General features: G+C 36.8%; 4 protein-coding genes across 11 annotated transcripts in view; 3 read left to right on the forward strand and 1 right to left on the reverse strand.

Annotated features, from left to right (window-relative positions):
* The first annotated feature begins 9651 nt into the window (after nt 1–9651).
* LOC113673873 (forkhead box protein N3) lies at nt 9652–24725 on the forward strand. 2 transcript variants are annotated; one of them, XM_027190328.2, is made up of 8 exons: nt 9652–9816; nt 9980–10061; nt 18225–18798; nt 19751–19905; nt 20610–20629; nt 21103–21192; nt 22501–22660; nt 22914–24725. In XM_027190328.2, exons 3-8 carry the CDS (start codon nt 18232–18234, stop codon nt 23350–23352), a joined length of 1431 nt encoding a protein of 476 aa, XP_027046129.1. In that variant the 5' UTR covers nt 9652–9816; nt 9980–10061; nt 18225–18231; the 3' UTR covers nt 23353–24725. The 2 variants fall into 2 exon arrangements, with proteins under 2 accessions (XP_027046129.1, XP_027046130.1); XM_027190329.2 differs by having other exon boundaries at nt 9671–9816; nt 19763–19905.
* Nucleotides 24726–30112: 5387 nt separating this feature from the next.
* LOC113673892 (spermatogenesis-associated protein 17) lies at nt 30113–40884 on the reverse strand. 2 transcript variants are annotated; one of them, XM_089194702.1, is made up of 14 exons: nt 40694–40884; nt 39492–39675; nt 38898–38987; nt 37972–38053; nt 37520–37570; nt 37384–37402; nt 37166–37250; nt 36338–36407; nt 35508–35780; nt 34650–34750; nt 34100–34147; nt 31698–31766; nt 31340–31400; nt 30113–30556 (listed from the first exon to the last, which is right to left on the reverse strand). In XM_089194702.1, exons 2-14 carry the CDS (start codon nt 39557–39559, stop codon nt 30497–30499), a joined length of 1077 nt encoding a protein of 358 aa, XP_089050828.1. In that variant the 5' UTR covers nt 39560–39675; nt 40694–40884; the 3' UTR covers nt 30113–30496. The 2 variants fall into 2 exon arrangements, with proteins under 2 accessions (XP_089050828.1, XP_027046157.2); XM_027190356.2 differs by lacking the exon at nt 40694–40884 and adding an exon at nt 39907–40124.
* A 508-nt stretch (nt 40885–41392) lies between these two features.
* LOC113673877 (dual specificity protein phosphatase 10) lies at nt 41393–51330 on the forward strand. Its single transcript, XM_027190335.2, has 3 exons — nt 41393–42104; nt 48024–48377; nt 49099–51330. The coding sequence occupies exons 1-3, from the start codon at nt 41654–41656 to the stop codon at nt 49332–49334; spliced, it is 1041 nt and encodes a 346-aa protein (XP_027046136.2). The 5' UTR covers nt 41393–41653; the 3' UTR covers nt 49335–51330.
* A 10218-nt stretch (nt 51331–61548) lies between these two features.
* Nucleotides 61549–71483, forward strand: part of LOC113673875 (outer dynein arm-docking complex subunit 2) — a 19882-nt gene continuing 9947 nt past the window's right edge. The window contains exons 1-7 of one of the 6 annotated variants that reach the window (XM_027190331.2): nt 61549–61816; nt 65034–65215; nt 68794–69160; nt 69470–69639; nt 70238–70471; nt 71005–71061; nt 71181–71298. In XM_027190331.2, coding sequence (XP_027046132.2) covers nt 65049–65215; nt 68794–69160; nt 69470–69639; nt 70238–70471; nt 71005–71061; nt 71181–71298 — 1113 coding nt within the window. In that variant the 5' untranslated portion in view covers nt 61549–61816; nt 65034–65048. Of the gene's footprint in view, nt 61817–62499; nt 62608–64252; nt 64271–64403; nt 64530–64603; nt 64800–65033; nt 65216–66879; nt 67115–68793; nt 69161–69469; nt 69640–70237; nt 70472–71004; nt 71062–71180; nt 71299–71483 lie in introns of those variants that run through there. The other 5 variants (XM_089194697.1, XM_089194698.1, XM_027190330.2 and 2 more) reach the window with 5 other exon arrangements.

Consider the following 71483-nt stretch of genomic DNA (forward strand, 5'->3'; position numbering starts at 1 on the left):
AGAGCCTTAATATCAAGTCTCGTTAAGAATTCTTGCCCGCTGGAGGCGATTCTGGGCGGTGAAACTTGTCCAACCAGTTTGTCTTGCGTGGTGTTGACAGAGTGATTTCTCTCCAGGCATGAACACGTAAGAAAGGGCAGAAATCTCAGGAAGTCCTCGCTGATACTAGAATATATAAATGGATTAGTGACTTGACTGAGTAGTGTAAAACATCTTGCAATAACGCAAACATCGATGCTTATTGCTTCATGAAATATTGGCAAGATGGCAGGAGGTACCGCTGTGACTGCTAACACAACTGCAACCTGCAACATGGCTCTACAGATTCTCCTTTCATTTTCTCGTCGCGCATTGGTCTGATAAATTGTTTTGTACGTCTCCATATTGTCGGCTTGTGTCCTCAAAAAACTTTTGATATCGAAATAGGATTTAATGACGTATATTAATGTCAAACTGATTAATATCAGCATTAAAGGCGTACTGAGAGTTATTTGGTTAGCAATGATTCTTGTGGTCGTCCGTGGAAGTCCAAATGTGTAAGGTACTTTGATGTGAACGTAGAAAGCGCTGCAGATAATGCAAAAATATACAAACCATGTCACACATAGGCACTTTTGAAGCCGCTGAATAGTAATCACTTGGGAAAGGAACGCTCGAATTGTTGCATCGCGACGTATTAAAGCAAGAAGAATCAAACAAGTACAGTTCTTCCACACAGTGGCATTTGTAAAACAAACTGTTGTGATTTGTAAAATATGGACTGCTTCGTCGTTAGATATCCCTCCAGTTGCTATTGCAAGGAGCATCGGGAAATTCATCAAACAAGACATCAGATCAAAAATAGCCAAATGAGCAAGAGTCCACTTTGTCACTTGGTTTAAAATGTGTTCACTGCGTCGTAGAACTTGAAGGACGTGAAAATTTCCTGGTACACCCACCAAAAAGAAGAACGGAATAAAAATGCCACTGGCAACTTTACACCCGGTGGTCGGCCCTCCTTCTGTGAAAGTTTTGTAGTTTTCTTGGAAATTAGTTCCCAGGCTGACGCTGTTGTTCAGCTCCATTCTAAAGATGATACAAATTCTCTGAATTAATAAATGTTATCTGCTGAGATATCAACCTTTATTATATGGACGGGAGTGTTTTATAGGGAACCAAAGCATTCATGGAATCAATATGCTACTACATTCGAGAACCAAGAGGCGTATTGAGCAATGGCGTCACTATTTCCACCTCTTCAACTTTTGCTGAATGAACTCAATTTGTTTGTTGTTTGAAATAATAGCCGTTGTAAGATTTGTGGTGGTAAGCGACCGAGACGTAAATGCATCTTCCAAACAACAAGAAAACGAGAACACCAAAATGTAATGGGGTGTAATATTAAGATTTTCGAAGAATTTCTAGAAAGTTGCGACGGGACAAGAGAAATAGAGAGTATTTAGCATCGTGGAAGTAAAAAAACCTGTCCTTCATTCATAACGTATAGAAATTTCAGGACCTAAGAGATCCATTAAGATCACTGATCACTTCACGTGTACATTCGCCAATGTCATCTATTGCATAACTTGCTCTTAAAAACCTGTCTTTCATTCATAACGTAGAGAAAAATGTCGGGACCTAAAAGATCCATTAAGATCACCGATCACTTCACGTGTACCTTCGCCAATGTCATTTATTGCACAACTTATTCTTAAAAACCTGTCTTTCATTAAGAACGTAGGGGAAATGTCGGCACCTAAGAGATTCATTATGATCACTGATCACTTCACGTGTACCTTCGCCAATGTCATTTATTACACAACTTGCAGTTATTGAAAAAGTTATAGGTTACTGATTTTGAGAACACCTTTGCGACGTAAAAATAAATGTCAAGGACGCATCCAAAGCAGTCGCGAGATACTATGATCTCTATGATCGTATGGAAGTTTGCGGCCTTTCTCCGTATCTAGGAAGTTCAGAAAACCGCAAAACTCTAAAAAAGTAATTTATCTTCCAAATCGGCCCTTTTAATCCCCACGGTATCAACGAACGTTTTCATTCAACTAATTTATTCTTGATTTTTCATGCTCCCATCAATAGCGTAGCTCCATTTTCTGCCCATAAACACACACACAACCCACAATTCTTCCGTTCGCTCTGACTAATGGCTAACGCTCGAAACGTCAGCTTTGAAACTCTTTACGATAGCAAATTTCCGTTATCAACTCAGCTGATAATACCAAATTACCTTGTTCTTTTTTTTTTCGTTTGTTTAGTTAGTTTTCCTTTCTTTTGCGGTAATCGCGAAAGTGTGGCAGTGTCAGTGAATGAAACTCTTTCCATCGAGTCAGAAAATCCATTTCCTCTTTGCAGAGATTACAGAAAAATCGAAGGTAACTGATAAGCATGTATGAGGGTCTCAGTGGCGTTAACTGTTAACCGTAAAAAGGCCCAAAAAATAGCTGTTTGGCGTAAAAATTGACCCATCTTGGCCGTAAGTCGAACAAAAAGTTAACCGGAAAAATTGTTTCTTACTCATTCTGCTTCATTTTTTGGTTATTGTTAGCCGTAAAATGGTCAAAACCCCAACCGTTAGCTATAAAAGCCATCGCCCTATTGAGAATCTCATGTATGAAAACGTGAAAACGAAAATTTCGGTTCTGGTGCTTTGTACCGTTGTTTCCAACAACATGGGAATCGTTTTTATGAGACCTAAATGAATGTTCTGAGTAGAGAGAAAAAAATTGATACACAGGTACATCCTTCACAATGACAATCATTTTTGAACAGGCTGCCGAAACATTAGGCACTCATTTAATACTATACGACTAACATGACTTGTTCCAATTGGCAGTACTGTTATTCTGTTATTATTACTCCTATACAACTGTTATTCCTATGTTATACCAGTGGTGCGGTGATTTAGCGAAGTACTAACTCTCTAATGTAAAATGATGAGAAAACAACGAACATGTCCTGGAAACGAAGATAATTGATTTGGAAAGGTGACGAAGGATTTAGTGTGCGCCCAGGGAGAATCGATGACGATGGCTTGGGATTTTAGTCTATGTTGAGATATTTCAGATTTTTGAGACCAGCTCCACTCACCTCTACGGGCAAATTCTACACGATCTTACTCAATAACACCAGAGCTTCGAACTATTCTCGTCCACAATCGTACTTGCAAAAAAAAAGAAAGAAAAGATTTTGACAGCGAACTTTAGTCCTTCGTGCTAACATACTGCGTCACAACTTTAATTTCAGGATGTTTTTAGGCCTGATCTCAAGCTTTGAAGTAAGCCGCTCCAATTACATGACATTTCTATAGAAGGCTCAGTTTTATGTTCACGTGTAACTAAACGTTTTGTAACCTAACTGTAGATCAAAGACAACAGCCCCTTTTCAAAAATTATTCACCAGGTGAATAATGGTGGATATTTCCCATTTTCCCCGAAAACGAGGTGAGTAATTGCTTTAGTATAAACCATAAGGAAACTAACAAATTAGTTTATACTTGTCAATATACCAAAAAATGATCGGAAGTTAAAATCTCGAAGCGCAATTTTGTCTTGGGCTGCGCGAGATGATTAGTACCTCCTCTTCATTTCCAAACTAACCAATCAGCGCGCGCAAGTAGCATTATTTGCCTGTGTGGTATATGCGAATGGAATAACGTCGTAGATAGTACTTGCACGATTACTTCCGGGTGACTGTAGAATTCACATTATAAAATGGCAGGCCATATAGTGGAGACATCACAAAACCTCGATGCATGGCTAGCGTCAAAAATCAACAACACCGATGTATGAAATCGAAGAACAGTGTCTGAAATCAGATACTAGGCTCTAAAATCGGACACTAGTGTCCAAAATCAGGCGCAAGTGTCTAAAATCGGACACTGGTGTGAAATCGGATACCAGTGTCTAAAATCAGACGCTAGTGTCCAAAATCAGTGTCAAGTGTCTTAAATCGAACACTAGTGTCTAAATTCGAACACAAGTGTTTAAAATCGGACGCTAGTCTCTAAAATCGGACGCACGTGCCTATTATCAGATACTAGTCTCCGAAATCGGACCCAGATGTTAGTTTTCCATCTCTTGGGCTTTTGCCCCTTTTTATTTCCTCTTTTGCCTTCAGTTAGTAAGTCCTCTTTATGCATCTATGCAAGTAAGGTCTCAGTCAGAGAATACTACTGTTTTTTTTTTTCAGTTGTCAGTTGCGCTGCCCCCAATTCCAATCTCTGTTCCTCGTTTTCCTCTTTTCCGTTCTCCTTTAAGTTACCTTAGGAGGGCCTCTCTTTCTTCGGCCGTCGGGAGTCCATCGGCAGGCGAAACTTGGCAGGCTGATGGTGGCGTTCGGAGCATATGGCCGATCCACCTCCCTCTTCTTCTCTGGACCAGCTGGGTCAGTGGTGGGTTCTGTACCCGTCCTTCTGTGCAGCTCATCTTTGGAGATTGTGTTAGGCCAGAAAAGGTAAAGTTCTTCGCAGGCATCTGTTCTAGATGACTTATAGCTTCAGGCTAATGGTCTTCGCCATCTTCCCGAATTCTGCTCCATACAAGAGTGTGCTTTGCACATTCCTCAGTCATAGTCTCAATTGTTGTATGGTCAGTGCTACATTTGCCTAAAATTGTGGAACTTCATTCTGTAAATACTGCATGTCCGTATAATTTATATTAAAGAACTGATTTAGAAACGTGAGCTGTGTCAAAAACAAAAAAACCTGCCCGTCTTGGCCACTCTTCATCTACGATACTTTTCCCTCCTTTAAGCAAGAAATTTTTTTGGGGCGTGACCTTTAAACAGTTCCTCTATTGCCTTCTACGGTGCCAGATGCAAACAAAAATGTTTCATGAAAATTTCAAGAAACCATTTAAACAGCTACCCAGAAGGAAACAGCGGACAATTTCAGAAGGCTGCAACGACAATCATTTAAGACCTCGATGTATTCAAATCACTTGGATGCACTTGGATGATAGATCACAATGGAAATTATGCGAATTTAGACGGCGGTGAAAATGGCGAACTAAGTGTGGAATGTTTTGTGGTAAGATCCTAGCGTTATCTTCATTTCTTGGCACCTCGAAGCACGTATTCCGTCTACTATTGAAATAAGATATTCTTTTGATGATTCAGGCGGGGGAATTGCAACTGTTATTTACCGCGTTGTTTAGCTTTCACGTCTAACGGCTTTAAATAGCTTATTACCCACTGCATCACGACTTCCTGTGTTAAGTTTCCAAAATACCGGAAAAAAACCCTTGTGACTGACAATACTTTCAGATTTGAAACTCCGACTCTTCAGTGACCATTTCCTGTGCGCGATCATTGAAGCTTTCCATATTTGGTTGAGATGCTGAATGCATAAATCCCTGCAGATATTTCATTTGATAAGGAAATGCTTGGACGCCAGAGAAATTGAAATTAGAGAAACATCCACTGAAATTATGCAAGCATTGAGTCATTTAGCTTTGGTTTGTGCCAAAAGTATCATTTACTAATAGAAATATCCGTTATTATTTTTTTGGAATTTTTTTCAGTTTCTCCGCAAGCTGAGAAATTCAGACTGCGCCTGTTGAGAGCTCTCTATTTAGGTCGCCGTTTAGGTGGTGATGTTTATCACCTCGAAGTGCAACGGAAATATTTTTCCTCGTAAATCGTTTATCTGCTCTTAAGTAACATGTACACTAAAAAGCTTATTGCCCCACGTAACACAAGCATCACCTGTCATTCATTTATCAGCCAGTCAAAGGACTAGACAAGATGGACGCACGTGTAACTTGACACCACGAGGCATACTTCGATTTCTCCGCCTTCCTAGACTATGGCTCGTTTTCCATTGGTTAAGAGGAAAAGGCAAACCGAAAAACAAAACAAACGCTAAGCTTCCCATAATTGATTTTTTTATTTTTTTATTTTTTATCTGTTTTCACTAAACAAGAATATAGAAACAATATCAATAAAGTTGTGCTTTGCGATACAAGTAAATTCATGAAAGATATATACAATGATTTTGTATTTCGCTAAGATTGCCTTGGGAATAAAAAATAAAAAATAAAAAATAATAAAAAAAAAAAAAACGCGTTTTCAAATTTGTAACCCGAGGTTAAAAGCGACTTGTAATGGGTAGACCAATTATCCTATTTACACAGAAGGAATTTTCCTGGTTTTGAATAAAGTAGGAACTAGATCCCGCGACAGCCTTTCAAACCGACCACTTATATTGGCATCAGTGTAAAAATAACTGAAACGACAGGCTTACCTTTGCATGAATTAACAACCTCTCTTTGAGAAAAAGTAGTTAAATATCGTTCTCACTGCGATAAATTTACTGCTCAAAACTTTGCACTAAGTCACGACTAAGCATTGACTGGCAATTGGGCCTGTTTGAAGTTTCCCGAGTCGAATTTGGTTTTTACGGAAATGTTTTTGTAAATTAACATAAACTTTGCGGTCAGGCCATAAGGGCGATATTAATCAGAACTTTATGTAATAAAGCCTTGACATAAAGAAATGTACCGTGAGTCTTAAAATATAGACTAAATGGGCGGAATAAGAAAACTTAGACGTAAAACCGCACCAAACCGCTTCATTGTTGAAAGCTATACCAACATCACAACTTTCAGTTCTCAGATTAATATTAGGCAATATTTATGGTTGTTAGAATCGAATTTGTAAACTCATGAGTTTTTCAGAGCTATTTCAATCTTTTGAATGCAATTCAATTCAAATGAAAGATGGAACACATGTACATTAGGAAAACAGTAGTTAATAATATCCACTTTAATTTTTGTTGTCGTTTGATTCAGTTTTTACTCTGTTAATTTGCCGCAAGATGCTTGCTTTCGTTGCTAAGGAAACACAAAATATTGAAAGGATACACTAGAAAATTTATGCTTTTCTAATATTGCCCAAATTTTTCGAAAAAGGCTTTTGCATGTTTAAGATACACTCACGAAATTTGTACGAAACGCTTAATTTGAGCGCTAAAGGTGCACGGTACGTTGTTCGTTCCACTCCAGTAAATTTCCAAAGGAATCCATTGAAATTTTACCGCTACATGTAGCCACATTTTTATATTTAGTGTTTCAAATTCTGTTAGTCCAACCAAAAATATATGAGAGAAACGAATTGCTATGCGACAAACATAAACCATTTGCAATATTTTTTTGGTAACGCATGATTTTCGGCAGCTGTGAGATCAGATTAAAACCAAACTTCCCGTGAACACACAATTGAAGAATTTAGTCCATGTTATGTTGCTTGCATTTCCAGCTGAGAAGAAAACAGAAGACCCGAATGTGCTTTTAATGAATGAAAGACCTTTGACAATTTGGTGTCACCCGTTCCCCTTAAAGCAGGTGTTGCTGCATTGTTTACTTCTTCAAATAACGTGGTTGCATTTTTGTTCTATAGTTTCAGTTATCATCAATGCTTCCGGCATGACGGAAAGCTCAGACCACGGTTTAAAAGCTCATGTAATACGTCCATTGTGAAGGAAAAGTATTCATTTTGTTTAATATTTTGCGTCTACATTTTTTAGGTGCGATTCAATTACACATGATTGAATTGTTTACCCTTAGCAACTCCGCGCGTCGCCTGCACTAGATTACATACTAATGATAGCAAAATCCATGATTTGATTAAGCTTAAGCACAGTGCATCAATTAGCAAGAAATGTTTCTGAAACTCTGGAACGGTTTTTGCTCGAGTCAGGAATAAGATGACACGAGCGAACCCAAGTGAAGACTCGCAGATTTGTGGCAAAACTCTTCTCTATGTCAGTTTGATTCACAATTCAAGGGACATCTCAAATACGTGGCTTCATCAGTAAAATTATTATTAAGCTTTGTAGCAATTTCATTTCGTAATTCTAGCACTTTCTGTGGCGTCGTTTGATGGCGTCACTACCAAACGGTAATAATATCGCAGCACTTAAATATAGCGTGGCCATCTTCTGAAGCGAATATTCCTAATGTATTTTTCGTCTCTCCAATCGCGCGCAAAAGAATATTAATTCTCCTAAATGTGTGAGAAGTTTTTAATTTATAGAAAGCATAATTTCTGGTTTCCTTCAGATACCCTTAGGGCTATTTCCAACTGTGTTATTTGGTTGATTGAAAAAGATTCAGTCAGCTCTTGTAGTGGCGGGTCGAGTGCTGACGTGAATTCCTAATGGAACACGAAAAGAAAACCCTTTCAAGAAAAAAAAACCTCACGAGATATAAAAAGCCAGTGAAATAAATCACGCAAACTTAAACGGAAAATATATGTTAGTTTTAAATCTTTTATACAAATGATTTTATCTCTGCGGCTTCCCCCTTAGTCTGAATATCATAAATTTTTATACAAAAGCTATTAAGCCGCGTTTGATTCGTTTTTTGAGTTTACCGTCCCTAGTTGCGCTAAACTAACCATGTCGGTCAAATACTGTTTTATTTACGGAATGAATTTTCGCTCTATTCCTATCGCGATATACGTACTGGAAATAAAATATCTTCTTTCTCTTCCGTTCAAAACAGTGCCTATTATGGTGTGTTAAAATCTTGTGGAAATTGGAGCAAGGATCAAATTTTGTTTTATTTTAGCACGCTCTTAAAAATTAAAATCACATTTTCTGCTGAAAAGATTAGTAGTTGACAGCTTTCAACAAATCCCCAACTTCACGTCTCTTAAATTATTAATCCAGTTTGTCAAGACTGGAATACAAAGTTGGATCCTTCGGCAAACAGCTTCAAAAAGCGAAAACTGAGAACAAACATTGATTCTAACAGCGAAAAAGCATTGCCTGGAAACAGAAGTTAAATTTTGTTTCCAATTTACCGCCGTCATGGAAACTTCGATGACGATAGCTATCTACTTCTAGGTTTTCAAAACAACTTTAAGTTATACCTTGATCCAACCAAAATCACTTTACGAGTGTAAAATAATTCAAATAATATTTTATAACTCCGTTTTGTTTTACAAGGGAAGAAAATGGCGTCTCTGTCATGTGGAAAAAATATTTAACCGCGTAAAGAAGTTGACTAATGTTCAATGGATGTATAGCTCGTTAGCATAATTTGGGTAGATCTCATGAAAAATGCAAAACTTCTTCGGGTGCGTGCAGAATAATTGACAATACTCAACCTATATTGGCTCATTGGCGCTCAGTATTTATAAAATCACACCAGAGGCACAAACTTCTGAGAAATTTCAGCGGCGTGGCTCGAGTTTAGCTCCCACAGTCTACTGTCGCCGATGAGCGCAATAAAATTACTCGTAACACCTTATGCATAAGAACTAAAATCTTAAACGATATTGTAAAACAGCCTTTGCGGTGCGTGTTATTGTCTTTAGCTGTCAAAAGCCAGAGGTGGTACTTTCAACTTTGAATGATTTGTTTTGTTTTTCGGCTCAAACGGCGCGCAAGCTATTATCATTTCAAAAATCTTTCAAGAAATCAAGGACGGCTCAAAAAACATAACCGTCTGCTTTTGCTTTACAAGCACAGGAAGAGCACTCAGGGCATTTATTATACGTATTTTCATTATTGGGAATGAAAATAGAATATTAGCTCTCGACAAAACATTGGCCGGTATAAATTAGTGGTTTTCAAGAGGAGTATATCGGCTAAACTGAAACTTTGCATTTGGCGGTAAGGAGATTCAGACGCTTGTTACTATAGAAACTAGTCTTATGGCTTGACGTTACCTGGGTTACCAGCCCTCCTGTTCGAGGTCCCTTCTGTGGCTCTACATCATTTCATTTCCTTTTACTACCAATGTGAGAGTCTTACTGAGATCGACTCCTGCCCAAGGGTACTTCTACCAAAGCTGCCTTGTCTCTGCGTCAAAGGTTGGGTTTTAATCGCTTTGTTGTTTTATGATTTTCAGAGTAGGCGTTCGAAATTTTCTCTCGCGTTCGCGATGTCGTCATTCTTCGAACGAACGAATTGTTGGTTATTGCTCATGTGTTGAGCCATTTGTTAACAAATTGTACTTTCCCTGATTTGTTTCAGCGTCTTTCTGCAGCACCATTGTGGTCAAGAATTAGAAGAAATCTATGACGATGAACTGAAGAGCTTAACTAGCAAATTTAAGGTGAGTATTTCCATATTATTGTCATATGATCTTTTTAGTTTCGCACTATCTCAAAAGCCACGTTGCGTAGAGCGCCTGGGTAGTTCTTTCTCACAAACCCCGGCCTTATGAATTCCGATTCACATCCTTTGCCTGCTCGTTACCTTTTTCACTAGAAGCATCTTTCATGTTGTCGATCAATTCAGTGAGAGACTTTCGCGAAAGTACCGGTACGATAGCCTTGAATGAAGAAGTTTTTGTTTAGGCCCTTCATGTTTCGATGTCATAGTATGAAGCAGTGAAAAGTTATCAGTGCAGTGAATCAGGACTTTGCGAAAGTCAAACACCATACTCTGATATATTCCGATTAACTACAAAGTCATGTCAACATTCGAATTTTATTTGTAATAAATATCCTTTACGACACGTGTTTTTTCCGAGCACATTGCTCGATCGTTGAAAGCAAATTACAATATGAAATATTTCTCTGACTCGAATAATAACTCTTTCGGTTTCGTTGCTGAAATACCCTCACATGTTTCGAGCCTTTAAACAGCAGAGATTCTGATTATAGGCTGCTCGTCTCGTGGTGTCTTTTCCAGAATTAGCCACGATGTCCTTTGGGACTTAAGTTTTATTCTTCTCGGAAATAGTAAATTGTGTGCATTCTATTAGAGGTGAGTGTAATATATGAAATCATAAAAGGAGTCACTCGACCGGATTTATTCGCAAGTTAAGTTAGACCACAATTCTGCTATTGATGTTGGCGAGTAAGTCTAGTTATCTGCAGTGGTTTCAGAAGGCCTACGCAAGTGCTTTTCAAGCATCGTTTCTTTGTTAGGCCTTTGTGTTTCGCATCGTAAAATTTCAATATATTATTAAATCGGCCGCATGGCACTGCGCTGTTTTGTTGATGGGTAGTTACAGGTACTCTTTCTCGATGTTTCATCGACTTACGAGACTTTGATTTGAGGTTTATATGGTCTCTTCTGTTGCGGAACGATTTCATACTAGGCGACTGTTGTCAATGTAATGTGTAATTTCTGGAGTTTTGCCCTGAGCGTTACCTTCTCCTTAGAAAATGAAAGTACGGATAAATAAATTATGAACCATGTTTTTCCTGTGTGAAGGAAGTTGACTAGCTTCCAAAGTGTTACTGTCTGAAATGTTGTGAAAAATTCCTTGAAAGAAATCCATGATGGCATTCTGTTCCACATCTGTGGCGGAAAAGCTGCCTAAACACCACAGTGAATGATGTTTTTGTAATTCAATCTCGCATGGTGTGTTTTTTAATTTCTCGATACATGTAGCTTGTGGATCTGGCCATTGTTTTGAATAGATTTTAAAAAGCACTAGAACAATATCGACCAATTAATTTCCCTCAAAAGCATGCAGTGGCACAACAGTTTTGTGTAATTGTCAAACGATGAACGTTGCCGTTTTTCAGTGAGCAGTACGTTCGTGCACAAGGAGGTTTGCACTCGGCTATTAAACCCAGCCGTGAGGAAATCCTTTTTGCCCCCCTTGCCAGCCATCTATTTTTTCAATTCATAATAATTTTCCTGCAACTTAAAAAAACAGAGATTAAGTGTCTTGGTAACGGAGGACGCACAAAGTTTGTTTTTGGAAAAAAACATCTTTACCACAAGAGACAACTTTTTGCTAAATTTTATGCGTGTTGGAATTTTATTTTATTTTTTAATCACTTAAATTATGGTAATTTTTTTGCGTCAACATGTTACTTTCTTTCCATATGGTCAGAGATAAAAATTAATGGACACCATAATGCCGAAACGCGTTTTGCATTTACAAATAAAGTTCAGTATTTTCGTGCGACCTTAAAAATAAAATCTGTTGAAACATTGTGCAAACTTGGCTTTCGAAGTTGTTGACAGAGCAAACACAGGTTTTTGAAGTAAAGAATCTGCTGTGGCACATAAATGAAACATACTGCCTTGAAACATGAAATAAATCAAGCCAATTTATCATTGTGAAATGATCTGGCCAATCCAATCAGAGCTGCAAAATTAGCCTGAAGTGTACCTGGTTCTAATTTTTTTTTGTTGATAAATGGTAGTTGTGAGATTTAATTATGTTTTGACCACATTGCTTCGTTTTCATTTGTTTACATTCACGAATGAAAAATAGCTTAGTAATTACTTTGCCTGCCGAAATGTTTGAATATGACAGAGTGACTTTCTGTATGAAGTAAAAATCTCTGAGATCATTTTCATTCTAAGAGCACACTTTACATGAACACCATTTGAAACAAAAATAATGCGAATAGTGGTCCTGATTTTTTTCAATTATTTTTCATTTCCAACATGCTGAACTCCAGCTAAAGTAGAAAATGCTTTCAATTAATAGTCAACAGCCTGTGTTTCATGCTAATTTGTACCATTTTATCACATGAAAACCTCAGGTGACATTGTAGTGTAGTTTTCACCACAATGTTGCCATAGTGATAAACCACTGTCCATAAACAGAAACATGGGTGCGAGGTAACAGTATTTTTTAATCTTGCACACTAGTTGTGTGATGGGAAAAAGCAGGACTCTTTTAAGCATAGATTTCGATCTACCTCTCAGATGATGATAGCTTTTATCAGTGAATCACATGGGCCATGAATCAGATGAAAAAATCAAGGATATCTCCACTGTCATCATTTTATCTCCTGCTGATGTGGAATACACTGTGGGTTTCTCCAGATTAAATTTTCCAGACTTGTTTTTTACTATGGAAATTATCACATGCTTTGTGTGAGAACAGAATTGACAGAAATCATGGTAAATCAAGTTTTACTTAATAAATCAGTTGGAAATGGCTGAACGTCAGAACAAACTTAGGTAAACACCTTGTGTTACCTACTCAAGACTCATGGGAATGATTTCATGGGATAAAATCAATTTCAGTCTGCTTGCACTAAAAGTTCTAAGGACAGAGCTTATTCTAGTCTCAGAAACATGAGCCAACTAGGGGTCAGAATTCTCTCTTTGCAAAGACTTCTAATCCTTTGCAAGTTTCTAATGATAAATTGGCATTGTCAGTGGAGTGACGCATTGCTTGCCCCTTTAAATCCTAAGAGCGACTAGCATCTGATTTCTCCTTACAGTAATGCAGCTGAATCATTTTTTAAGATCATTAGAATAAAGGAAATGATTGGCACACTAATGAGCTCTGATTGTGAAACGAATTCTCCTTGTCAGTACCCTAGGAAATGTATAGAGAACAGTATGGAGAATATGCACACTGACGTTAAGTTAGGGTTTAACTACCTCGCTAGATAGTCTCCATATTCCTCAACCTATTCCTGACATGTCTTAACTTTCATTTAGACTCAGTCCATTCTGGTTTGCACAAACATATTTAAGAAAGGGGTTCTGTTTTTTTTTCTAGATTTCCTTTCTTCTTACACACCTGAAGCATCAAAATCTCTCTTAAACTCCCCCCCCCCCTTACAATGAATCCTCTCTGACTCCTTGCCTTTCTGCACTGAACACAACTTTATCCTACTAACTTTTATCCCTAACCCTCCCCACTCTCTTTGACACCTCAGCCAGTACCTCTGCAGACTGATATGCAATATTCTGTTTCTGTTAATCAATTTATAAGGTACATGAAAAAATTACTCAGTTCTGATTGTTTAAGATAAATGCAGTTTTCAGGCAATTCAATGCAGAAGGTGGTTAGTTCATTGCAAAGAAATAAACCAGACTGAACAATTCCGTGAACTGTTTAGCCAGACTTTGAACCTTTTTGCTACTTTAATGTGTGAAAATATTATTGTATATTATTGTTTTGACTGTACACGGTTGTTTTGACCAAACGCACAATGTTACTTGCAGGTTTGAATAAATTATCACACTAAATGCGCGCGCTTTGCTTCTGCATAATTATGATAATTAAGCCATCTATCTATTTTTCTCATCCAATTTAGAGTAAACAAGCACTTGTAAATTTTTTCAAAGACCACAAATTGCACACGCCTTACGGGCTCATGCAATTTCGTCAGTCTTTGAAAAAATGTACTTGTGCTTAGTTATTCCAAATTGCATTCAAAATTATGTTATTACTTATACTAATAACATCTAAAGCAGAAACTGAATAAAAACAAGGACAGTCATGCATTGTATGTATTGAGGGAGTGTAGCCATATTGCTGCTCACTAAGAATGGCAAATAACTTGATTTAAAAATGGATGTGACAATTTGAGTTGCTCCAGTATAAAGAATCTGAATTTGCGATAAGAAGTGTTATGTCGGAACCCCACAAAAATGTTATAAGATTGAAAAATTGGTTAGACCTTGGGCAATCAAAGGTCAGTTTGTGCAATAAAGTTGCCACTAATGTTTTAAAATGGAACAACATAAACATTAGCCTCAGGAATCCTCATGCTCTTCTATATTAATGAGAAGTCTTTTATTTGTAAAGCTAAATTACATATTCTTGTTAATGAAAAATCCATTGTAGAAATGTTTTTGAAATCTGTTATTGAAAGTGTTAGAATTAGTACTGTAGTCATAGTGTTTTCAAAGAAGACTCTACAAAACTGTCAATCATCATGAGTTCATTTCTTAATTACCAAACATGGCAATGGTCATGTGAATTTACTTTAAAAATAACCTTGCCAAGGTGGGCAAAAAAAGTGGGAGTGATATTTGAATTTATGTATCACAGCAAAATAAATATCACAAAATTGAGCAAGGAAAAATTGCTTCTGACAGGGAATCTATGTTGTGATCAGATGCAGGTTTTGCCCTGACAGAACCTTCTGATGGTTCTAAAATGATTGCCTGTTTCTATTTCAAGGCATTTGATATCTTGTGATAGAAGGCTTTCATCACGTGTTAAGCACTTGTGACACTCAGAGCTATGCTGAACTGTATCTAAGGGCTGCATGACAGTCCTTTACAGAATTTCACTCCTAACATTGCACAGTGATGCATAAGGATTCTTGTAAAATAATTTCACATAGAAATCCTCATTTAAGTCACACTTTGTAACGTGAAAGTGCATTTTTTTTTTAACAAGCATTTACACAGTAACAAAGGTTTGTTTTCTGAGCTCATGGAGTGAGAGACTCCAAACACTTGGCTGACAATAACTCTTCACATGACTCTGATGATGACTTCTACTAATGTTATCAAAATGTCAGACGCTGCTAATGACAATAGTTCTTCTCAGGGCTATTCTCACCTGGAAGATCATAATATTCTGTGATCACATGGATCAAATGTTGCTTCTTGGTCTTCTTGGTTTGAACCATTTACGGAGTTGGGGATTATAAAAACATCAGAGATGCTATGAAAAAATGTTTATTTTTTTGGAACTTTTGGCTTCCATTGTGTAAGACATAAGAAGAAATTATTTGTTAAAACAAACCAAAAGATCTAACCATTTGATCTACTTGGGCTGCTTCCACAAATTAATTTGCTTGGATTAAATTCTCAACAGAAGTTGCCAAAAGGATTTAGAGATTAACTGGAGTGGTCTGTTTTGTCTAAATCTGGTATGCATCAGTCGTATCTCTGTTTAGTCAAATTAAAAGAAAAATTTGTCAAGATTCTTCTAGAAGAATTCCAATGAGTTCAAAACAAGAACATGGAAATTTTTGTGAAATATTCTTTTATGAAATAGATGGTATGATAATGAAAATAGTTGTTTAATGATAAACAAAATGCTTGAATGCACAGTCAACGCCCAGATAAAGAAGCTTATTACATAGAGAGAGAGAGAGAGAGATAGCGTTTCAGAGTAGAGGCATCAGTAAGCAAACAAACATTTTAAGCAGCAGAGTCATCTGCTTATGGCACTAGAGGTGAATTGGAAGACTTGACAAATTGTTGAGAAATGTTTGTTTAGCTAACTATCAAATTTTCTTTGGAATCTAGCCATGCTGAATTATTTGACCTTCACTAACAGCAGTTCTAGAACATGCTATGCCATTTGAAAATTAATTGACGCAGAAAGGACTAATATTGCAGACATGCAAGTGCATTTTCCTCATAACATTGAATTTTGTATTACTAAATGTGTTGCATTTTTTGATGTGAATTTAATTTAATTTGTTAAGCTGCGTCTGTTTGGAAATTGCATGATATTTTGGATGTGAAATTCTATCTTATCTTATTAGCAAGACCAAATCAGCTAAGAATTGGCTTTTGAAGCCCATATCAATTTCAATACTGTCTTACGAGCTAAATTGTGTTTGCAGATGTCTGTCAGTTGTCTGTTCTTTTTACACAAGAAGTCAAGTTGTTATCAGTCATGGCCAATTTTTAGTATATTTCCTTTATTAAACTTCTTACCTTTGCTTTAATTCAGACTTTATATACAAGCAAACACATTTCCTGGACACTATGATTGTCAAGGGAGGCTGTTTTTTAGATTACAGCACTTAACTGAATTATTCAAATGTATGCAACAATAGGCTATGATATATCATGCAATGAGCAAAAGACCTACAATGTGTCACCTATGAGATAAAACTGAGAAAAAGAACAGTTTCATTTTGATGATAACAGTACTCTTTTGTTGATCCCTTTCAATCCCAGAAGATGAATTTTAAAACCAGTTTGTGTACAAGGAACATGATACACAGACCACCTATAATCCATCATAGGTTGGCAGAATCTCCATCTTTTCCTGGAGATTTATTCATTACACTGTGCAATGAATACAACAAGACCACACACACAGTTTTCTGAAAAAGCTATTTTTTGACCTTCTGGTTCACCCTTTTTTTACCAGCTAGGATTGGTCAAAATAAGGTTTTAATAACTCCTCAAAGTGTGGTCTCCTACTGAGTTATTTTTCACATTCATCAGAACATAAATTTAATATCTAGATACACAATTGTTGTTGTTTTTTTTCTGTTTTATAATTTTTTTGTGCGAAAAATGTTGCTAGACAAGGTTCTTCAAATGTTTTTTTTTCAATTAATTCTTCCTTTAATTTCTCTGGCCTATTTTCTCGGAAAAATATTTTATGATCTAGTTGTAGGTATCATGAACAGTTTTTGATTAGCTTTTTGACAATTAAAATGCAAATTCTAGCCTGTTCATTTTCAGAATTTGCCAGATGTTTCTTTCCTCAAATTTGCAATTCAAACCTCATCTTTATTTGCATCATAGTAAATTGCTTTTAGTTTTGCTATCAGAGAGAACTTTGGGGCTAAATTCCCTTCAAAATGCCCTCAAGATCAATCAGGGAAATAAAATATTGTTTGTTTTTAAACTGAACAGTTTTGCATCAGCTGTAGCTGATAACTTTTTTTGCCCTCTATTCATAAAGTAGGAAGTTATTTTGTGGTTGCCAAGTGACAGTAAGGTTTGTTTGCATTGCACTTACTAAATCCTGTCTGTTTCTCCAACTCCCTTTGTCTCAAATTACTCTAACTGGATGAATTTACATGTTTTGAACAAGTAGATGAATAAATATCAGATAATTTCTATCATAAAATGAGAGCTGCTGCTGTTTTTTGACGCAAACTACCCTCATCTTGTTTAGTGGTTAGTTGTTTGAATTTATAAAGATAATTGAAAAACGTAGTAGATTCTGCTTTATCTACAAAACACTTTCTCGCAAACAGAAGAGGTCTTGTTATTTGTTCACAATGATGTTTTGCTTAATTTGTCTTTAACAGGTTTGTTTTAAGAATCAGTTGGCTGCCTTATTGTGAATTTTCAGAAGTGAAGCATATTCTAGGCCAATCCTATGCAGTAATATTGATACATCAATGTCACGAAACATTGAAATTATAACAATTTTCTAATAAGAGGTAGAGAGTGCAAATTAGTTATTAATAAATTGTGCCTACAGTATAATTTAGGAAGAGAATCAGACAGTACCTAACCGTAAACAGTGTTCTATTTTTTTAGACGGTAACTTATAATTTACTGCTTCTAGTATCTAAAATTTCATGGAATTTTTGGAAATTCATCAGGTACAAGGTCACTTGTGCTACTGGTTAGAAAATATCTCACTGGTGGAAGGAAAAACTGCAAAAAAAATACAGAACAATTCAGAAGCATTTCTGTGAGAAGAAATTCGATGGTGGTTACTCGTAGAGTTTGAAGGGTTAATTCTCGTAATGCCTGGCTCATAGAAAAAGTTAACAATAATTTTGGTTTAACTTGCTTCTAATTATTCTATCTTTTTCCTTGGGATGGTTGCTGTTTACAGATTTAAAATGCCACCAATACGTAAATCAGAACTGGATAAGCACGAGAGTCAATCGCGTCCATATCTGAGTAAATCTGCGGGAGGATCAAGCTTCAGAACATCATTCGATGAGAGTACCAGAATCAACTTGAGTAGCAGTTGTTTTAGTGCAATCAGAACAGAAAAGGGAGACCCTGATGATGACTTAACAAGCCTTAACTGGCTGCAAAACAATGACATTTTGAAAGGCTTTGAAGTCTCAGCGACCGTGCCGCCTATGTCCCCACCCAGGGACAGTAATGGTGACATTCTTGAAACCCCTCCCAGAGGGGGTCAGGCAAAAGGACCTCTCTCTCCAGACACTTTGGCCAATAAACGGAAGAGTCCGTCAAAGCCTCCATATTCATTTTCTTCACTTATTTTCATGGCCATCGAGGAAGCACCTTCAAAAAAGTTGCCTGTAAAGGATATTTATAACTGGATTATGGATCATTTTCCATACTTTCGGGATGCCAGACTTGGTTGGAAAAACTCAGTGCGGCACAACCTTTCACTAAACAAGTGTTTTAAGAAGGTTGATAAGGATAAAGGACAAGTGAGTTTAAAACAGATATTTCAATGATTTCAATCTGTGACATTACTAGTTGACAACCGGTGTGGGCAGAACCAATTAAGGGCAGAATTTTAGCAGGGGAGGGGGGGGAGGAGTCATAGAAGATGGAATCTTACTAATATTTGATTGGAATCATTACAAAATTTCATTTAATCCTGAACAAGATCAGGTCACCATTGGGTGTGACATTCTTCTCCTTACAATGTGATACCATTTTTAACCCTTTAACTCCCATAAGTGACCAAGACAGAATTTCTCCTTACAATATCAATACAATATTAAGCAGGGAGGTAATGAGAATAGAGAAGAATATCAATTTGGGGATAATTAGTTGATCCAATACTAAATTCTCAGGACTAACATTATAAGGATTGTATGGTTGACAGTGAGGAGAATGACAAATTTGATCTGGGAGTTAAAGGATTAATTTGATCCAAATTTTCTATCTGATGTAACAGTTATCAAATTCTTACAAGTTGCTCTAACCCCTTGAGGGATTATCAATTGATCCAATGCCAAAATTCTCCACAGTAACATCATAAGAACTGTAAGGTAGACAGTGAGGAGAATTACTAATGAGATCTTGGGAGTGGAAGGGTTAAAGAATATCAGTAATGATCCCCACTGTGAAGTCATGTCATAAAGTCATCTCAGACTGTCGAAACAGTCTGGGCTGTAGTTTCATCCCACTTAAATTCATGCTTTATATTTTAACATATTTCAATATGAACCTGTTAGAGTTTTTTAATATTATCGTAAAAATCAGTTTTCGTTTTATTTTCCAGGATTCATATGTAATTTTCAAGTATTGTAAAGTTTTTTTTAAATAATTGCATAATTCAGCCTTTGGCTGCAGTGCAGTTTTAATAAACTATCTATCTATCTAATCTATCTATCTATCTAGGCTTCAGGCTGTTCTGACTGACTAGAGTAGTTTTATCCACAGAATGTTGGCAAAGGTTCACTGTGGACTGTTGATCCTGAGTATCGGCCAAACCTTCTTCAAGCTTTGAGGAAAACACCTGCTTTTCACCCGTATCATCATCTTCTCACCACGCCTCCACCTTCACCGCAGAATGGGTCAGGAAGGTAAAATTGTTGGTTGATTTGTTAGGCATTTAAGGCAAGCTGTTTACATACTGACTGAGTGGGAGTGCTGGATGGGTAATACTTAGTTTGAGGTCATATCTAGAGTCCAATATTTTCCAGTCCAACCCAACTTAACTATAAGCATTCATCATGTGATCACAGCTCTCTCTTTTTTCTTCCCCTCTATTTTTAGCTTGCAACTAGGTTTGGGCATAGTGCTTTTTCAGGCCCAGTTCTCACCATCCCATTTGGCCCTTGTACAGAGAGTTTTTTTCTTATTTTCTCAGCTGGGCTGCTCAGGTCATATGATAATTGACTTGTATTTGAGGATGGTTACTACTGAAGGGAACAAATCACCCTTGAGTAGGAATTTGAACCAGCATGAAAAAACTCAACCCAAATTTGATGTGGGTTCCAGCATTCAAACCAGTAGTATGTTGTGGGTGCAGCACTCTTTATCCACTTCCCAATTCGTGCTCCCATTAATTTTAAACAACCACAAATGTGTGATATTATAAGATGTCAATGATAGGTGTTGTGATATCAGGTCCTTTGTCTCTCTTACATGCAATTAAAACTTTTCCTCAAGTTCCTGTAGTTAAGACTTGAATGTAGCTTTATTTGTCTTGACGTAAATTGCTATTCAAAGAATTGTTTGTTCTAAATCTTTTTTTTTGTTTGTTTGATTTTTTCCTTTACAACAGTTCACTTGGAAAAAATAGTGGTAAGTAAGCAACTTCTACATTTCTTTTTAGTTTAAAACCTAAAAAATAAACAGAAAAAGGCCAGCTGGAATGGTTATCTGCCCAATGCGAATGGTTATCTGCCCAATGCGAATGGTTATCTGGCCAATGCGAATGGTTATCTGGCCAATGCGAATGGTTATCTGCCCAATGCGAATGGTTATCTGCCCAATGCGAATGGTTATCTGGCCAATGCGAATGGTTATCTGCCCAATGCGAATGGTTATCTGCCCAATGCGAATGGTTATCTGCCCAATGCGAATGGTTATCTGCCCAATGCGAATGGTTATCTGCCCAATGCGAATGGTTATCTGCCCAATGCGAATGGTTATCTGCCCAATGCCAACAAACAAAAGGAGAGGTGATGTTACTACATATCTCCGAAGAAGTTGTAAGAGTCACCCTAACATTTACTGTAATCAAAGCCTTAGAAACGATGATTTTACGCTTGCAGGTAAAATTGAAGTTGACCCAGATGCTGAAGCTGAAGCAGTGGCAACAATTTGCATGATAAGCACACCTCCTGAAATACGTGTCGCAGAGAGTAAGTACATCTTCTCCTTATCAGTGTCATAGGAAATGCAGAGAAAACAGTATAGAGAATGTAGATATTGATGTTAGGGTGTAAGGGGTTGAAAATTATGAAATAGTGAAATGATAGTGTATGGGTAAGTCCCAGAGGCTAAGTAACCCGTGTCTGCAGGAGCCTATCTGCAGCTTTTCAGCATAAAATGACTGGGATGAGATGCTCGTTTGTTACAGGGAATCAAACAACATTTGGTCAGGGTTTCTCGGCAGTTCACTGGTACCCATTTGTAAGAATAAAACACAAACAACTTGATCTGGAGTCCTGGGACAGGTTTGAAAAGGGATCAGCATTAATCCAGGATTAAAATTTATCTTAAGCTTTAATTCCTTATGTAGAAAAGCAGGTTTAAGAGCTAAGGCTTTGTTAGGCCTTATCTCATTAAGACTCAAAACTAACAGGAAAAAAATGACAAAAGAAAAATCCCTTTGCAGAGCCAAAAACAAACTTAAAAATGTACACTAATCCCAGGTTAGATTAACCATGTTTTGTAAAAACTGGCCCTGGGGTTAAACTGCATTTCTTCTTCCACAGTATGTTGGGTGTTCAGAAAAAGATTAGGGTGAGGTTTAGTGCTCCTTCCAAAATACTGAAAAGTATGCCCTGAGTTACCTCCTGAAACCATTGTCAGTTTTACTTGTGAATATGAGAAGCATAACAACATGTAATGTGAGGATTCCATTTGCAAATTATTTGGCATCCTTAGGAGTCTGGGGGAGGGCAGGCATCTTGATTAAGATGATAAATCCATTATTATGTTTAGGGGAAGGAAAAAGACTTTTGTGGGGATGATGGCTCAATTCTTTTTCTTGGAATCACAGGATCATTTGAGTTATTAGTTATCAATCAGTTACTTTCTTTCGTAATCATGTGTGGCACAGGATATCCATAAATTCACTAAAATGTCTCTTTGATTCCATTTTGCCAATTTTTTTTTTCTTTTTTTGTTGACCATGTAGTCATTAGTTAGTTAGGAAAGGAACAAGGAAAAAACAAAAAATGCCACACCTGATGACTATGTGTTAATCCTTTACACCCTAACATCAGCATGCCTATTCTCCATACTGTTCTCTAAACATTTCCTAAGGTGCTGACAAGGAGAATTTGTTTATCAATCAAGAGAATATTAAGTTGGTGTCATTTCCTTTGTTCTTATGACCGTACTGTGTGATGCAGAGGTTATACTTTTGGGAGAAAATAGATGCTAGTGACTCTCAGGTGTAAAAGGGCTAAGGTATTTACAAAGTGTGTTTCCTTATTTCCCAGTGGTACGATGCCAATCATGTCCCCCTTCAGAGACGGACAGAGAGGAGTTGCTTGTTAAACAAGCCAAAGAATTCCTCTTCAGACACAGAGGTTCATTTTCTGGGTCGGTTTCTATGGCAAAGGATAGGACCTCATCCTTGCTCATAGATACCCACAGAAGGTGAGGATGTCAGGTTTTTAAAAATCCATATGTACAGAATTTCTGCAAGTGAACAGTATTCCATGTATAAGCCACTGATATTGTGTATTTCGTTGTGAAACACGGAGAATTTGTAGTTTCATCATAAGTCACATACAGCTCAGTATCTTGTGCACTCTTCTGACTGTTCAGCTGCATACTTTTGTTACTTATGAAAATGTATCATTCTTTTAACAAAACTTTTAAGAAGTTAATGTATTTTTTTCTTTTAAAGAAATAGTGTCAAAGCTGGTCTGTCTGCATCTCTCAGTAAGATTGATTCTGTGAAGCTGAGGAACGACATTTCACCGGATTCATCCCTGGATGGTGAGTTTGAATTTGATCACCATGATGATTCGGATGATGATGATGACAGCGAAATTGAGGAGACCATGGAGAAGGTTGTCAAGGATGAATTGAATGACAGGCTGAGTGACAGTGGTTACGGCCAAGGACTGGAAGATGAGATAGAAGGCAAGAGGGCAGCTAGCAAGGATAGGCCTGCATCACGGAATAAACGGGGCCGCAGAGACAGCACTATGGAAAAACTGAATGATATTGCTGGTGCAGATGCACTGCTGGAACTGGCCAACTCGGCTTTTGTGCCATCACCTCGTGTCACGTCAGCCACACCCAGTCCTGTTCCAGAAGGTTCCCCTACAGCTGTCAGCTAGTACTTGTACAGTGAGAGAATATTACAATCAATTTACTGGTCAAATTACTGGCATTTTGGTTTTCTGCTTTGATGAACTCTATCAGAGATATAACGGTGTACACTTCAGCTGTACATTCGCCATAGACTGTATGTTGCGGAACAACTCTGGACTGGTGAGATAAAACCGATTTCTCGTCAGTGCCACGAGTCAGTTGATCACAAATCAGAGAGTTGTTATGAATTTTTATTTGCCTGAGTAGCAAATGGGGCAGCATGGTTAATATACCAGAAATAATGCAAATGAAGGGTTTGCTTGATTTGCTAGCGGTGCAGTACTTGGCCAAAACTTAACAACTCATTAATGTGAAAGTTGTTCCTTCCAAAAGGTCTCTAAATCGAATTTTATAATTGCTTGGTAGTTTTCCGTTGAATGGTTACAGGCAAGGGTTTCTTTGAGAGAACTTAAAGGTTAAAAATATCTTTTGCAGCATGTTGAATAGTGCAAAGGTAACTTTAATATTCAAAAAGGTCAATCTAGATTGTAACACATTAGTGGATGGAAGAAGTTTTGTGGACACTGAGTCTTTCAGGATTTGAAGGATGGAAACATTGATTTGGGGCTGAGTAAAAAAATTTTCATCACAATGAAAACTTGGATACAAAATTTGTCAAGGGTTTATCATTTGATTTTTTTATATTTTATCTAAAAATAACATGCTTATGGCAATGATATTTGAAATTAGGGGCTGTTGCAGCTGTAAGTTTACATGGAAAAAATTTGATATGTCCATAAAAAATGTTATGTTGAAGTTAATGGTTATGGGAGTAGTTTTAAACCCTTTAACTCTTAGATCAAATTTGTAATTCTCCTTACTGTCAACCATGCGATTCTTACAATGCTAGTTCAGAGAATTTAGTATTTGATCAACTAATTATCCCCAAATTGATATTTTTCTTTATTCTCATCTCTTATCTGGTTGATATTGTATTGATATTGTAAGGAGAAATTCTGTCTTGGTCACTCATGGGAGTTAGAGGGTTAAGGGAGATTTTGCAACAGTCATACTTTTTATTGTAAGTTTTTGTTACGTATTCTTGATTAGATTGAGGTGAACGACAAAACATATCCCAGCTGGGAGAAAAACTGAAAAAAAAAGAAAAATATGTAGCAAGGGTTAATTTTATAAACAAAGTATATAAAGCGGTTTTGGAAATATCAAAGTCAATACTTTTTTTTTTAGAATTTAAATTACCAATTTTGTAATTTTCGACTATCAGGAAAACGATGGGTCATATCCCTAATAGAGAATTACTTCGGTCATGTAAATATTTCAGGGTGCCCTGTGGACATATTTAATGATGGATAAAATTAAGTGATTCGTTATGGAACAATCTTTTAGATTATTATTATCTCCCACTTTCTGTGCTAATTTAAAGATAGGGAATGTCTGAAATGATATTCAAGCAAAGATGGCAAGGTGAGCTTGTCATGAATTCAAACAATTTTTGAATTATGCTTTTACGAGAAGTACTAAAGACAGTTGTATTCATTGAATGTTATGCCATCTCAGCCGGGTCAAAGTTCAGAGGGGAAGAATCTTAGCATCTTTTGTTGACTAAGGTCATGTGTCCCTTTAAAGGAGGGGTTCGCAGAATGTTACAATTATGGTGCATGTACTTTGGCTTGGACCAATCATTTCTATGTTTCAAGTCTGTCTTCTGCGTGGCTGGAAACACGACTAATGAAACTTTGGTGAATTTCTCTCTTTCCAGATATTTTAGGCCGAAGTTAGATTGCATTTCCTTTGAATGACAATCATAGCAAGAGGTCATTTCTCTGAATACAACTGTTTTAAAATTTCAACGAATACTTTTTTCGTTTTAAGCGCACAGATGTAAAGTTATTTCAAAAAATGTACCCGATGTCAGACAACTTCGGAAAATCTAGTTGCAGATTCGATCCATTCGTCTTGCAGCCCAATTCGCAATCACATCATGATCTTTCGGAGCAACTTCAGAATACCCCGCAACTCATTTACATGTCATTGAATAAGAATAGCGTCTATTGTGTTATGCCTCGATCTTCAAAGCCTCCCGACACATGTAAATGAGTTGCGGGGTATTCTGAAGTTTAGCCGATCTTTCGAAGACTCCTCGGTATCTTTCGCCAATTTTTGGAAATTTCCGATCCGTAAATTTCATTAGTTACAATTTATACCGTCGTAGGACGATTTAGTTCCTGACCGGTGGCCTTTTCGGTGCGTCGTGTCATCCCAAGATGCAGTGCGTTATCCCAAGATGCACTGCGTCATCTCAAGAAGCAGTTAATAATTTTCTCTTTTTGTTAGTAAACCTTCGACCGCTCATATTCGTAGTTCTTAGTTGAAGAATTATTTTTGGAGCTCTATTTTGGTAATTACGTCAAAAAAAAATATCTTTAGAATCATTAGATGTCGTTTTCGCATACGTATCGGTGAGTTTCGAGAACCACATGTAGGAATCAACAATCATTCGTATTTTATATAAGAACAAAGTTTATTACCAGGAAGGAAGAATTTAAACCAAAGAGGTATTCAAATGGACGTAAATTGGTAGAGTGGGTGATCCTTTAGTCAATAGGCATCAAGAGAAAAAAAATCATTACCAAGTTGTAGTTACTGTTGATTAGATTAATGTAAATAAAGTTAAAATTGCAGATCTGTCAGTTGTGTTTGTCTTTTACACCCGAACATCAGTATGCATATTCTCCATACTGTTTCATATACATTTCCTGACGTGCTGACAAGGAGAATTTGTTTAACAATCAAGAGCTTATTCAGGTGGTGATCATTTTCTTTATTCTCCTGACCTTCAAGTGTGATTCAAAGGTGATATTTTGTTAAGATAAATCAGATCCCAATCACTCTTAGAGCTCAAATGGTTAGACAACAAGATTGGAGAAGGATGGGTCAAGGAATATGTTACCGTTGCCGGATCGGATCAATATCAGTATCTGGGCAACTGCTCACCTACCCCTCCCCTAACCCAACATTAACCCTGACTTGTTGTCAATTGACTGTTGTTGAGTTAGGGGAGGGGTAGGTGGGCAGTTGCCCAGATACTGATATTGATCCACTGGATCAATATCAGTGTACCCCAACTTGTTATCAATGATTGTTGTTGGACCAATATCAGTATCTGGGCAACTGCTCACCTACCCCTCCCCTAACCCAACATTAACCCTGACTTGTTGTCAATTGACTGTTGTTGAGTTAGGGGAGGGGTAGGTGGGTAGTTGCCCAGATACTGATGTTGATCCCCTTTTTTTCTTCGGAATTGACTCCTAAGATATTTCCCCTTACACTTCCAGCAATTCGTCATGCGTAAAGGAGACCAGAAGAATGAAAAATATAAACAAAGGAATTTTTTTTCGATTTAACACAAGTTCTCAGAGGTTCAATTATTGGAAAAGCATGGCAGACTCAAAGGCGAGTAGAGATCTAGATCGTGTAGGAGAGATAGAGTTTGCAAGTTTTGTTAGGGAATGATCTGCCTCAATTTTGACCCATTTTAGCCAGAAAAAAGTACTTCTTTTATTTCTCCAGAATATAATTCTACCCTTAAACATAAAACGAAGAAAAAAACAGGACAAACGGATGCCTTTTCTACGCTAGAGTGTTTTCTCTTGGAGATTTTATAGAATGTGTAAAATGAAAAGATATACTAAATAGTTAGTTCATTCAGTTGTCCTCATCTTTTTAGATCTCAACTTGTGAAATCACCCCCCCCCCCTCCCTTGTTGAAGTCGTTTCCCAACGCCCCCTCTCTTCCCTCTCACATAGCTCATACCACCTTCTACCTGAAAGCCACTCCGCTGAAGAACCAATATCGTATTTATTCGATTAAACGCCGCGGCGTTTATTAAATTTTTCGTGATTGGAGTGCGGCGTTTATTCGAGTGCGGCATTTATACGAGGGCGGCGTTTATTTAAAATCCAAAAAAGTGGTATGGTAATTGACCATTTTAATTGTTAAAAAACAAACATGTTGTAGTGATTGTCTAAACAGTTATTTTTTAAATTTTTCTCAATTTTACAATTTGCATGTTAATACTACTGCAATACATAAAGTAAATAAAGTTAGTATGTCGGATATGCTTTCTCGAAATCAGAACTGGTACATTTTAAAGGATTTGTGTCTGGTTCACTCAAAATTTCCAACTGCGATCGAAGTAATGATCGCTGTGTGTATTTTGAGTCTATTAATCAAATAAACGTCGCATGATGATGCGGCGTTTATTAATATTTCTTCTCTAAAGTACGGCGCTTAATCAAGGGCGGCGTTTAATTGAATAAATACGCTATTACACTGGCGCGCGGGATTAAAAGACGCATTCGCTTCGATCTTTTACCGCGTTCCCCGCGCTTTGTATCCGACAGCAGTTGATTGACATGTTTCACTGATTAAGCTTTTCTTGTAATTAACAAGACGCAAAACGAAAATAAAAAGGAAAATATGAGAAGACTTCAAAGAAGAATATGTATTTAACAGCAGAGAGGAGAAAAGACAGTTATTTTTTATATTACATCTTCCCTTGGCTGGAAAAGCGCTGCGATTGGATAACTTGGCCGCTCTAATTGAAAAGCAATCGAATCCTTCAAAGGAAGAATCTCAGACTGCATAATTACTAACAATTCAGTAAATGACAAGCAACTAAGATTTTTAAAGCGAATTTTATCAAAGGGCATCAGGTGTTTTTTATAAACGTTTGCTAATCTCTCGACAATTTTTTTTTCAAGATGGCAACTTCTTTTTCTCTTTGAAAAATGTAACTTCTATTATTTTCCATAGCTGCTTTTTTTAATTTAACGAGAGAACAGAACTCATGATCAGTACAAAACACACACACGAAACGTAAAATGTACATATTTCTGATTAAATCTGCTCTATTTCGACGTTTCTATTTACATAAAATTATTTTGTTTATTTCTGAGAAATTTCCAAAAAATATAAACGCAGACACCACACAATGATTTCGAAGGCATCGACACGCTATTCAGAATGGTCTGTAAAAGTTACGGTGTAGTCTAATTAAATGGTCTCTCTAAAACCGAAATGATGACATGACAACTGCTTATTTTCTTGTCAGCTAACCATAACAGAAAAAAAAAAACATTTAAGTGAGCAAAGAAGTATCTTGAAGAGGTAATATGAAAATAGTTTTCCTTTGCGTTTACAATTTGTTTCAACAAAAGCCAGTCAGTTGAAAGAGTACCCTTGGCGAGTTCAATAAATAATTCCTCTGTGATTACGAAAGTTACAAAGGGGGACGAAGATTGTCAAAACAGTATTCTGATGCGAAAATAAGAGAAGGTTACTTTCCTCTTACAGAAGCCTTAGCTCAGAAGTTTCCTGTTTCTTGTTGTGGAAAACAATTGGATAAAACCTGTTTCCTTTCGATTGCTCGCTGCTTTCAGGTTTGGTAAGGTCATGGAATCGTTCTTCGTTCGTTTTTCTTTCCGCTGCGGTAGCTTTCTTTTGCTCCTTGAGGCGATATCTCTTTCGGCAACACATCCACACATAGAAATACGCCAGAAAACAGAAAAACAACACTGCAGCGACCAAGAAAAAGATGATGAATGCCAAAGGCGCGCGGTGGAAGAACATTTTGACCACTTGGAAATTTTCAACTAGGACAACAACGGTGTAACCTTTTCGCTCGGCAGGGAGAAAACCATAACATCAAGTAATTTAACTGATGATGAATGCAGGTGTTTTGCGTCGAAATTTGTTGCAAATACAAAGTATTGACCGTAAGTAATAGCGATCTTAAGTGAGGATCGAACTGAATTTGCATCTATCAACTGAAGCAAAATCCTTTATACAAATCTTTTGAGTTCGGCGGAAGCCCTTTCTTCTGCAGTAACAATTATCTCTGACGTATATACGTTATTGAGATGGTGTGCTTGTTGTGATATTGCTGTATATCACAAAAAGACAGATTTGAAAGGAGATTTAAGTACATATTTTGTGTTTGTTCCGTCTATGCGTCACTGAAAACTTAAAAATCATTTGTGAAATCTTCTCGCCCAATGAAAATTCCAGCAAAATCGACTAAATACAAATGCAAACGGCAAAACGATTCATTGAACATACACCACAGTTGCTACCATAAAGTAGCTTAGTAAATCTAACAACCTTTGATATTGAAAAAAAGAGTCCTTCGATTTTCGCGTTGTCTTTTGGGAAAATCAAATTATATATCAGATTCATATAGATTTGAAATTTCTTTACGTTCAAAATCAAAATTTGGTAACAGTAGCTATAAAATAAAATTATCAAAACCATGACCCGGCAAATCTGCGATTACAAAAAGAATTTATTAAAGAGTTATATTGGATAGGGAAGATCCATGGACGCCCAAACAGATTTCGTAATAAGTAAACCAACATAATATCAATTTTAAATCTAAACTATTGATTACATCAGAGAACATCCTCTCACGAATGTTAAACTCATGAAACGTTCAATCCAATATCATCTTTCCGATGAACTACGGTTTTTCAGAGTCAAATTTTGTGTTCAATGAGCAATCTGCATAAAAATGAGAATTTGGACAGAGGACAACGTTTTGAAGGGCAATAAATTCAACTAAAATTTAACAAACGCCGAGGTTTAATAGAAAACCCTTCGTTTCTTACAAAAGGTTTCACGAACTGACCAGATGGTGCTCTCTTGAACACAAGAAGTGCCGAAAATATACTCACAGAGCACGGAAAAATCCAGAAGAAAATTCCATATTCAAATAATTAATCATGATTTTATTTTCGTTATCAGTTTCGCATCGCGTATTTTACAATTTAACTGTAAAAACGCGACCCATCACAGTGAATATTTACAAAGGAGAATTCGCCACGACAAGTTTTAAGTTCAATTTTCGCTTTGACTAATAACAGATTAAAAAAAGATGCAGAAGCACAACTATTTAACACAAATATGGAAGAAAACGTAGACTAGAATGATATCACATCAAAACAAAAAAATTAATGGAGAGATTTCTTGAAAAATAGAACCTACTTCGATTTCTATATTTTACACGAACCACTTTGAAGCCGAAATAGTAACCATCATCTGCATTTTAAGTGGTAACCTGCTATTTAAATATTGTAGTATTATGTTCAACATCAGTACGTTTTCCCAAACTGCTCGAAGATTGGAATCGGCGATGCCACTGTTTGAAATCTCTGCCAAGAAAAAAATATGGACATATACTAATCAATATTTTTCCCAAGGCCGGTAACTTCTGCTAATTTAGCCCAATCATCTAAATAGTACCTTTAAAGGTTAGCATTAAAGTCGAGACACTCTCACCTCAAGATATTTCTAATTAGACTTCCGGAAGTTACGACCATCATTTCCGTCAATATCATGTAAATCGCTACCCCCTTCCCTAAAAAGCCAACTAAACCCAACACAGCGGTCAAACGCCTGCGCATGTGCGAACTTTGTAAACGCTTAGAGACATGTTTTCAGTCCGTAAACAAATTTGTTTAACAGGAGTTACAAACAACCATATAAGTCAGTTATTCACGGTGTTTTAAAACCGTGAAACTTTTCTGGTAAAGCTCAAAACAAAATGATAAAGCACCGAGATATCCGTCCTAAATTAAGCGTTGTGTTTGAAGTCTCGAGTTTTCCTTTTCCTCTCTTTTCTATTTGTTTTTTAATTATTCATTTACATTTTTTGCACATATTTTGCGTGACAGCATTGTTTCTTATGCTTTACTCTAAAGCTTTGCGCGGGTAATTGACGCGCGGCTGGTCAAAATTGAACCACCTGCGCATGCTTGACGTTTGATCACTACGTTACTAAGCCCTCCCGTGTCTTTATCCAGTTCCGTATGAGAGAAAGTTATATCATACACCAATCTAGAAGGCACGAATAATGCGTCGCAATAACCGAGAGGCCACAAATGAAAATCACAAGACATGGTAACAAATTACAGAAGAAACTGTGTAGTTCTTACCGAAGGCGTAATATGTTTGTCTACGTTTTCTTCTCTGAAATGCTTTGTTCCATAAGGAAGACTAAAGAAAAAGAACGTTAAAATTTTCATATGAAAAAAATAAGAAAAACCATGTAATGAATATTTTCTATGTATTTAAAGTAATCCGGGATAATGCTTGCTTTCCTTTCCTTCGCGCTGTGATTGGTCTCAAAAACTCGCGCCACTTTTGCACCAATGAGAGGTAAACTGGAGCCAGTCGCATGTTGGTGGCACACGTTTTCCCGCGCTTTTATCACACGCAGTTATTTACAAGCTCTCATTGGCTCCTTATGATATTTTCCTTTGCTCTGATTGGCTGATTTGAAACTGAACTCACCTTCCATATTGTGACGTTGTGTGTAGTAGAGGTTCATAAGGGCGCTCTCGATGAGTACATGGAACAAACCTGAAACAATCAGAGGTAACAGCATGTAACTTCTTCTAAATCAAAACACCGTTTAGGTGACCGATAGTAAAAATTGGATAACAGTCCTGGACAACGTGATACAAAATCTTATGATACAACATAAAATTCTCTAAACTGAAAACTAGGAAATGTATGAAATCCAGTAGGGAGAATTACACGCAGATCTCAAAGGTCACCTCGTGATGGATTCACCAAACCTTGAGTAGATGATGAACAGTACACCCAACATGATCAGTAGAATAAGATGAGTCCAACGAAGAGTAAGAAGAGAGAAAGTTCCTGGGCTTCCTGTGGCATTAGTCCAGGTAAAAAATAGGTTAAAGAGAAGGTGATGGATTGAATCTCCTTCATTGTATGATTGCAGAGGAAACTGTTAGCTGTGGAAAGATTGTTCAGAGGAAAGAAATTGCCGATGATGTTCACATTTCAAGGAAATGGGAAGCTTCTTTGCCAGACAAGATTCTACTCGCAAGTGTTATTACGGTCTTGTCGTGTGATATATAGAGGTTAAAGGCTGCCCTAGAGTCCGAAAAGGTTTTTGAGCAACTTTAACGTAACGGTTGTGCAAAAACCTTTTCAGACATTAGGGCATATTTTTGCCAAAGCTAAGGATCCTGTCACGAAAGAACAACGAACAACGACGCTATTTATTCTATTCCGTGCAATGACTGTGATCACGAGTATATCGAACAAACCACACGTCAGTTTGGTACACGTTTGAAAGAGCATCAAAAAACGGTTTTCTTTTGCAAATAAGAAAATTCAGCTTTTTCGGAGCATACATGCCCAACTAACAATACAACTGGATGGGATAATTCTAAAATTATCACCGCTAAACGGCGTTACCACCACTGCCTTCGTTTAGAAGCCTGGCATATCAACTCCGCCCACGATCCTTTAAATCGTGACGATGGCGGCGTACTACCTAACGCCTAATTACACCTTGTCAGAAAAAAAGGGCAGCTAATTTGTGAGCATATAAAAGGACCTCTTGTTAGAGCAATTTGATCACTCCTGTAACCCATAACTGCAAAGAAAAATACTTCGGTTTTGCTTTACTCAACAATTGGTCCCAAAAAAAAATGAGGTCACCCCTTCGACCAATCAAATGCAAGTGACTAAACCAATCGTGACTTGGTCACCCGCGTTTTCCTGCGCTTTGGACAGTTTGCTTGTTTTTTTTCATTGGCTGAATGTGTTATTTTCTACTCTCTAATTGGTTGTTGGGATTGTTGTGGTTTCGGTTTTCTGACAATCGATCGAAAAGCGCTGCACTACCTCAATATAAGCGAAAGAGTGCCACAAGCAAAAGTACAAGCACTTTTATAGCATCTGACAACAGAGGAAAGGATGAAAGATAACAGAACATCTCAAGGTAAAAATTGCCAAAAAAGTAATGTATCCATCAACTGGTGAAATACGATACACTGGTGATTCCAAGATACACGAGTGAGATACAGGAGTGAGTCCAAGTGTTCGTCAAAGATAACAAAAGAACTCAGTGGAAAAAGCATGAAAGACTGAGACTTTATCAACACGGAGCACGTTGAGGAGTATACATCATATTGCAAAGCAGTTTTTCTTGCACGGTTCGGTCATCCACTAGATTCATATGCGAAACCACCGCTGTCACGCAAAATATGCAAAGAAAGTTGAGACGTTCATAGAAATTTGTAAGAGGGAGAAATAGCATATGAAAGGAAAACTCAAAACTTTTCGAACACAAAGCTTATTTAATTTCGGGTTTCTCGTTGATTTAGCGCTTTGTTTTAACGTTATCAAGTTTACGGTTTTCAAAGACCGTAACGTACTCGCTCGTGTGGCTTTTCTAACTCCGGTGAGAGAACTTGGATGTAAGAGCCTGAAAGCACGCCACCTAACCACGATCCCTGGCTACAGCAACGTTAACACATGCGCAGACATTTAACCACTGTGTTACACTTTGTAGCTACGGTGAGACAAAAGAAACAGGAAACAGGCATGGTAAAGTATGTGAAAGAATGCAGGAAAGATCCAAGCAATGATTGATGAAAGTACCATCAACCTCATCCCAGTGGTCCTGTTCGTCATGCACGTAGTAATCGGGACACCTGGCTGGCCAAACTCTGAGAACAAGATTACGAACCCATATATCGTTCTAACTGGATATATGGCTGATGAAGAGAAATGACAAGGAGGTGATTATCAAACGCGCTTGGTCCACTTTCATAGTCGCGTAAGACATTCTCAGATATGGCTCAGTGTCTCAGTTGAAAGACGCTTGCACTTTCATCAACATCTAATCGTTAGGACAAGATAAGTTGACAACTCACTTATCATCTATCAGTCTTGTTACCCATTCATCAGCTTTCATGTCAGCTCTAGGAGAGAGAAATGAAAATATAACACAGTAAATGGTTTGAACCGAATAGTATCATTTGACCCTTTCCCTCCCAACATCTCAGTAGTAATTCTCCTTGCTGTCTGCAATACAATTCTTATGATGATAGTTTGGAGAATTTGGTATTGGATCGAGTAAAATAATCCCCTTATTGCCTGTCCACTTGATACTGTATTGATATTATAGGGGGAAAGTATATCTTGGTCAGTTATGGGAGTTCAAAGTCATGTGGTCTGATCCATCATCGAGATAAAAGTATACTCCCGAGTTGGACTGTTGTTAATACTAATACTTAATGAATAAGGGGGTGAGTTTCTAAAGAAACTGTAGTGCTGGGTCGGTAGGGGAGTATAACATGGTAATTTGGTATTATCAACTGAGTCGATAACGTAAATTGGCCACCATTAAGAGTTTGAAAGCTTGGACTAAACTTAAACCAGCTCATTACTTAATTTACAGCTTAGAAATCATTCCACATTTACCTTGCATCCTCTGCTGAGAGGTAAGAAGTGGCCACCCTTAATGTTGGATTTAGAGGTTTGTGTCGCTGCTGCCACACCTCATTTGGAGTACGGAATGGACCCTAAAGTTAAAAAAGAACTGTTAGTTACCAACCCCAGGTACTGTTTGCTACATGTATGTGGGCAACGTAGAAGCTGAGTTGTATAAGGTTCCAATGTTAGGACTATAATTATAGGTAATAACATGATTTCAAGTGCAATTTGGTGTTAGTAACCACAAGTAAATTTTTCAAAGACAGCAAAACTGGAGTTATTCAAGCAAAAGCTTCTAACTGGTAATTCCATGTGGTACTGTGTTAACAAAGCTTAGCAAAGTGGATATAACTGTTAAGTCTGTGGATGAAACCCTGGCATGTAAATGCAATCAAATGACAGCTCCTGAGTAGTACCTTCACATGGTACTGTTTATCATACTGTACAAGAATGAATCCTAACTTTAGAATCTGTGATTGAAATCATAGAGGGTAGCATGACGCAGGTGAAGGAAAGTCCTGTTTCAGACAATTTCTCACATCACAACATTAATTTAAAAGGGAAAACTTCAAATCCTTCCTCACATGTGCTAGGTTTCAGGGGAAATCTTGAGAATTTCAGGAAATAAAAGAAAAAAAATCACAAGTCAGTTATATTTCAGGAAACAAATTACACCTCACATTGGTTAGTAAATTCACAAATCATGCTCAAAGGTCTTTCTTTGATCTTCGTATCACATTTAAACCCTTCATCACACTCAACCCAGTGTGTCACCATTCAATTGAAAATTTCTGAACTGTTCTTTTCATCTAATCTCAAGGGTAATATTTTAAAATCAATCCTTACTTGTACTTTTGCGGTTGACTTCATAGATATTGGAGGAAGAGGCACAGTCTTGGACTCCCTTGTAACAATTTTAACACTTCCAGATTGATCAAGAATCTGTGCTGCATCTGATTTCAGCTTCTGCCGGCTTCTGCGGCTTAGAGGTCTTGCATTCCTCAACTCAATCTCTTTTGCTGATGGTTGTGGTGGGAAAAAGGGTGAGTTGTATACTCCAGGGATTTGATGAGTGCTGATGTAATAGTGTGTTTTTCTTGCTTTCTCCTCTTTAGCAAGCTAAAATAAGAAATTAGCAAACAGTATGCTTTACTCAGTGTTTTATCATTCTGAAGAGGAAAAATAGAACTTGTTCATGTGTCAGAGGCAGACATTGTTCAATCATAAACATCACATATTCTTTGAAGTAGTAGCTAGTTGACACTTCAACCCCTAGGAAAAATGGTATATAATCACTCCTTACAATACCACCACTGAATCAAATTTCAAGGCCCCTAGGAGAATTAAGGCTAGGATCACTAACTAAAGTGGCTCTTCATTTGAAGGGGGTAAGTCTCAAAAGAAACTGTGGTGCTACATCGATGGAAGAGCACAAATTGGCCACCATAAAGAGTTTAAAGGCTTCATTAGAGTGATCATCAATTGCCAACTAGATACTGGTCTCTATCATAACAAGGTCACCATAAGCCTTACTCTAAATCACAGGCTTGACAACTAAGTACATAACTGTAAAATGGCCTGTTTTCTACAACTTGCAACCTCTTGCTGCAGATGCCTGCAAGTGAGTTGTAAGCTTATCCCAGTTTCTTTATGATGAATACTTCACATCATAGTACCTTTTCTTCCATTTCCCTTTTCCGTTCCTTTTCTTGTTTTGATTTAAGAGCAAACTCCTCCAACTCTTTCCTGAAACCATGGATAAAACATTAGAGATCATCAATATTTGCTTAAAAATTTCTTTTGTAACACATACACATAATATCACAAGGCTAACTTAAACTACTGTGCATAACAGTGCAACCTTGGTTTTCTGTGCTTGCACAGAGAAATGACAAAAAGCTCACATCAACACAAGAGAATGTGCCAACAGGTCAGCATGAGAGAGTGAGCATGGTGCCAAGAAAAACTAAAGGTCCATTTCAGAATTCAATGATTTGCACAGTTGTAGCACTGACTTTCCAGGAGTAACTTAATATTCCCAATCACTTAACCCTTTCACTCCCAAGATCTCATTAATAATTCTCCTTACTGTCATTATACAGTTCTTATGATGTTAGTTTGGAGAATTTAGTATTGGATCAATTAATAACCTTCTTTTCTTTATTCTCGTCATTTATCTGGTTGACATTGTATTGATATTGTAAGGAGAAATTGTGTCTTGGTCACTCACTTATAGGAGTAAACTCTTCTCACCCTAACATCAGTATGCATATTCTCCATACTGTTCTGTATATATTTCCTAAGGAGTTGATGTGGAGAATTTGTTTCATAATCCAGAGCTTCTTTAGTTGGTGACCATTTCCTTTATTCTCATAACCTTAATGTGTGATTTGGGGGTGATATTGTAAGGAGAAATTAGATGCTAGTCACTCTTACAGGTTAAAGGGTTAAACACTAAAATTACCAAAACTAGGAGGAAACAGTAACAAGGTAAGCTCTCTCACCGAACTACTTCATTCTTGATCACGACTCCTTCCAAATACCTCTTACGACTGTAGTAATTGTAGATATATTTACGCACATAATAACCTACATTAAAAAAAAAAGTTTCAAAGTAAGTTGGTGTAAGTTGTACTTCAGAGGGAAGGGTGATATAAATCACACAAAACTTTTTATTTCACATCATTAAATTATTCTTGATTCACATCAGAGCATAAATTACCTCTCCATAATTTCTGAATCTGAAAGAAAAAAGTGTACAAGTTCTCAGTTATAACATTAAATAAAAAGCCCTCACTAGAAATAAATGGAGGGTCACCAAAAAATAACATCATTCTGTAGCTATGTCTTTCACTTACCAGTGTTGCTTGCTTGTTAAAGAAATCAGTGCGCATCATGGCTACTTTTTCCTAACAAAAGAGTAAGTTTTTCGTCAAATTCTTAAATTAAAGATGTCTACAAATTTCCTTAAGTATTAAAGTTCTAATTTTTTAAAGAGAATTATACCTCAAAGACCAATATTCAGGTCTCGCATAATTCAGCCTAATAAGTTTCTGGTTCCAAAATTTATATGTTGCTTTGACCAGATTAGATACATTACCCCCTTGATGTTCTAAACTTTGCATGATTGACACTACCATGGAATGAAAATTTAGAGGTTGAATGCAAAGACCTTGGTGTGCTTGCTCTTGGGCCAAATTTTTATCTATACATTCCCTCCACTCAGTCAATAGATACATATTATCTTAGCCAATGTCTTACTTCATAAACAACAATGATGAAAAAAGAGCTTCATTATAAATCTTCTTACCTGTACAATCTGTCTGTATATTTCTCTGCCTTTGTGTCCTCGGAAATGTCTTTGCACTGTGGTGGCACAATAATGGAGAAATCTGCAGCAAAAAATATATGTGCAATGTGTTAACTTTTCAGATTGGCATGATTAAACAATGACAAATAATATAATTTCCAATGCCATACTTGAATAAACCCTTTAAGTCCTAGAGGTGATTAACCTGCAACATCTCTCTATCTTATCTATACATTACCCAGCGAACAGGTGATGAGAATACTCAAACATATCAATTAGAAGTTGTTATTTTGATCTAACACCAAATTCTTGTTCCTAATTTATAAGGAAATGTTTATTAACTAGAGAGGAGAATTGAAAATCAGATCTTGGGAGTTAAATGGGTTAAAGAAGGAAGTGATGAATGATCTAGTGTACAATGCTTTTCCTCATTTTGATTTCTCAATAAGACATAGCTTGAGACAATTAGGTTAGTCCTTGCACCCTTAAGACAACAAGGTTAACCCTTTAACCCTTTAGATCTGATTGAAAATTCTCTCTTCTAGCTGCTACACATTTCTCTGTAATTTAGCTACAAGAATTTGGTGTTAAGTCAAGATAACAACATTTACCTGATTTGCTTAGGAATTCTCATTACCTGTTTGCTGGCAAATGTAATGAATACAACAGGGAGAAGTTAAATATTAATCACGTCTGGGAGTTTGAGACATTTACAAGCAGTGTGGAAGTCTTCCTTGCTGGTTCATAGCTTGTATAGTTGGAAAAGGAGATACATTTTATTGGGATAAATATAGATGCCCAATTATTTTCCATGGGAAAAGGGGCTGAAGCAACGTAGCAAATTCCTAAAATAATCATTGGAGAAGCATTTTACTAGAACATATTTACAAAGGAATGTGCAGTTCTGTAACATGCACAGGTCCTACCTCAAGTAAGCTCGAACTTTAGTTCCTCTAAACCAACTTTGGATTTTAAGCGCAGCCAGGAATTCTTTATTTCTGTGATCCTCGGCATCTCTGCAAATTCAACAACAAATTGGTATGAAAATGATAAAGTTGACATATTGTTATCTTTTATAATGATCCTTGTATGCGTTGATAAGTGATTAACGTCAATGGATGGCTGTAGCGAAACACTATGAGTGAATTACCGCAATGCTATTTAAACAGTGTAGTGTTTTTCATGTCAAATATTTAGCGAGAGAAACATGTTTTGAATACCTGTTGCTTGCGCGAAAACTGTACTACAACATCGAAACAATTCAACCGCTTAAGTTCTTCCCGACAGAGCAAGACCATTTACGGTAAAATAGTATATTAATCGGTGACAGATCGCCGAAATCTTTCGCCAATAAACCTTATTGTATAAATAAATAACACAACACAAGAGAGCAAAAATACTACAGTGCAAAATGTTGTTGAAAAAATTCAAAACTGAACGTGAGTGGTTATATTGAAAAGAAGCTAAGAATAAAATAATAAATAAACGACACACTTATAGCTTCAAATAACTAATCTAACCTCTTATTTTCGAATAACTGATCGACAACTTTTCCCCTTGATTCCATCAGTCTCACGAAAGTCGCCATTTTGTCTTTCTGTCCAAAATGTTTCTATGGAAACGATGACTCTCAATCCCAATGTCTGCGCTTCCACGAGCAACCGAGTGAGAGCATTGGTAAAGCGCCACAATAATTCGCAATTCCTAAAAGACCAAGACCTAGATTTCAGCGTAATCTGGGATTACTTAAACATTTTAATGAACGTTTTCTTAATTACAAGCTCTCCGACAAAGACTAAATTCCTGTTATTACATAAAAAGCAGCAAGAAATTAAAAGTGGGGGTCAGCATTACTGATTTGACAACTCGGCAGTTTCACCGCTAAAAATAGAACATTTGAATAAACAGGAGCTATGCATGTATTCTCTCCTGGACCTTATACAGTTCAGGTTCGTTGACTTTCCAAATGATCTTTGCTTCATCGCATCACTAATTTGCTTTCCACTTCCAAAGTGATTTCCCGGTTACCAGACTTGACATCCCACGTGCCGACCACGTGCGCGTATGGCCAACGAGGAAAGCGAGCGTGATTTTAAAAATGAAAGGGCTAAGCGTCAAAGATTTCCTTTTTCCCTGTTTATACTTTTAATTTTAAGTTTTATTCCTTGTCAGAAAATTGATCTCCAGGATTAATACAGTATCCATGGGAACATTTTTCCGCTTATGGTTTTAACAGTTCTCGTATTTCTGCAGCGAGGTCAAAGTCAAGCCAGGGTCTTTTATTTATGGCTATGATGCAACTTTTATTTCTTTCTTAAAAGCTTTCTCTAATTAAAGTGGTTTTTCGAAAACACATTCGGTTCGCATACACATTTGGTTTTTAATCTTTTACAAAGTAAGCGAGTTGTTTTCTGTTGACAAAGACATGTTGAACGGAAATAGTAGATCGTGAGCACGGCAAGTTTGTACCAATTTAACAGCTTCTGAATGCGACACAATGACGAAAAAAGGTAATTAACTAAAAAAAAAATCAAAAATTGTGCGCGAACTAAATCCTCTTCAACGCTAGGGGATTAGAGTCACTTTGCCTGCACAGTTATTTATAACAATAGAGATATTCCCCAATCTAAACTGTGTTAACAAATTCTCGGATGAATTGAAAAATTTCGATACTTTGTTGCTGTTTATAATGCAATTAGGTTAATTTTAGGAATTACTTCACCTAACATCGGCTTTGACATGTCTCTGTTTGTATACAAACTCCAACAAGCTTGTTGCTTCCTTGACCTGTACGTGTTAAAATGGCTTATTGACACATCTAATCAATATACCTCCATAAATGACGAATGAAAGAAATTATGCGCCAAAGTCTATTTTCTGATTCTTTACGCCCTGTAAGAGAACATTAAGAATTCGCCTTAAGGAGTGGAAACCAGCTTTTGCTTACAAACCGACCTACGCTTTTTTACTCGAGAAAATGCTAGCAAAAACTAACGATATTGGCATTTGCGGACAAAAAAAACATGATTTATTATTTTCTGTGCCCGATTTTTCGCCGCTGTAGTAACAAATCTTTCCGTCGATTGAACAGTCCCTAGATTTCCCGATCTTCTGATGATTTTTTGATGCAATGTTTGGAAGACGTGATCCTAGTTTACAACCCGCGGAAGTACGCTCAACCCACGGATAATAATTATTTTTAGAGTAATCAAACGTTCTTTTCCGCATGGACCTTCGTTAGTTCTCGTGAGGAGTGACTCGTAGGTGTTCGGAGACCTTCGCTGATTACGTAATAGTGCACGAACCATATATGGGATGACTCGTAGGAATTATTTTGTTGCTATTCAAAATCATGATTTCATTGGCTGTGGATGACATCATTATTATCTTTTGAATGTTCTATTTTTGCAGTCTATGTTTCACATCAAGCTATGCAAAAAGGTGTAGTACAATCCCTAAATCTCTCGAAAGCGAAAAGGACTGTTCCTCACTCGGCCTGAAGGCTGAAAATATTCAAGGCAGAGAAAACGTTGTTTTATTTTGGACACAATTTGTTTCGGATATTTTCTACTACACGTGTACAGAGACTGCTTTAAGCCAAATTTGTACGCGGGCAGCTGTCTGAGCGAAGCGTGCGTTTGAATTTGGTTTCCTTGTTTTTTGTAATCTAAATTTTGTCTTAATGCCTCCTCTTCTTTTGGGACCAAGACCGACTCAGTCGAAAGTTGGATGTGTGAATCGATCCTCAGATATGAGCAGTGGAAAATGGAAGAGTGTCTCGTCAACTGAACTTGCTCAAAGCATTGATAATGGTGGAGCGGGTAATTCGGCAGAAATTCTTATTGTTGACTGTAGATCGCTAGTAGCTTTTAACGGACTACACATAAGAGGAGCTATCCATGTGAATTGCACTGGAATAGGGCGTAAGCGACTTTCACAAGGCAAGGCTAAACTAAAAGACTTGATTTCTTCAGCTGAGGGCAAAGAGAAGTTTATCCGTGGTGGAGTGGGAACAACCTTTGTTATCTACGATGAGTTGTCAAGTGATCCCGAAGATTGCAATCCGTGTCGTCCGATTTGCTTAGTTTTACAAAATCTTTTAAAAGAAGGGAGAAATATTTCGGTGCTAAAAGGTAAGTCCTGCTCATGACACTTTCTGTTGTTTTAATATTTACTTAGTGTGATTTGTGTTTAACCGTAGTGCTTAGAGTTTTAGTTCTCCGCGCTTTTATGTCAATGGCAGTCAACAGAAATAGGCTCGCGCTAAGACGATTTTTTTCAACCCTGACGCAGTTTCCGATTTTGTCTGGAGTCACTGTTTTGGTTTCAAGAGACGCGACCTTCGTTATTTTTATGATATTGGTAGCGAGCTATGTCATCTCCGCTGTTGAAATTTGTGTGCATGCGATCATTCAACCGCGGTAGATGAGTGGTCACGGCAAGAACTCTTGTGACGCAGATTTGGGCTTCTGTGAGTGGTCAAATACCGAAACAGCTTTTCTCTTCAGCGCTCGTATTCTGTGGCCTTTCTTTGTTTATCTGAACAGGAAATAAGGCCACTGACGTTGGCATTTTCTCGGCATGTACTCTCGGGGAGACACGAAGTAATTTCTTTGTTTAAAAAGAAAACGAAAACTTTTTTATTTTGGATCAAAATACCAGATGATAGGGGAACGCAAAAGCTTAAATATTCCGAATGGAAAGTTGCTTAGTACGGCAATATTGTTCGGTGCGATTTTCCTTTGATTCATTAAGAGAAATATATCTCAGCATATCCTGTTTGATCTTATTTATGGCGATCGGCGAAATCTAATCTAAGATTAAGAAAACAAGGGGAAAACACCTCAGTTCGTCTGAAAGATGCTTTTGTTTTGTCATGCAACGCTACTTACGAAAGAACTCTGATTGCAATCTAATCCCGAATTCGTGGTATGCCTTGCGTGTTATAAAGCTGGGTGCTGATGACCTAGCGTATAAGCTATGAAAAGAATTAGCATGGGCATCGAAGATTATGCAGCAGTGAGTTTTGACAATTTTCGCCTTCATTGAGTCACTGGAATACGCATTATGGCATTCAAAACTTCTCAAATATTTTAATTGCTGCAGTTTTAAAAATCTTGTATGGACATGAAATCAAGATTTTTTGAAGTTAGTAAATGCATAGCATTCTTAATATACTCCGAAAGAGTAATGGATTATGAAAAAGTTAATTTCGTTTTACTCCTTGTCAGTTTGTATTTTAGGCAACTATACTCAACTACTTTTATTTCTGATGATCTGTGTTTTGTTTTCTCACAAAGAATTCAAGTGTTTGCAAATTAACTTTGACTACTTCATAAATAGAAATGATCAAATGAAGGGTTGGTAAATATGTTGAAATGTCCATTGTTGGCATTTACATTATGGACCTAATACTGATATTGTGTTCCTAATTAGTTGTGCAATATTCAGCAAAAAACTATTTATTGACTAGTGTTTCATATTATAAAAGATATTTTCTGTTTTGGTCAAGAGAGGTTCCTAACAGAAAGAGACCTTTGTAAAATAACTCATTTCTGCCTTGTCATGTTGTTTATAGATCCAAATTTATTAGTTTCTATCTATTTCCTGTCTTCAAATTTCCTTGTTCCTTACAGTTTTTATGCTGAATCATGCTTAGTTCAGCAAATGCATGTTATGTAATCAATTTAATATTTTTAAGATACAATTTTTGTTACTGCCATTCATGAACTTTTTTGATAGAATTTGGAAGAATTTACCTCTTAAGAAAAATTTAAAACTGAGCTTTATGCTTCATTAAGAGTCAATATTGCGTTAGAAAATTTTCTGATGATTAATTACTCAGAAATCTCTTGTATTGTAAATACTGTACGGCATATTAAGTCCTTCTTTTTTGCTTTTAAATGTTTACCCTCTAAGCTGCTGATTTGACTTTTCTGCCATTATATCACAATTGGAAGGAAATGATTACTTAGTGTGATCAGTTACTTGTTTCATACACAAAATTTAACTTATTTCAGTTTCATTATAGCACAGGTCTAAGTCAAGCGTGAATTTAAGTAGAAAGATGATATTTTGACATTTTCCTCTATTTTAGACTTCTAAATCTCTCATTTTGATTTATACAAATGCTTTTCTTTAAATTTAAATTTATTCCCAGAGATGTTAAGGTTGATCTCACAGAAAAATCATTAGGTGTCTGAAAGCTCTTGTCTCAGAATTCTGAGTTACCAAGTTTTATAAGTTGCTTCATGACAACAGTTAGTGACCTCTGGTATTTATGCTCTGCTTTTAAACCCTGTTGTGGAACTGAGAAGGCATCTAGCTCTCAATGTACTAAACTTCCTTTTTTCCAGTGAGATTGTTGACCAGATTGATAATATCTTGAGCTTAAAAAGTTTCAAGGTCTTCTGTTTTCTACGCTTTGCGAGGATTCACCCAAAAATATTTACATCTGTGGTAGTACCATGGTCATTGAACTGGAAACAATATTGAATTTAAGTGACTTAAGAGGTCACTAAACCTATGTAGAAAAAAAAGGTAATTCCTGTTGTTAGATTCAGAAATTTTTGAGTAACCAAATTTTTAGCTTTGTTTATATAATTTGAAATCTAAATTTCTTTTTCAAAAATGTACTAAAATGTTTCAAAGTCAAAACTACTTTTGTCTTAGATTGAGGTTTCATTTATTATTAACTGATGTTTCCTTAACGGATTACGGTTGACTCTTGTAATTGGTTGAAGGGTCACTTAATTTCCTTCATTGTCTCCCCTTATTTCAACTGACCCATAAAATCTGCAGGTTCTGTGGTAATGAAGTTAGTGTGTTGTTGAGTCAAACTTGTCATGAACTGCTTTCTAATCAGGCAAATTTAAAGTCATAAAGAGTTTAACAAAAGTAAAACAAGCATTGGGCAAAGTGTATTGAGACTCTTCAGGAGTTTCCCATTTGGAATTTGTGTCAGGGTTTGCATAGACCTCGATATGATGCAAGAGGGCGATAATTCTCTTATCATGCCCCCATATTGTCCTGGTCGATGCGGACCACTGAAGGGCAGTTTATCACATCAGCACTGACTTCACCTTTTTGATATTTCACCATCAATAAAGTGGACTTATGTGGTTCATTTGTGTCAGTAGTCTAAGTTTGCTGGGTTCATTAAGTCAACTGAGAACCCAGAATTTGAGCAAGGAGCCATTGGTGTTTGAGATGCCTTGTAGGATTCTTTCCTTAGCACCTTTGAATTTACCACTAAAGAAATCTTTTGGTGAGTTTTTGTACCAAAAAGAGTATCTTTGTTGCATAATTCAAATCGATTGAGCCAAAAGTGACCAAATATTTTTTTAATCCAATGTAAAGTTTTCCATGTATAACCTGATTACTAGTTATTTTATAAATAAGGTTTATGATATATTGTATAATTGAAACTTGTGTCAAATCTGTCTTTAGGAATAAGTAACTGTTTTTACTTTTCAGTGCAAGAAGTTTTTGACATTGTCTATTCCAAATGAAATTTTCCTAAGGGGCTACCAATCTCTACAGGTTTTGTGCTAAGAAACCTCTAATAGGTGGAAAAATTGTTAGAAAAGTAATTACTTGTTTTCAAAGAAAATTCTCTTTCCAAGAGATAATTTAATTAAAAGCAATTGTTTAAAAAAAAAAAAAGTTTTAATTGTCAACAGCCGTGCATTGGTTGTGTAAATTGGTGTGGTAACTTCAATTGGAGTCATGTTATAAAAATTTTCTAGAATTAATGTTTTGTGACCTATATTTGACTATCCTTTCTGGACTTTCGGTTTGTTCATGTTGCTAAACAGACAGTAAATGAAAGGTCAGCCGGCCTGTACATGGTTTGTCGAGAGGGTCGGTTTAAGGATCAAAGATTGACGCGCTCTCCAACTGAGGGTCATACGCAGTTTGTTTTCAAAAAGAATGCTCGGGTTTTGTAACCAAGTAAAAGTGCCAAGCTTTCTAACGTCTGAGATCTTAAGACGGCGGGGTCGAGACGGAAATGCAAGAGATAGTTTTTTAGCAAGAAGTTTACCGAGTGGAAAACTACTTCTAGGGTAAATCTAAATGTTATGATAAAATTGTTTTGATTGTAATTGTTGAAAATTACCGGGTACTTGTGTTTATTTTTTTTTGTTTAAAAAACGCGATATTTTTTATAAAACTATTTAATTCGTCAGGTTATGATTTACTTGTTTTGTTTGTAAATGATAGCTATCACAATTTTTCTAGTTATTGGAGTTGATGTGATGAGGATCTTGGTGTTTCGTCTCCTGCTATATTCAGTACATGCGTTCAGTATTTCAGGAAGTTTTCCTGATCGCAAAACAAGTGATTTCGTAGCTAAGATGCTACCGATAGGATTTAAGAGTTGTGTCGATTTTCTTTTAACATAAATTATGTAATATTGTTTTTTTTGTTAATCTTTGCCATGTTTTGCTGTTTTGCGGCAGCTACTATGTGACAATAGAAACGGTTATTTTTTATGTTTCCTGTTTTTTTGTCCGCAAGTTTTCGCCGCAGGGTCGCGAGGTGAAGTTGATTGAATATTTGCTAAGTTTTGCTGGTGTCGTCAAAATTCGGTATCTTTTGCTTTGAGTTTGCTGTTAAGGGAATGAAAATGCTTTTCAGAGGAAATTTTGCCTGGTCCACAGAACCAGCATGGTTTCACGACGTCAAATCAAGACGTTAGGCGAACATTTGGATGGCTTTGCTCTCGTCGCTTGCCAGTCACTGTCAATAACCACTCGTCTTTACTAGAGTTTTTCTGTAATTTTTCCCCTTTTTGTTATTTTCTCTTTGGTCATCCATCGCTAGAATGTTTTACAAACACGAATGGTTCAACTTGAAGCGGGCTTCCGTCTTGTCGTTTGTGCAGTGATAATTGAAAAAGCTAACCACAGGTGTTTATGGCAATGGACCACCAGTGCGTAACCCTGGAAAATAATAAACCAAGCAACAAAGTCTGTAATTGTTAAGTCATAATTAAGTAATACCTGCACTTTTCGTCTTCTCAATGACCTAATGGCGCTTTTCTTCCTTACGTATGTTTGGTTTTTGTAATTTTATCCGTCTTTGGACGAATCCGGCTAGCATCAGAGCTGCATTGAAAGCAAAGAAGCGAAATATGACCGCGCGCTGTTGTGAAACACGAAGCCTTTTGCAACGACGCCGCTCGCACCTAACGGGTAAACACAAAGCTTGTCTTTATAACACTGCATTCGTTTTTGAAATTACGGGTGGCGTGATCAAAGTCAATAGCTTCGAGCTGTGGTTCCATTTCGGCAGCGACCACTTGACTGCAAGATTTCCACAACACAATCGCTTTTTGTGGGGAAAAACTTCGCAAAGCAGGCAGATATGGCTCGTTTTGGTGTGCTATACAGCTTCGCTCGCGCTAACTATTCAACTTGGCAAACTGCTTTCCGACTTGACAGTTCCACTTCCGTCTTGATCAACGGAATGCGAAAGCCTTAAATCGCAGGACGTATTTCGTGAAATTTTTCTGCATGGGTTAAATTTTGCGTTGGATTTTTATTGCGTTCTATTCTCTACTGCTGTCTTTGAATGGTCTCATTTGGAAGACTAGCCGTGGATTGAACAAACTCTCTTCCGGTTCACCCTTGCGTCAATTTGTCAAATCGACATCCGGTCACATTTGTTTGGTACCCGCTGAGTGGGAAGTTTCAGGACAGGGTCATGTTCTGCTCTGCTCTATGACTGTGGCGTGCTTTTCATACCAAAAAAAAAGGACACCTTTATATGTTCCAGAAGTATTTCCAATCCATTTGTTTTTTTGTAAAGATCGTTCTGATGGACACATTTTCAAGATGCAAGGATTACTCACTATTATGGCAATTTAGTCATGAGAATGTTGATGCTACATTTGACAACACTGACCATGTTTTTTAACGGTTTTTAATGAAGTAATTGTTAGGTATCGTTGATTATGTTCGACCTTTGACTTTTACTCAAAAATCTTTGTGGAGTCGTGACAGTTAATTTCCTCTGATGGTGACCTTTTTCCTTTCCTTTTTCTTCAGGTGGGCTTAAAGAATTTTGTAGAGAGTATCAAAACTTGTGCGAAAACGCCCCTGTCAACCATTGTGACGTCGCCGACTTCCCGCCTTCGCCGACGACATGCGGTTCGTGCCCAGGTCGCCCCCAAGGAACTCCTGTGACGGCCATCTTACCTTACCTGTATCTTGGCAACGAAGAAGGCGCGGCTGATGAAGCCCTAATTGATAGGTTGTCAATTAAGTACATCCTTAATCTGACTCCTCGATGTCCTAATTTTTTCAGTCACAGATCGGATCTTAATTATAGGCAGATTAAAGTAAACGACTCGAACCAGGAGGATATAGCACAGCATTTCGACGAAGCTATTCAGTTTATTGGTAAGTTCCTCGGAAAAAAGTTCTTCTGAAAGCCTCCAGGTGGGAGCGCAAGTAACACGCCCACGGGAGATCCCATGTGGCGCGCGTAAGTGAGAGGAAGGTCATTCGCGCTGATCTCTCGCTTTTGCGTGCTGGTCGTAGTCAATCGCGCCCGGTCAAGGTCTTTGACGAGTGTGAAGTCCTGGAAACGACCACTGTTGAGTTAGATAGTTCTGTGCCTTGACCAACTGAAGACACAATTGCAAGTTCTCAATTTTCCGGCCATTGCACCAGAGAAATGCCTCTCGTGCGCTGAAAGTTTTCAGATAGCAGAAGTGTTCAAACCTTTGGTATCATTAGCCGGAAGAGCTCTTTAAAAAGAAGGCTGTTTGTTTCATCTTCATTAGCTGATGTTGGTAGGGCGACAATGACACATCAAGGTATATGTCACGATAAGTCGAACTTTCGCCTGAAGACAAAATGTCACCAAAAGCCAAAATTTACCGTAAGTCAAAATGTCACTTGGAGTCAGGATATCATGATGGGTAAACGAAGTCACGCCGAATTCACATGTTACGATAAGTCAAAAAGTAAAAAATGTCACAACGTTAAAATGTGACTATGCCGCACCAAGTGAAAGGGGCACAATGAGGCAAAACATCCCTAAAAGTCCAACTGCCTGCCTAGTCAAGTATGACATCAGCCAATCTAACTTCTTTTCATTTTTTTGTTTCCTTCACAGACGAAGCCCGAGAACGCGGCAGCGGTGTTCTTGTGCACTGTCATGCCGGTGTGTCACGCTCGGCCACTGTGACAGTGGCTTACATCATGAAGCAGCAAGGTCTATGCTTGGGAGACGCATATAAATTTGTCAAAGAGCTTAGGCCGGTGATCTCACCAAACCTCAACTTCATGGGGCAACTGCTGAAGTATGAGAAGAAAAAGAGAAACGGCGAGAGTTCGCAAGGAAAATGTTAGTTTGAAGGGAAGGGGTTAGTATGGGGGTATGCCGAGAAAAGGTATGGAACCAACACACTTGACTCGTCTGTGTGTTGTCTTCCAGGCCTCCTGGGTATTTGGTATCCGTGAGGAAGATGAGAACTAGGGAAAACTCATCTCCTGTGTATGAATTTGTATATAGGATATAAATAGTAATATCAATAACAGTGATAGTAACTAAAAATGACCATGTCGATCGTAAGGGAACAGTAACTAACAATATCATTGGATTAGAAACGTGAAAAAAGTGAAATTCCCTATTCTTTTTATTTCGATATATGTGTGTTAGGTTTGTAGGATGTCTTTATTTGTCTCATTTTTAAATTCATCTCAAGTAGAACTTATAAAAAATCGCGATGAGAATTCCCCTTTGGGTATTTTTGAAAGACATCGGAAGTCATCGTGGACTTTCCGTTAAAACGAGTTCTCGACGTTATCATGTATAAGTGAAGTACAGCACTGTAGATCAAAAACCTTGTGCCATTTCAGTGGTGAAGAGTTTCAACATCGCTTAATAGTTTTAGCAAGCTTTTTCATCACCATTTGCCGTAATTTTCACGTTTCTTTCCCAGATAAATCGTGTTTCGACTCCATTTATAGTAATACTGAGTACTGTGTACTTGAGAACCTGTATACATTAATTTTATGGATCTGGAAAAAAAATTGCCACGTATAAATTATAGATAGGTTTAAATGAATTTATGACAGCGGGAGGAGACATCGTACCAAAACATATTTTGGAGAAGTTGTCAGGATCAGGGAATATTTTAAATGTTATTTGGAGGGTGAAGATGACTCGAGCGCTGCTTGATCCTGGTGCTGTACACTCATAGAAGGAGTCTGTGAGATGACGTTACAGCGTGACAAGGTAAGGTGAGGTTAGGACGACTTCTTAACCCTTTAACTCCCAGATCAAATTGTAATTCTCCTCACTGTCAACCATACAATTAGTTCAGAGAATTTAGTATTGTATCAACTAATTATTCCCAAATTGACATTTGTCTTTATTCTCATCACTTATCTGGTTGATATTGTATTGATATTGTAAGGAGAAATTCTGTTTTGGTCACTCATGGGAGTTAAAGGGTTGACTACTTAAAACGGAAGGTGGTGTAGTGATGTGTTAAACAGTGGAAGTGGTATATTATCGGTTAACACGACAGAAAGTAGTTACCTAAATTATATTCACGCTGCTTAAGCTTGAAGTCAATTATTTATAAAGACATGATTTCTTTGTGGTAGGTAAATTTGACCTTCTCGTTAAACGGGCAGACACGTGCATCAGTGTGTGTGTGAGTGTTTGAGAAATGGACAATAACTTGTATTTATATCAATTGAGAGATGCTTTTTTGTAAATGTTTGAAATCTTGGTAAAGGCGTTGCGTTACGGAGAGTGCGCTACAGAGTGACACTCTTTTCCATCGCGTAAGCTCTTGTTGAAATTTTGCTGTTGCTTTGACCATCAAACATTCGCTGTGATAGTGAGGGCAACTCGATTCCAGTTTTAGGTTGTTCAAAATTAGATCTACAGCTCTTCCCTCAGGTTAGTGATTTCTGAACTCCTGAAAAACTGGACTAAGAAGCTTGCGATTTCATATTTGCAAAATAACTGTTCATTTTCAATATTACTGTGTAGAAAGAATGTTACCTTTCACTTAAATAGTTTTTCTTAATAGAAACCCGAACACCGACGAACATCCAAGGAACATCCCAACCAAGAGTTGGAATTTCCGGAGATGATCGTCAAGACTCGTACTTCTTCGTAAGTCACTCGTGTCTGTTTAACCATTATTTTAGTTCTAGCTTGTAGACGCAGACGAAAATAAGTTGGTGAATAAATTAAGACGCATGCTCAGACGAAACCATAGTCTTGAAAATGTCAGGTTGATATTTTGTAATAAATCAGTTAATTTATAGTAGGTCATTTACAGCTATAAAAGACGTTGATTTTTGCAATAAAATATATCGAATTTCCTTTTTGGGTCTATGATATAATTCTTTGTAGTTGAGTAAGGCAGACCTCATCTCCTCTCCCCTCTTGGCCTCCCCTCCCTCTTCTCCTCCCCTCCCGTCTCTTCCCCCTCCCTTCTCTTTCCTCTCCTCTACCCCTTCCCCCTCTCCCCTCCCCCTCCCCCTCCCCCACTCTAAGACCCTTTCTTTCACTACCAATTAATATTTTTAGATACATGACTTTTCTCAATCTTTCTCTACGATAAGTGTCGTGGATCTCGTCTGACTAAGGCTGTATTTCCTCAAAGATTACCACGTGAACTGAAACTTTTCCGTAAATCTTTCTTCCTAAAAACTTGGATCAAGTCAGTATCTGGGCAACTGCATACCTACCCCTCCCTTAACCCAACAACAGTCCACACTTTCCTAAAACAAGCTCTCGTCCCAAAGACAATCTGTTGTTTTCGCCATTGTTTCCTTTATCAAAGAGCTGTATACATAATGAAGAATGGGGCTGTGCGGAAATCTTGCAGAAAATATTTGGTTCTTTAATAGTTTTGGAGTATTTTTTCTGAGTGAAAGAATAGTTTCTACAGTGCCATACTTTCTGATTTTTTCCTCTCGTGACACACGAATTCATCAAACAGAATGTTTTGTTTTTTCTTCTTGATTAGCTGACTGAGCATGCAATTGTAAAACTTCGTGGCAAACTTATGCCGTTATGCCCACTCATTGGTTGGAGTCGTTCATCCATATTCATCAGAAATTATCAAATTTCATGAAACCACTCTGACCAGCGAAGAGTAAAGACGTGCGTGTTCTAGTGCTGAAGATAAAGTTAAACTCTGAAGGAACAAGGCTCTTGGCCTTCAAGAAGGAACACAATTCTTGTGATTCTACAACAGAAGGTGAGCAATCCTTCGGAAAATATTGCCTTAAACTCTTTCAGAAAGCTGAGTAAATCACAGCTTATTTGTTGAAACAGTTAACACGTGTCAGTTGTTTGGATGAGCAGCTCGTCAACTCGAAGTTTATTTGAAAAAGGGTATCAGCATTTGCTGAAGTAGAATCTATGCCTCGTTGAAATAAAGTGCAATATAAATTCAATGGTCTCCTCAGGTGGAACGCAAAAGCCAGGATACTATATGTCAGATTTATAAGAGACACGACGTTTTTCAGCGAAGACTTGTCTACCAAGTTTCTCCTTATAATATTTTTATAGCGTTATGTAAAAGAGATAAAAACAAAATATTCATTACAAGCAATATTTTTTGCTCTTTAAGAAAGATTCAGAAAGTAAGCAGTTACTGATGGCTCTGTTAATTTATATTTCAGGAAGAGGAACGTTGTCGAATTATCGGAAGAATAAAGAATTTGGCCAAGAGAAGACGATGATATCATCGAGTTTAAAGAGGATAAAGCAAAGATAAGAACTTTTAACTTATTGAATAACTGTAGCAAAAATGGTGGCTCCTTAAGTATGCTCTATAGCTCTATCATGTTTGCAAGATGACTTCACTCTTCATCAGTTGTTTGATTTTGTTCATCTTTCACTGGGGAAAATGGAACAGGATTATTTGGTGAGTGTTCAATAGATTACGTGCGTCGAGCCACCATTTTTGAACTAATTGTAATGGTACCGATTGTTATGCAAACCTCGCGCGATCACACGACTCGTTCATTTATTTCTAAAAGTAGGCCTAACTTGGTGTAATTTATCTCGGAAATTTTCTTGTTTATCACCATAACTGAACTACTAACAATTGGACATGGATATCAATTTGACTGAAGGTATTGAAGATAAAAGTGATGCCAAAGGACTGATCGCTCATTTTTGTGTGCATAACAATTAGTATATTAGTAACACCTTCGTTGGTGTCGCAAAATGGATATATTTGGTAAGATGGCACTGCAATAAAAGAGGTCGGGAAAATATTAAACAAAATTCTAAACTTCCTGATCAAACTTTAATTTATCTTGACTTGAACTACACTAGTGGCCGAGACTTTACTCAGGATGCACCTTAAAGGACGAACTTCGGTAATATATCCGCACAACACCATACCACATTATGCACTCAGTTCTTGGATAGAGAAAACAAAGACAAAAACAATACATTGCCATTGGGAAAACAGATTTGTTTAACAATAGTATGGGGCTGTGCGGAAATTTTACCCGAGCTTCTTTTAACGACCGATTTCGAAACATCAGACAAACAAAAACCTTTAAACGACTTCTTTACGACATAAACTTAATTAACAAACCAACCAGAACGACTTGACTCGACTGACAGATGGGAACTGACTCGTGGGCCGGGTTGACGAAAAGTCAGTCGCTGTTAACGACAACAGTTTACTGAAGTGGGACAACAGTCGACGATCAGTATACACGATCCACTATTCAAATAATCGACAAATTTTATTGCTTTGTTTTTGTCATTTAATCCATCGGAAAGGCTGTAAAAAAAAAAAAAAAAACTCCCTGACAAATTGTTCTTCAAATTTGATATATGATGTTTCATATCTGAAATTTTTTCAATTACGAGTCAAGTTTGTTAAGAAAGTGGCCTTTTTTCGGTCAATTTTGAAACCGAATCCAGTTCAGTGCTATCTTATACCTGTATTTCCTATTTTGTTGCATTAACTAAGTTGGAATCAAGAGAACATTGGCTGTAAATTTGGGACAGGATCCCAAACGAACAACTGTACCCTGTATTACGGTCTAGATAGTTTTTTGTTGTTGTTGTTGTTGTTTCGTATGCACCAATGTTCTCTTGTCACTTCAAGGTTTTATCATTAAAACTCAAATGCCTGGTTACTGGTGATTTTAAAAACAAATCGATTTTTACGAGACTTGTCGTTGCATAAACCAGCTTTTAAAATTAAGTTTCCCTTTCGGACGAGGAAATAAATCTTTAATCTCAAGTAATCAAATTTTTTGGTGGTGTTTCTTTAAGTGTGCCAAATAGCATTGAAATTGGAAAAAGAGCGATTTTAACATACAGGCTTAGTTGTCAATAGACACCTTTGACCAAAGGTAGCCGTTGTTACCTCGGCACAAAGAAATATCGATATCCAGACAAATATACTAAATTTGTACTCGTGTGTACCATAAAAACAAGAACTTTTCCTCCACAATTTTGGCGAGGAATTTACTTATTTATGACGAAACGTTTAATAACCATTACTGCTCTTTGTGATTCTAAATTTTCTTCGACCAAACTACAATGATTTTGTCAACGAGTCGAGTCACAAGTGCAAATTGCCTCTTAGATTCATATTAGTTTTTTCTTCTCTTGTTGAAACTCGGCGAGTCTAAATTATGATTTTGCACCGATTATCTCCTTGCTGGTTTATGTGACGCTTTTTCCAAAATTCGAACCTTTGTGTTATTAGCCAAAATTTTCGAATCAGGTTGGATTCGACATAACCAATCCTAGGTAATTCTGTAGACCAGGTATTTGGGTTAAAAATGTAACTTAGTTCACGGTACTCTTAGACAGGAAGGAAGATCTTTAGTGCTGCCATGTTGGTGTAACACAGGAATTCCTACAATTCACAAAATTTCTTAGTTTTGATTTCAAATTTCTCAAGCAATTACACAAATATAAATTTTTGTTTTTAAACTGGTGAACACTGAGGTTAAATCAATCAGTCTAATTGCTTTTGTGACAAAACAAGCTTTCAAGTGGAACAATTTGCCCAGGGGATTCTGTGAGTTATCTGATATTTTTCACTCAACGCAAGTGAAATTTCTTAGCTCCTCCAGCTAAAAAAAATTAGCGCTATTGACTTACATCATTTCTCAAATTGTCTTTCAAGAAAGTTTTTAAATTCAGAAAAGGTCTTATTTCAAGGACTTGACTGAGCAAGGAACGCGCGGTATGTACATTTTGGCTCTTGCGACTTAAAAAACAAAATAAAGCAATTTTCTCTTAAAATCGAGAGTTCTTTTCACTGCCTGTAAATGGTTCAAGAATTTCAGATCAAAACATAGGATAACTTATTCATTGCGTCCAATCTTTTTCCTGTGTTACATCCGAAGTTTGGCTGCTTTAAAGATATTTTATCTAGAAAAAAAAGCATCATGGCAAGTGTTCGGGTTTTGAAGAAAAGTATTTGGGTAAATTGAAAATACAATTATTGAAAACAATTTAATTTCGGCGATAAACTCTGAATGAGTTACCGATACCTTGCCAAGGTGCTTTTCTGTATTTAACATCATCTCGTGCGGAAAACTGTATTTCGATGTAAAATTTTATGCGAGAGAAAATTTTTTCGCACGAGATATTGTTTAAATAAGTTTTGGCGGGAAATTTGACACAACACCTGTTTAAATTTTTGCCGAGAATGTTGCCAGGGGAAACGCTGTGCAAATTGACCCAAATTTTCCCGCCAAAAGTCTTTTATTTCGTATAGGTACGAAAAATTGTCTTGGACACCTTTTTGATTAATTTTTATTGAAAATTACTTATTCAATTAACACTTGTGGTTTATTGTGTGAAGACAATAAAAGACTGATCACTTCATTGACTTGTTTATCATAAAATTAAATGTCAAGTTTATTTAACAATATAAATGATATTTCAAAAAGAAAAAAGCCGGCGCATGCGTATTTTAGAGCACCGTATTTTTTCTAAGTCTTTAGGCGGGAAAATTTTCCGCATTCGAACAGATGTTACTTACAGAACCAATTTTTTTTAAAAAAGGCGCACGCGTATTGTGAGCACCGTATTTTTTTTGTTTGTTTGTTTCTTGGCGGGAAAATTCAAAACTTTAAAACAGCCCTTGACTTAAATTTTTTTTACAGTCCGACACCAAAGCGAATCAACTGTCAGCAATTTTGGTAAAACCAGTGGTAGCTCTCTCTTGAGTGAGATGGGCTAAATCTGTCTGGTACCACTAAGTAAATCATCTTCCTTTTGAATCGTAGACTTGCTTGTTTGATTCGTCACCAGTCAGTCTGCAAAATAATGAAATAATAAAAACAAACGTCAACTCAGCACATACAGTGGATCTTAAAAGTCGCTTCTTAAAGCGATTATAATATGGATGGGTCGTTACAAAAAAAAACAACATCGAACTTACTGAGTAATGTTGGACGAGAATAAATCCATTGCCTAAATATTAAGAGACGATTGTTTACATAGGGTCGGGTGTAGCTTGGATTTGCCGATAAAAGAAATACGATGGATGATAAATATTTCAACGAATTCATTAATTTTTCTTGTTGCTATCGTTGTTTTCCGTATAAACTTTGTATTACTTCAGCAGGTTCCATCATTACCTGCACTAGTCTGTGGGGTTTCATTATTCAAATTTGAGCCGCTAGGTTTTATTTTTGCATTTAAACAACTAACTCAATGTTCGTCAGCAATATTCCTCTAGGTCCACGACGGAATTCAAAGACGAAAAGTGTGAGTTACAATTTTTTTTCTTAGTTTGGAAAAGACATTTAATTCTATGAGCAACCAGAAACCGTTTTCTTCTTCTTCATCGTTTTGAAAAATGATATTGAAAATTAACATAACAAAGCCGCAAATATTTATATACGTTGGAAAACGTCTAGTCCCACCGAACGGATATAACCCGTTGCCCAAGGTGTGAATAATATTTGACACAGATAGATATATAGTTCATTTGAGTAATCAAATTTGCAGACTCCTAAGGCTGAATTGCATGAATTCGCCATAAGTTAGAGTTACATACAATTCATAAAATAATGAAATGATTAGAAAAAAAGCTACGTATAAAAGTTCTACCGATTGGACATGGATGGAATAAATGTGTTCGTGTAACGATTAGTGCGCATTTCGGGCAAAATAGAATGCACTGGTTGCGAAAATTGTATCTACTAATGTTCTTGGTTAGTAGCAGATGATGGAGTTTATGCGCGGTATTAGATACGACTGAAACAAAGAGTTTATAACACTTTTCTTGTAAAATAACAATCCCTAAATTCGTGAGCCACGTTTTCACTATAAAAAGCTACAAAATCTTAGTATAACAAAATTATTTTTTTTCAAATTAATTTTTCGAAAGCGACTTAGGTTAAATGTGTTCCTTAAAAAGTTCAGCTGAGACTTACAGGCGGGTAAATTTAAATCATTTAAACTGTCCCTCACTGGAATCATTTGATCTATTTCTTTGAGGAATTCTCAACCGTCGCTATGATAACTTGGTAGGTAGGTCAGTATTAGAAAAAAACAACAGATAAAATGATAGAACTGATTTATCGAATCAAGAGTGCTGTAAACTACTGAAAACCACCTCGAGTGGAGATCCAAGAAATAAAATATTGGAACAAATTGGATTCATCGTGTCTGTGGTTTTCCTTCGTTTCTTCCGCTGGCTAGCTTTCAATTGTGGTTCTCCATGTAAGGTGAATTTGTATAACAATCAAGTGCTTCTTCAGTTGGTGATTATTTCATACATGTGATTAATGTGTGATTCAGGTGTGTTATTGTAAGGAGAAATGAGATGTTAATCACTCCTAACGGTTAAACGGTTAAGAGTTCAGTGCAGACCAGACTTACAAGCGCAGACAGTAAAACTATTACTAAAAACGTCAAATGACTAACCTTGGTTGGAGTCATCAACCTGTTTTTGCTTTCATCATATCAATATGTCATGTATAAGTAAAAAAGGATGAAGTCCTTCGTTTTTTTTTCTTGAATTCACTGCTTTTCTGTTGTTATAACCTTATGCTTGAAGCTGTCTCTGGAAAGATAAAAATAAGAAATACAGTGTAAAAAAATGTTTACCCATCTGTTGGTGAGAGAAAGGTCACTATGTATCATCTGGGAAGGGGGAAGTCGAAGCATTTTTGTTGTGTCACGTACGATAAAATTTACCCGATCCCCCCATAAGGCTATGTAACATTCCTATGAGCTCCCCCACACTGGCAAGAAATTGGCATTCAATTCTCTTTAGGTCTCCCTTTATACTCTGTTAGCAACGACTGGATCCCCCCCTCCATTCCCTCAAACCATATGGTCCCCCCCTTCCTCACTCCCTCCGGCGATAAATAATGTCAGGTCTTTACGTACTTTATTTCGTGAGTGATAAAGATTCACGCGAGGCAATTCAACTCGATCAGGGCCACTACGTTGCATTTGAAAAGTTTAAGTGTTTTTGATTACCAAGACGAAGGCAACCAGAAATTTTGACTCAATGATTTAAAGAATCTTAAACAAACAAACACACACTAAAAAAAGGGAATCCACGTGCAATGTTATTTGTCACGCTAAGCAAGCCATTGACGTGGCAATTTGGAAAGACAGAAAGACATATTTAATATCAAAATGATATTGGTATTATGAATAAGCAAAGCTTGAAAATGGTGTATAGAAACGGAAAGAGATTAGTAAATAAGCGATCCATAAACCAACGATAAAGTAGGAAATTCTCGCTTTTGCTCGAACAGCCACGCGGTATAAGAGGAACTGTCATGGCGGCTGCTAATAAAGATTTGTCCTAGACTGTACTGCCTGCAACATGCCATTTCGTTGCTACTTTTATCTCGGCAATTTTCAATCCAACAAAAAGTATCGAGAAGTCTGTATAACTATTCAAAATTAATTTTTTACAAAGTTTATTTACCTTGAGGAAATTCGTGACAAAATGACATCCACCTCTCCTCGACAACTAATTCAAACAGCTCGGTCCAATCTCGGAGAACACTCGCCAGTTTTTAAAGCCAAATGGAAGAAACTCATAGTAATTAAGTGCAAATTACGTGTTTCTTGGCCCCAAAGTAGCTAAAATAAGACACAAACTTTCCACAATTCGTAAACTCTTTCCACGTGCAAGACTGATCGAAGTTATGAATATTGATGTACAAAATTATTTGTAATTCAAATAAGTTTACCGACTTTGAAAAGTAAAGCCGGGGATCGACGAGCTGTTCAGTCAACTCAGTTTCATTTAGCAGTAAAACGAGAAAGGAGATCTGGCTAAAGGCCAATTTAAAATTTTCATTAAAGTTTAGTCAATAGAGAGGTGCAAATGTCATTTGTGTTGATGAAATAATGACTCAAATTCAGATGGAATCCAATCTTATCTCAATCTATTAAATTTTTTGAAGCTAAAGGTTTCTTAACGAAACATTTTTTCATTATCAAACTAAGGAGTTTTCCTGGCGGCTGCATTGGGCGAGAAAATATTTGAAGGACAATAACTTTTACCTGACTTCATTTATTTTGGCTCGACAATTTTTTTGTTTTGCGTACAATATCTTTATTTGGCTTTAAAATATTATGATGAAATACTGCGTCAAATAATTCTAAAAGTGTTAAAAGCTCGTCAACAAGACGATGTTTTGACGTACAAATTAAATGATTGTCATGTCAATAGATATGAGCCAATATGTATTGGCTCAGCAATTACGTTTTTTAGCACATCGAATCGTCGTTGTTTTTCAAAGGTTTTTAACTATTTCAAAAACGATTTTGAGTAATTGATTTTAAACCCAAATGTTTGAGGAAATCGCTCTTTATCAGAAATTTTATTAAAATTGGAAATTGTGTCGTCGTTCAATGATTAATGATAAAACGTTGTGATAACTTTCACCTTAAAAACATTCGAAAAATCAGCTGGTGAGCTTAAGAAAAAAACAAGATAGGAAACGTACTTCATAAATAATTTGCCAAAAATTCATAGAAATTAGCTTTTTGGGTAAAGGTAATTATCAATACTGTAAAACATGGAATATGAAAATAAACAGAAATTATCTGCAAGGTTGACGGAATACAAAGGTTTTCTGTGAGAATTCACGCCTGCTATCTTTGGTCCTAAGGACGCTTTTAGCAACATAACACCTGGGTGATCTGAATGAAAATATTCTTCTTCAATATGCAAATACAGAACCACTTTAAGAATACTACCGAGATTATTTATCTCTCGTCGAAACGCAAAAACATTTGCAAATAAGGAGCACAATTAGTGTCAGTATTTATAAACAGTTCGTAACTGTGCCAATAGCTTTTTGCCGGCTTCGGATGGGTTGATTTCAGTAGTTGTGTTGAATGTGTAAAGTGAAGATTTTTCCTTGGAATTACAGTAAATATGGATAAACAGTATTTACAGGGCGAAGAGATGACTTTCACGAGGAGTGATATAGACGTTGTTTTGCCATCCCTTGAAAATTCAACAAAGAAAAAGTTTAACAGTTCATTTTGTGCGGAGCAAAGACGATTCGAAAATCTGGAGAGACAAATCCAAATGGAGAAACACGAAATGTCTCAACGGCTGTCGTTGGAAAGAAAAGGCTTTCTACGGAGTAATTTGCTTTTTAGGGAACGAAGTGAACTGTCTTCGAGGCGAAGTTCTGGGAGTAGGGGCAGAGAACATAAAATGAACTTCAAAGAATCAAGGTCCCCCGAAAAAGCCCAAGAAAAACATGTGGTGGCTGTTGACGAAGATAAGCCGCCGCCATTGGAGAGATCGCCATATTATTTCCCACCTTTGTACCAAAACGTCGAAAAAGATTTAAAACAAAAACAAACCATGCAAGAAAAAGTTAAAGTAGCCAAGAAAGAACCGGTTGATACAGATGCCATTAAGAATTGCCGATATTTGCGGCTCAGCACTGCACAAAAACGTGAAATTGAAACCGAGAAATCTCCATTTGAATCAGAATTCTAAAAGTAATTCGGATGACAGTGTTTTGACACCTAAATTGGCCTAAACGTATAAATCGTTTTCGGTTTTAGTTAAGCTGTACACACAGCCTGAACTACTTATTTATTTTGGCAATATCATAGTATGAAGTTCATCTAGATTTAGGCGGATTTTAATGGCAAACAATTACTTTGTTTACAAAAAAAATCTAAAGATGTAATTACTGTGACCAGCTGAGAATGACCGCACTGATTTGTGGGCTATGGATTTGATCGCCCGTCGTGCGTGTCTGGTGTTGGAAAACAAGGTTTCAATCTTATTTAAATTTTTTTGTTATTTTCAAAACGGTTGTTTATATTAATAAAAAAAAATTCCAAAAACAATACTGAAACAAGTTATATTCTAATATTTGGCCAAATCATACTCAGTTTGCCGGGTATCCTACGTTTCTGATTATTAAACATGACTGTTGTCATGACATCGTTTGAATTTCGCGTATGAACGATTCAAAAAGGAGGAAAATCATTCATAACAGTCAGGGTTCTTCAATGAATGAATGATCTACCTGTCAAAACATTTCGTAAAGGAAGTATTTGTCTTTCGGCTGTCTTAGACTGCATTTTGTTCATGGTTTTCTGTCATGTTTTTTACTTTGCGGATCAGGGCTTTCTTGTTTTAACATATCCGCTATCAGTTTATTTATCTTGAAAATGAGCGTTTTATCATGAAATATACGCTATCGTAGAGGGGTCGCAGGGTAACAGCAGATTCAAGAGCAAATGAAGGTTTCAGAAGCTTAGCAGTGAATTTAATAAGCATCATATGACGAAATTTTTCTGAATCCCGAGATACCGTGAGTCATACTAACACAGGAAAACTTCAAATATCGAGGTAAAGATAGTTGACTTTATCTGGTCTTCTCGTATAGTTGTAGCTATGAACTTTTTTGTCAGCCATGTCTCTCTGCCTCCTGATAGTGGCAAATTCTTAAAACTACCTGGAGAAACTGAGTTGGAAACAAAGCTTTTAATTGGACATTATTCACTCCTTAAAGGATTTCATTTTCTTTCCATGGCCCCATACAAACATCGACACCACACTTAGTGATAAACGGCTTTAAACCATTAATTCCATTTGTGTCTAAAAAAATTACCTCTTGAAAAAAGCCCGCAAAGATCTAAGACCATAAATACATCAATGATGTTGCTAATAAGTCGTTTTAGGGAATGGAAAATCTCCCCGTTTTTATTCGTGATGTTTTAGTCGTTAAAATGACTACATTACACATAAAAACTGTTTCTGTCGATCATTAATATCAACCAGACAGATTTATGCCTGATATATATATTTTTTTGTTTGAAATCTTCTGAAGTAAACAGGAATTTTAGAATTGTAATTTCCATCTGAATTTTCATTACGGCGTTTCATTTATTTTACCGCCACATCTTTTAGCAGTTCTCTAAAATCCTTTGTCTGGAACAAAGAGGTGTGATTTAACTATCTGTGGTCGTGTTTGTGTTAAGATAATTGGATAGAAATATTAAATTAAACGCAACGCATATTTAAAGTTATAAAACGTATTTGCAGCTGGCGTCTTCCAGTCACAAAAAACTGACGGTTTGCTTTCAATATCGTCTCGGATGTAACATCTGAAAATTCACCGATTTCCCTTTCTTTCCAAGGTAATTTCAGTGAATCTTACCTTTATGGTTAACCATAATATTTTATGTATTGCAACGCGTAGAATGTATATTATAGCAGCATGTATATATTTTCTTCACGGGCAGTTCCGTCTTGATACGAACAGTAAATCGTTACAAAAGAGTAATCAAAGCTGTTTTAAATCAGTTTTCATATTCGTTCGTGGTATGCATTTTGCTTGATTTTCCTCACTTCAAGGGCTAAATTTTTTAGTGGGAAGATGTGCGGAGAAGAAGTTAATTTGAAGACTTTGATTTTGGTTTTAAAACGCTTCCTGCGCTTCTTGAAATTCCATTTTTATCAAAAAGCAATGCCGAAGATAAATAAAATTTGAAACTGGATATTACCACTTTTCTGCTCACGCGATTTCAACCGGATGAACAGAAAAAGCATGTCGATTTTTCTCGTACTTGCCGAAGAAGTTGTGTCCATAGGAACCGAAACTTGTTTATACCGGTTGTATAATTGTGCGCCCTTATAAAGAATAATATTCTAAAACTGTCAGAACTCATTTTGCACTCGCATTGAAGAGAAGCTTAGCGAAAATGATTATAATTCTAAGTGGGTTATTTTTCAGGCCTTTCACCGCAGCCTGTTTATGTCTTATTTTTCTAATGACTGTGTGTATTAAATGTGAAGGTTAATCTGATTACGTGCACTAATATTAGAAGCGACTAAGGACAATACATTTTATAAACAATTGATTATGACTGATAGGAACAGCCAGCATTGAATACATATTATAGTATATCGTACCTGAGTGACAACACACGGAGGCCAACACGTCATGTCATTTACAAGACGTGATCTGTTTCAAATTTACCAGACGTTAGCTCATTTTTGAGTGTGTTATTTATATACAGGACAAAGCGGAATAAAGTCAAATTGTATCGCACGTGAAAAACAAAACTGAGATAGAAGTGCTTTGTAAAGTTTCATTTTCAATATTTGGTCGGTTACTAGGAGACTAGGAGGTGCAGCCCTGAAATTCGAAAAAAAAATTTATATCGATAAATATTGGACAATGTTTATCTCGCTTTCGTTGAATAATTGTAGGATATTTTACTATGGAAATACATCCTGATAATCAGCTAGTGAAAACCAAAAATTTTCAAAAATATCCAGTAGTTCAACGGGGTAGTTTTGCCTTCATGCCCTCTTCAGAGTGAATTTTCAGAGTAATTTTCGATTGAGTCTCAAAAGTTATTAGGATTGCTTTAGTTTCACCTCTCTACGCTTTGTGATTAATTCAGAAAACTCGTGCAAAATTTTCAACTAAAACGAACCACCCGTTGGTTACTTCCGTTTCCCCGCGTCCGACTCAGTTTGCTTCTCATTGGCTGTTTTGATGACTCTGGTTTTGGTCATGTGACTCATAGTCGAGAAGATCTTTGTTAACGAGCTGTAAACAATTTATTTGAAAGAGTGAAATGTCATGAATGAAAATATCGAATTCACTTGGAAATGCGCTATGAACACGCAACGATTTAATGGACAAATGCATGTCACATTATTAATTCATTCTTGGAATGATGCGCTGTTAGAAGCAATTATCTTTGCAGTAAAAAGGTGTTAAAAGTAAATAGACAAATTTCGAAGGGTCGCGTTGCAATTTAAGGCTCATTTTGCAGGTGCCATGAAAATGTAGGTGAATATATCAACCTGTTGAAAATGTTTTAATTTTTCGTGCACATCTCAGTTCAGGAAAAATATATATATATATATATATATATGGAGGTAATGTATGCTTAAATGTTTTGTGAAACTCGTAACATTTGTTGAAAATTACATTCTTAAATTAGCATTGGCCTCAAGCAATTAACAATATGTTTTAAAATCTCTGCGGTGTGTTATTGTAAACACGACTCTTCTAATTCAGGAACCAGAATCATAGAATACTTTGGTAAGATTTTAGTGATTTTCCATTAGAACAGATAGAATGGTATCATATTAAACGCACTGCATACAATGAAATTCATATAGGCGAGTGAAATTAAACTCATTACAATGGCGAAGTCCAGAGACGCCAAATATTAGTCAAGAGCCCTCAGCACCATATTGAAACAGCCCCTTAGTGATGTCTCGTTTACGAAAACAATACTAAGCATATGGTCCATAAACGATTCATGGCTCCCTGTTTTTTCTGGTTGTTTCTGACGAATAGGAAACAAACGTAAGTTGTTTTAATTTATGACGCGTCCTTCATGGAAAATTGATACATTTTCCAAGCAGAAAAAAGGGTGCGAAATGATTTGAATTTATCGTGTAGTTAAGATGCACGAATGAGATAGAACCATCTGCTTTAATTGATGTTTTATTTTTCGCTGGAAGGAGGTTTAAGAATACTGTAGGTAGATGTTTGTCTTCGACTGCACGAATTGCTAAAACAAAATTCTCTTATACACAGGATTAAAAGTTAAAGATGGCAACTGAGAAAGAAGTGAATGACCTCGGCCGCTTACAGGTAGCCGAAGAAGCTGTGCGGATCGTTAGAAGATTCAATACGTTGGGGAAGGACAAGGAAGACCGGCAGAAGAAAATAATTGAGTTATGCACAGACATCGCAGACATTCTCGACGCAAAACGACGGTACATTCATTTCACACAAGCTAGTAAATGTTTTGTTGACATAGAAGATGAACTAAACATGTTAGTCGTGTTTCATTTCGGCCTCTTTGCTCTTTAAACGATAAAGTGTAAACCCTGTGGTAACAACATTTGTTATCTACAAACATGTTATGTTGTAGCTCTGCACTCCGCAAGGAGTTAGTTTATCTTCGACTAGTAAGAGAGGATTTTGTTCTTACAAATTTAAATTGCAAAACATATGCTAGGGTTCAGTTCATGATCAGCATCCTTCAAGTCGGAAGATAAAACACGGATCCACTCAAACAGGGATGATGTTCTTCAAGATTGTTTATTTAAAAACTGGTAGTCACTTAACAGAAATTCGTGCGCATGCAAACTTATATAAGTCTGAAAATCAATTCAAGAAAAAAGCTTTCCTGTCTTAAAAACGAAAGTAGAAACAAGATTGTTCACAGAAATAGCGCGCGTACACAAAAAGAAGCGGGAAAAGGAAACATGTGGCTGATTATCAAGGAAAGATGCACTTCAGTCGTTGACGCAGACGTGAAACAAGAAAAATTGTCATTTTTAATGTTGATAATCCAATGCGACGGTTTTTTTTCTTAGGTGATTATGCCTGGTTATTTAATTCATTTGCTTGCTTAGCTTTTTCTTTTAATGTTTCGTAAGAATAACTTGACCCTTTGAATAGCTTTTGTAGCCAGTAAATATTATTGATAGCTACTGCTCATTTAAATGCAAATTCTCGAGAACATTGTTTTAATTTGCACATGAAACCGAACTGTCGTTATTGCATGAACACTTGAATAGAAAAAGTCACTATTGGTGATATCTGTAAGACAAAATAATGGATTTTTTGAGTGTTTAAGACATAACAACTGTTATTTTTCTCGGGGATCAAGATTATACTTTTTCCAAGGATGTTCAAATTAAATATGCAAAACTCATATAAGTACATTCCCCCAGAAATTTCATTTTACTTTCTGTGACTACTTAACTTAGGACAATTATCTTAGCTGGAGTTTTTTCAGGCCATCTCTTAATCATTGTTTATTGTTTTTGTAAGGCACTTAGCCATTTGTAAGAAACTTGACGGTGGTCGCCGCTTCAGTAAGGGATTGTAGCTGCGCTCGTGACGTTCTTGCAGCGGTTGAAGTTACCTAGAAAAATCTATTATGGCATTTTATTAGAAATTATCTCGTCGCCTTTGGTGTCTTTATGGGGCTTCGTTTTAAGTCCTTTTTTTCTGTTTTTCGAAGTAAAAAGGAAAAACACCATAGTAATACTATGAGATGATATATTTTTCTGTAGAAATTACCGCCTGAGGGATCAGAATTTCTCTTGTTTTTGAACGAACCGAGAAAAAAAACTGCTCCTTGTGAGCGCCAGAAACACATGTTTATCCATAGTTTGAACTCGTGATCTCTCTTATTCACTGTTAAAAGTGTAAAGACGATAGAAACTAGGAGAGCCCGGTGTAGAAATTTTTACAAGGCTAAGAAAAAAAAAAAAAGAAAAAAAAAGTAAAACCATGCTCAATAGCTTATCACCTCGTGTTACCCGTTAAGCCAACAGGTGACATTGAAATGCACATGCGCACACAGGCTGTTTTCTCAATGGTCGACCAGACTATCAACGACTACAAATAAAAAACACTTTTATTCAAATGAGGGAAAGCTGCATGACATCAAACTTGAATATGTACACAGCTGAGTTGCTACAAGGTTGCCATAGAGAACTCAAGCTTTATTTATGAAGTTTGAACATCCGTTTGGCGAGGAAATTTTTAGCTCGGCATTCGATCGTTAAAGAGATCTATAATTACTAAAGGATTCGGTACAAGCCTTTAAGCTGATTTTTTAAGAACAGAGCGACGAAGAAAGGAAAAAGGAAGATACGGTAAGCTAGACTAATCGAAAATTAAGTAGTTTTTCAAGCCATAATATTGAAAGCGTATAAATTCGTTCAATTTTTAATATCTAAGTGATCTATTGCCTTGAAGGATTCTTTGGTGAGTTACATACAGACGTAGATCTTCTCGAATCTGATTCTTATTTCGCAAATCCTTCGCACGTTTTTTAAAGACTATATATTTTGGTGAGTTCTCTTTTGTAAGACTGTCGTGATGTCATCTAATCACAAGCTGATAACATGCTCTCTTACTTGAAATATTCTGCAATTACCGCTCCAACTAGATCTTATTTTATGCATAAGTAGTAAAATTGAAATGTACGACTTGCTTGGCAAACATCGCGTTGGGAAAAGCGAAATCATTTTGATACCATTACGGAAACTTATTTTGTCATTTGTCATAAAAATTAGACAAGTATTGGATTGCTTAGGTCGTTAACTTCGCATGTATTTAAATTATAAATTCGTTTGAAGGTTAGTTTGGAAGAAAATCATTCTCAAGATTTAAGAAGGAAGTTTCACCTTTTTCCCCGAGCTTTTTTTTGTTACATTAAATGAGTTTCATGATGAGTGGTGGGAGGACCATAAAGAAGACATAACCATGTCATTATGAATTCATTGTTTCCATCTTTTTGTGATGAGATGAAAAACAAAGGCGACATTGCGCTCATTAGCAAATGAGGAAAAACATTTTGCGAAAATTTTCGAGGCATAAAAATGATCGTGCGAATCAATTTTTTTTTAAAAAAATTGATAAGGAGGAACAAGAGGGTGACTAAATCTAACGAGAATATTTTTAATTGAGTTCATCGCTGCGAGGTGTTCACTGAAGAAAATCCATTTCAGCGGAAAGGACATTAGCACCTAATGTTTATTTAGGGAGTGTGTGCAAATTTTGGTTGCCCATGAAAGAAAAGCGTCACACAAGACTCGTGCCGTGTGAACGTCTTGTAGCATGAGTGATCGTTTTCAAGACAATCTCTTCCCCGGTCTTATGCATTTTTAACTCAGGAGCCTCGAGTATAATGTTTGCGCATGCGTAGCAGAGAGAAGTTTTGGGATCGAGAATTGATTCATTGATAAGGCATCTGCATCGTTTTACGAAAATGAATTGAATACATGCTCTCAATTTCTTGTAAAAGCAAAATTAATGACTTATAGTAGGGGTGAATGTTCTTAAACTACAATTTGTGGTTTTGAGGTAAAACGTACATGCAAGGGTACCATATTTCTTGTAATTCGTCAGTGTGTTCTAAAGTTATCATTGTCCCTTTCCCCTCACCCCTCCCCCGGAGCATACTCTTGATATAAACTACGGAAGTTGACTGGGTATCCCCTGGGGGTGGGGAATATAAGGTAGTTAGGGAGTTTCCCTTCATATTCTTTATCACAAAATAAATAAATTCTAAATTCATGGAGGGTCTCAATGGGGTTAACCGTTATCCGCAAAACAACCAAAAGTTTAGCCGTATGGCGTAAAATTTGGTAAATTTTAACCGTTAGTTGTAGAAATGAAAAAACTTTAAGAAAAAAATCTGTTGACGACAATGAAAAGGTATTAACAGTTAGCCGTAAATTGGCCAACATTTTAACCCTTAGCTGTAAAAGCCATCATCTCAATAAGACCCTCTGCATAATGGTCGTTTTCTTTCTCTGTGGTTTTATAGCCTGGAAGATTTAGTAGAAAAGCAACAGGCAGAACTTACCGAACTTCGGCAGCAAACAGGCTCAGCCAATACCTCCTCAACATCAGGACGAGGCTCACTGACACCTGAGGGAGCGAGTGACTCGGTGTCCCCCCCACAGGTCATTTACAGTCCCTCCTCGTCTGGGCGTTTGACTGCTTTGTGCACCACAGGCACGGACCCACTTTATGACTGGCCAGAAAGGACATCTACAGCCACCTGTAATCGGTCTACAAGTCCAATTGTGTTCCCAGACCACTCAAATATGACGTCACCGGCAATATCCCGTGAAGGTCTGACCAATCAGGTGCAAGAAGAAAAAAACAGTGACAATATTGAAGATCATGTGGTAAGTATTGAAAAGTTTGTTAAAAAAATTTGATGAACAATGAGATAAGGCATAAACTGAACAGTTTAATAATGGAATAATCTGTGAAGTACAAGAGAAAAGTCTACAAATATCAGGCTGATGCGAAAGGATTTACTCACTTTTTCTACTAAATAATATAGTAGATAATCGATTCAAAGTGTGGTGTACCCCTTTAATTGTAAGAAATGTATTTTACAGTGTGCTAACACGGCCCAATAAGCGATAGGTTTGTGACCGACCGGTGTGCACGTAGTATCTTAGTTATCAAGCGATTTGTTGTTGTTGAAGGAAAAACTTTCACGTGAGGTGGAGGGACAAGAGTATTCTGAGGACGAAAGGACAGGTCTAGATGGAGAGGAACACCCACCACAAGCAAAAGGAGACAATGACGCAGAATTAAATAAAAATGAAGAAGAACTGGAAACAAAGGAGAACGACAGGAAAACCGCTGACCAACGGTAGATTTTTTTTTTCCCCCACCCTTGCGATATACTTGCTTAATCAGTTGAACACGTTATAAGGAAACACGATCCGGTAAAGGGCTTGAAGCTGCGCGTCTGATGGGAAGGAAAGTGGGGGGGGGGGGAATGCGCTCTTACACCCTGAAGCGTTCTATTACATCAAACTCATATCGCACATATATCCATTTAAACAAATATTCGCGTGGGAAAGGTTTCACAATTTAAGAAGATTTTCCGATTAAGGAATTTAAACGTTAGCCTCGATAAAAAAAAGTGCTCTTGAAGTGTGTTCTAAGGCGCGAGGACCTTCCGTACGTACCCATACGTAAAGGGTTATCTATTGTCCTGTTATTTAGGTCTCAACCTCTCTCTCTCTCCCTCTGAGTTATTGTTCTTAAATAAGCTCTGTAATATACACTTTTAAACAGTGATTAATAGATATTTTCACAGCTGATTCATTAAGGCCTGGCTCTAGATCACAAGTACCAAATATTTGTATGAAAATCTTCAGGGATATTTAAAGATAATGATCAGAGCACTGATCATTATATTACATGCGACTCGAAAATTATCGTTTTACTACTTCCATCTTTAGCAAATCACAAGAGAAAAATGCCAATCAAAAGACTTCTCCCCAGACCTCTAAGAGGTCAGACCGACCAGAAGTAGCAAGTTCTAAGAAGCAAGAACGGAAGAGAGACTCTAGAAGACGTGAACAGTCTCCTAGGAAAAACGGAGGAGAAAAACTTGATTTTAAACCATCACGAGAGAAGACTTACAAGACACTATGGAAAACCAATCACATGAATCTTTTTGATGAGAGCCGAAGGTAAATTGTAGCTGTTATCTGTATGTAGTCACACAATCCCTACTCTAGATGTGTTAACCTGATCTCGTACCCAGACCTTTTACGGCCAAGCGGTTGTGCATGCAAGTTACAGTAACATGATGGGATCTGGGTACGAGATTAATATGCAAATTCTCCATATTCTTCTCTACACATTTCCCTAGACGCTCACAAGGAGAATTTGTTAAACAATCAAGAGCTTCTTAAGTTGGTGATCATCTCCTTTATTCTCCTGACCTCAATGTTTGATTCTGGGGTGACATTGAATGAAAAATAAAATGCTGGTCACTCTTAGGGGTTAAATGGTTAAGCGACGGCCCAAGAAGCAAATATTGCTCCTGGAAAGGATCATACAGAAGAATGAAGTTTTTTCTTCGCTCCCTCCCCATTTTTTTTCTTTTTTTTTTTTTAACTATAACAACATTTTTCTGCAATTTTTTTTCTTTTTTTAAGTTGTTCAAACTTTTCAGACTTAAATGGCTTTAAAAACGTACTGGTATCTTTGTTGTCTATAGTGCTCAAGAACGAAAGAACAATGCCAAGAACAGAACAAAGGACAAGATTTCTGTCGGGTGCGTTTTCATTGCTATCACCAGATGATCAGAAATTTAGTTGTCAAACTCTACTGATAAACGTAATATCTCTAAAAAACCTTTTGTATATGAAGCTATTTTTCTGTATCCAATTCCAGTGGTAAAACAAGAAGTATACAGCACAGAAGCTCATTCAGGAATGCCGCTGACAAGTACCAGAGTGAATCGTCGTCAAGTAGTTGCGACAGTGAAGAAGATGAGGAGTTGTCAAGAAAGGTAAATCATGAAATCATAAATTCTCGTTACTGATCACTATAAATTTACTCTAAGGTTAGTTTTGAGAAGTTGGTGAAAACCACGACTATGTAATAGGAGTTTGAAAAATAAGAGTGCAGCTAAGGATTTTTACATTTTACTGCAGCAGTGTCCAAGGCTTATGATCTGTTTTAACTGACAAATTT

Source organism: Pocillopora damicornis, chromosome 14, assembly GCF_964200805.1.
Source record: "Pocillopora damicornis chromosome 14, jaPocDami1.2, whole genome shotgun sequence".
Lineage (NCBI taxonomy): Eukaryota > Metazoa > Cnidaria > Anthozoa > Scleractinia > Pocilloporidae > Pocillopora > Pocillopora damicornis.

Bases quoted from the DNA above. Each gene is read 5' to 3' on its own strand.
- LOC113673873 (XM_027190328.2), top strand. From the start codon at position 18,232: ATGCCACCAATACGTAAATCAGAACTGGATAAGCACGAGAGTCAATCG. The intron at 20,630-21,102 runs GTAAGTAAGCAA...TTACGCTTGCAG, and splicing joins TTCACTTGGAAAAAATAGTG to GTAAAATTGAAGTTGACCCA. The intron at 22,661-22,913 runs GTGAGGATGTCA...TTTCTTTTAAAG, and splicing joins CTCATAGATACCCACAGAAG to AAATAGTGTCAAAGCTGGTC.
- LOC113673892 (XM_089194702.1), bottom strand. From the start codon at position 39,559: ATGGCGACTTTCGTGAGACTGATGGAATCAAGGGGAAAAGTTGTCGAT. The intron at 34,148-34,649 runs GTAAATGTGGAA...TCTCTCTCCTAG, and splicing joins CTCTCAGCAGAGGATGCAAG to AGCTGACATGAAAGCTGATG. The intron at 31,401-31,697 runs GTGAGTTCAGTT...CTTTTTCTTTAG, and splicing joins ACAACGTCACAATATGGAAG to TCTTCCTTATGGAACAAAGC.
- LOC113673877 (XM_027190335.2), top strand. From the start codon at position 41,654: ATGCCTCCTCTTCTTTTGGGACCAAGACCGACTCAGTCGAAAGTTGGA. The intron at 42,105-48,023 runs GTAAGTCCTGCT...CTTTTTCTTCAG, and splicing joins AAATATTTCGGTGCTAAAAG to GTGGGCTTAAAGAATTTTGT. The intron at 48,378-49,098 runs GTAAGTTCCTCG...TTTCCTTCACAG, and splicing joins CGAAGCTATTCAGTTTATTG to ACGAAGCCCGAGAACGCGGC.